At 37.0% G+C, this 72,089-nt stretch overlaps 1 protein-coding gene across 1 annotated transcript; it reads right to left on the reverse strand.

The window, feature by feature from the left end:
• Window positions 1-2,269: 2,269 nt before the first annotated feature.
• On the reverse strand, window positions 2,270-31,107 carry LOC114514796 (short-chain dehydrogenase/reductase family 16C member 6-like). Its single transcript, XM_036031130.1, has 6 exons — window positions 30,760-31,107; window positions 27,014-27,145; window positions 21,940-22,039; window positions 21,337-21,481; window positions 5,078-5,203; window positions 2,270-3,111 (listed from the first exon to the last, which is right to left on the reverse strand). Exons 2-6 carry the CDS (start codon window positions 27,056-27,058, stop codon window positions 2,991-2,993), a joined length of 537 nt encoding a protein of 178 aa, XP_035887023.1. The 5' UTR covers window positions 27,059-27,145; window positions 30,760-31,107; the 3' UTR covers window positions 2,270-2,990.
• Window positions 31,108-72,089: the final 40,982 nt, after the last annotated feature.

The following is a 72,089-nucleotide window of genomic DNA, read 5'->3' on the forward strand; positions in this document are numbered from 1 at the left end:
GTGCTTAGATTCTCAATAAAGATTTATTGCAAGAATGAACCCTAAATATAGATTTTTAGGATTGGAAGGGCTCTGGATAATTTAGTCATTTGACCTTTGATTTTCAGAAATAGAAAACTCCATTATTCAAGAGTCATTTTAATCTTAAGCTGCTGTTATTATTAGAAAGTTCTGTTAAACCAAAATATATCCTCTTCCAGTATCGAGGAAAGGAAAAGGCCTACTTTAAAGAATGGGCTTATGCAAAAGAAAGAGCTCTCATTTTCCAAAGCCCTTGGAAGATTCTTTGAGTCCCCACAAGCTTCTCTTGTCTTTTCACCCTTTAAATATTTTCAAAAATTTGATTTAATATTGTCTAATCATTAATAAATGTTGTTCACATATTTTAATTTTTAAAATTTTGACTATTTATTATTGCATTAGATTAGGAAAACTTTTGTAGGATGAGAGTAACTATGACTTACAATATTCTGTTGCATAAATGAATCTTCCCTTCCCCAAACTGACATTCCCACGAAGTGTTTCAAGTACAGTGAGCAGGTAAGGTGGGACTTTACATGTAAAGTGCTATGGTAACTGGGGTGCTTTTTGAAACTTTGATGGACAAAAAATAATAGACATGACAAAATTTTGGGCATAATCAATTCAATTTTGTTGCTTTTATTGGTCAGATTTCATGACTGTATGTGAAGATTTAAAACAGTTGCATGGACAGCTATTGTATATTCTAAAAGTTCAATGATACCTAAGCAGGAAGAAAAAGCACAATGCCTACCAGGAAGTCTATCTAGGAACATCTCAACATTCAGACTCAGGAGACAGCCATGGGCAGAAGGCCACTGAGAGACTGTGAGGAGCCACAGGTGTCAATCAATAAGCAGTGCAGGCATTCCTCTGGCCTGTGTCCATGCAGCACTCAACAGATGCACAGGAAACTTCTTATGTTTCAGCTCTGGAGCAAAGTGATGTACACAGGGCAAGTGAGGGACATGCCTGAGCTTAAAAGTCTCATACTCCACAGAGCCCACAAGTCCATGGGCATAGTCTCCAAGATCCCAGTTACCAGGATCCCCTAGCTCAGGGAAGCCAAAAGTATGGTGTCCCTCCCCATATAACATTTATAATTTATTTATAATTTCTCTCAGTATGATGCAAGTTATCACTCAGTGATTTTTTTTCTCATAAACAATGTTGCCTAGAACCACATTTGGCATTTGGCTCCTTCCAGTTTACCAGGGGAGCAGAGCAAGGAAGTTAACCTAAGACACAATTCTCTTGCAGAAAAGAAAAAGGTTTTGTTAGACCTTTACTCATAATATGGCTATACAAATGAAAGATAACAGAGGAGCAGACTATGTGGTCTCTAAACATTGTAAAGCTAATAGATGAGAAGCCAGACTTCCAACAACCAGGAAACAGGCAAAACCAAATCAAAGCCCCTATGTTGCTCAAAGCTGCCACAAAGATCTTGGGCCTTATTTAGTGACCATCTTGTTCATCACTATATTTCTAGTGCATGTGTTGAATGAATGAATAGTGAAAGTGTAAAAAACTGTCCTTAGGCTATCCAAATGAGAAATAACACAGGCCAACCCTCAAGAAGCAGGATTTGTTCTTGGCTGAGGCAGTGAAAGCTGACAGGTCTTCTGATATCCCAGTGAAGGGGTGTGGACCAGCGTACTTAGAGACAAATGACCCCTCAAAAGCCATTGCTGGTTGTCAACCCAGATAGACCAAAATGTGTTAATTCTCCTGAGGCATTAAGGAAAATTTGAATAGTTCTTTGAACATTTGGTTTAAGAAAGCAAAGAGGTGTCAACATTTTATAAAGTTGGTACTAACAAACCTGTTAAAAGTTAACTCATATCCTAAAAATATTGCATTTTGGACTGTTTTATTCCTCTATTCAAAAATTTTTCTCTAGTTTGTTCATCTCAAGTAAAGCTATGGTTTCTTTGCATCACTGTAAAACATTATGTCCCAAATAATGGGATAGATCTTATGTATTGAGTATGCACTCTTTGGTTAACAAACTATATACTTCAATTTAGTTGAAATTTGATTTTTTGGTTTTACTGTTACTCACTAGCTCTTAAACCCGATGAAGGCAAAGCTAGATTTGATGTTTAGTGATTACAGCTAAAGAACCATTCCAAACCCAGAAACTCAAGAACATTCCAAAACCAACGAATTCCAAATTCATTGTTAGAAATGTTGGCCAAACGGCTGTCATATGTGGTGCACATTCAAATGAGCATACACTGTTTTTAAAGGGGAGTTTTTATTGTATATTCAAGTACATCAATACTAGGAACATTTTATTAACTTAATTATGACAATAAGTTTTCTTCTGAAAACTGCAGTATATATAAATCTAATGTGTCCTATTTTTTCTTATGGAGTAAAGAAGTTATGAATTGTTTGGTAAATTCAGATGCAAACAAACATAATTAGTTATGGATTTATTTTATTGAATAAGGAGACTTGAGCCTGCTAAGGAACTTAATATAATCATCCACTCCAGTAGGAATTAATAAGTAATACAAAAACCCTTCACTTTGTGAGATAAACATTTTTTTCCTAATTAGAAAACTAATGTTTCTTTAATTCAGATGTTAAAAAATTATCAGCCTAAGACACTGATTTATAAGATCATTATTTATAATAACCCCTTTTCTAAAAGTATTATGTCTTTAAAAATTAAATTAGGGTTAATTTACATTAATATGTTTTTATCAATACATTACATTTACTAAATTCATTGGAATGGCTGTGATGTCTTTATCTACCAAACTAAAAAATAATAGGAAAAACTGCATACATAATTTGAATGGCTAGAATAATTGTTGATATGTAAACCATGTCCTGGGCATAAGGTTGGCACATTTAAATGCCTTAGAAATCCTCGGTACGCTGGAATGATTTCACGTTAGGAGGAGTTCCAGAGAGTCTGTCCTCATAACACGTTCTTTTATTACCACATCTGGGCTTCAGCTTTGGTGCTGCTTCTCAGTTTCAGTCTGAACTTTCTCTCGCCCTCTGAAAGAGGTCATGCAAGTACCTATGCCAAGGTACTCAACGAGGGCAATTGCCATCTTTGAAGGTAATACTCTAGGGAAAAGCATAAGAAAAATCATATTGCTGTTAGAGGAGTCAAAGACACTTCTTTGCAATAATTAATTTCAAATTGCGCCAAGTGTGATGTCCTGATTCATGCTGTGGACATGTCATTAAACAAAAGGGACAAACAAAGGAATGCTGTGTTGCCTGTGCTGAGTGCTGTCCTACATCTGGGGAGTCTGGAAATTTCCCAATGCTCAGGCCACGGTTTATTCATATATTACACTCACTGAGTTCTGTAGAAAGACTATACACATCCTTATGCACTAGACTAACAAATGGTAGCAAAAATGAGAAAGGAGACTGGACCAGTTTAAGCAGAATTTCTTTGGATAGGGCCCAGGCATCAGTTTTCAATGTTCTCCAGGTGATTCCAATGTATACCTGAGGCTAAGAACCATTGATTGCTGTAGTTCCCAGGTGGCAAACACAAGGCCTGTGGGCTGAATCCAGCCCTCCTCCACCTTGTTTTATCCCGCTGGTACCTTATTTCTACCCCATGGCAGTGCTGAGCTCCTTGCCCCTAGTTAAGAAGTAGTTACACTTATATAATCCTAGCATCACATTTGGCCCTTTGAAGGTAACTGCGAGGTTGTGGCCCCTGGTGAAAATGAGTTTGATACCCCTACTTTAGTTCCTTGAAACAGAGGAGCTGCACCTTCAGCTTAGTTCTGCTTAGATCAGCTCAGTTCTGCTCAATTCAACTTAGCAAATATTTATTGTGTGCATATTCTGTGTAAGGTGCTATACTAAGCCTGGAGCTTGGAGCTGGCAACAATTCAGAAAATGTGTCCTGTTCTCAGGGAGCATGCAGTCTAGCAATAAGGATAGTTGTTGTACAAGTAACCATAGGTGTGGTGAGTGCTAAAAAAGGCATCAGAAGCTTTGACATAGCTGCTTTGTCCAGGCAGCTCTTAAGTGTGGATGAATAGCAGGTATCATGTTATAACTTCCCATGTGTGTACCTGTTCAGTGAATGCATGAATAAACCTAACATGTCACAAAACTATTTTGAATGAGGTATAAATATAGTAACAAAAGTACTAGATTTATTAATAATTTTATAAAAGTGAATCACCAGTTGTGTTTTCTACTGTGTCAGTAATTTACAGCAGGGGAGGAGTATATCCTGATGGCCAGAGTTTAAGATCTGTTATGAAGTTGAAATTTTTGTTTGCAACTTTGTTCCAGGATTTAGCTCATTAACTCTGCATAAATTACTTATTCTCATTAAATCCTAGATTCTCTAAGTGTGATAAAATGCATGCAAAACTATCACACAGTCTGGCACATGTAGGCATCTGGTAAATGGTGTTCTCCTTTCTCTCCAGAGCAGACAGTGGACCTGGGCCAAATGCATTCACAAATACTCTGGAGCTCACGGCATTGGCTTGTATGAAGTTGTAGGTGCTCTTTTGCTAAAGGAAACAGTCAACTTGCCAGAAATCCTTAATATTTTTTCTGGCAAAACACTCAGATTTTTTTTTTTTGGTTTTCAAAATAGAACTCTATATTAGTTGAACCAAAAGAATTAACCAATTATAACAACCACCATAATAATAATAATAATTAATATCATAATATTAATTAATAATAAACAATACACAATAAATTATAAAATAATTATACTATAATTAATATAGAATTATATTATATAATTAATAATATAAGAAATAATAATATAATTTATTATTATTATTATTATTATTTGGGTGCATTTGTTTCTCTTGAAGTAAATACTTTATATTCTTTGAGGCATAATATATGGCTAAATTTTCTCAGTGTCTGGAAAAACCAAAACACAACTAGCCATAGTCCAATAGATTGTCCTTATGCAATGGAAGTTCTTCCTTTTACCATTAAAAAATACGAAGTTGTTTTCTGGCAAAAGATGTAGCAATGATGGGATAATTTGTTAAAAATAATCAAAATGATAGAGAAGTCATTATTAACTTACTGTTTAAGGATCATTCCAAAATATATAAATCTTGGTGTTATTAAGTAGATTTGTTCCTCTAAAATAGCATTTACAATTCTTTGGGCCACATACTCCTGCTCCAGTAAAGGCAACAGAAGTGGGAACCTGGAATAAAAAGAAAGTGTAATATAATCAAAGTGTTATTTTTTGTTGTCATCATGAGCATTAATTATTAACTTTCTGATATGGAGTTATAACAATAGCTGTAAATATTCAAACAAAATATAAATATTACGAACTGCATTGTATTTTTTCTCATGACCAATATTTGAGACCAGAGCAAGTACATTTAATTTCCTAGTGTGGAATCACTGCCCTTATTGATTTTCTGCTATGTGATGGTCTAGACTTATAAAAGCAATTGCTTTTAGATTTTTTCTTCCCTCACCTTCAACTCACATATCAAGTAATTGTTCTACTGTTAAGAAACAAAATTGCAAAAAATTATTTTATAAAAAAATCTTGAGTATGTATAATGTGTCTATATTTTAGGCAGACCATTTTTACAGCATTAAGCACAATTAGATATTGATAAAATCAATTGGAGTTGAAATGGATAACATATGAATAAAACTCCCAAAAGACATTGGCATATGATGCTTTCATAAAATGTTTCTCTGTTACTTGAACCACACCCTCTCAAGATACTCTGTTTAGTCTGATTTTTGAAATATGATTGATTCCTTGTAATTAAATGTTGGTAATTAGTATGTATATTTTATATGACTAAAAGTTCCCTAGGACTATATCTTAAGGGGCTCTACCACTTATTAAGATAGTTTTCCAGAAAACAAAACTATGCAACTGACCAATATGTACATGAAAAGGTGCACAACATCACTCATTATTATGGAAATGCAAAGCAAAATCACAATGAGATACCACCCCACAATCTTGGGACTCTTTTCAAAAAGACAAGAGATAAGTGTTGGCAAGGATGTGGAGAAAAGAGAACACTTACACACTGCTGGTGGGATTGTAATTTGATTCAGCCATTATAGAAAATGATATGGATGTTCCTCAAAAAGTTAAAAGTAGAACTACCATATGATCCAGCAATCCCATTTCTGGGTATATATCAGGATCTCATAGAGACATATGCTCTCTGTGTTTTTTTTGGCAGTACTATTTACATTGCCAAGATATGAAAATCTTTTTGTTTGTGACAACTTGGATGAAACTTTATGGCACTATGCAAAGTGAAATAATCAGAGAAAGATGAATACTGTATCACTTATATGTGGAATGTAAAAAGCCAAAGCGAGAGAAACAGAGTCTAAGAGATGGGGAAAATGGGGAGATGATGATTAAAGTTATAAGATTACCAAGTGCTGGGGATCTAATGTATAGTGTGGTGATTATAGCTAATAATACTCTATGTAAAACTTGATTGTTGCTAAAAGAACAGATCTTAAATGTTCTTAAAACAAAAAAGTAATGGTAATTAGATGTCAACTAGAGCTCTCATGACAATTATTTTGTAATATATAAATGTATCAGATAAACATGTTTTTACATTGTATGTGCTTATTTCCTCTGTCAAATGTTAATTGACTATAAAAGTGTGGGTTTATTTCTGGGCTCTCTGTTCTGTACCATTGATCTATGTGTATATACCATGCTGTTTTGATTATTATGGCCTTATAGTATAGTTTCATATTAAGTAGCTTAATATGAAAAAGTTGATTCCTCCAACTTTGTTCTTCTTTCTCAAGATCGCTGTTATAATTTGGGTGCATTTGTTGTTCCATACACATTTTTGGAATATTTGTTCTAGTTCTGTGAAATATGCCATTGGCATCTTGATAGGAATCACACTGAATCTATAGATTGATTTGGGTAGTAGGGACATTTTAATGATGATAATTCTTCGTGTCCATGAACACAGTATATGCTTCCACTTATTTGTATCTTTAGTTTCTTTCTCAGTGTCTTATAATTTTCCAAGTACAGGTCTTTTACATCTTCAATTATTTCTTTTTGAAGTAATTATGAATAGGGTTGTTTTCTTAATTTCCCTTTCTGTTAGTTCATTATTGGCATGTAAAAATGCAACTAGATTTCTGGACATTAATTTTTTATCCTGCTACTTTGCTGAATTCACTTATCAGGCCTAGTAGTTTCTTGGTGGAATCTTTGGGGTTCTCTATGTACAGAATCATGTCATTGGCAAATAATGACAGTTTAACTTCTTTCCAATTTAGACGCCTTTTATTTCTTCTTGTCTGATTGCTGTGGCTAGGACTTCCAGTACTATGTTGAATTAGAGAGGTGAAATGTACATCCCTGTTTGTTCCTGATCTTAAGGGGAATACTTATAGTTTTTGCTCATAGAGTATGATGCTGGTCATGGCTTTGTCAAATATGCCTTTTATTATGTTTAGGTATGTTCCCTCTACTTCCACCTTGCTGAGCATTTCGATCATAAATGGGTGCTGGATTTATCAAATGCTTTTTTTGCATCTAGTTATATGAACATGTGGTTTTTATCCTTCATATTGTTTATGTGGTGAATCACATTTATTAATTCGCAAATGTTATACCAAGCTTGCATTCCCAGAATAAATCCTATTTGATCTTGGTGTATAATCTTTTTGATGTATTGTTGTATTCAGTTTGCTAATCTTTAAGTTGAGGATTTTAGCATCTATGTTCATCAGGGATATTGGCCTGTAATTTTCTTTTTTTGTAATGTCTTTATGTGGTTGCAGAATTAGGATAATGTTTACCTCATAAAATGGACTTGGGAGTCTTCCCTCTTGAATTTTATGAAACTGTTTGAGATGAAGAGGTATTAGTTCCCAGAAAATTTACCTGTGAAGCCCAGGACTTTTGCTTGTTGGGAGTTTTTGATTACTACTTCAATTTCAGCAAGTGTAATCTGTCTATTCAGATTCTCTGATTATTCCTGATTTAGTTTTGGAAGACTGCATGTTTCTAGGAATTTACCCATTTTGTCCAGGTTATCCAGTTTTTTGACGTATAATTGTTCATAATATTTTCTTACAGTCCTTTGTAATTCTTCAGTGTTAGTTGTTATTTCTCCTCTTTCATTTTTGATTTTAGTTATTTGAATTCTCTCTCTTTTTTGTTTTGATAAGTCTGGTTAAAGATTTGTCAATCTTGTTTATCTTTTCAAAGAACCAGCTCTTTGATTTATTGATCTTTTGCATCATTTTTATACTCTATTTTGTTTATTTCTGCTCTGATTTTTCTTATTACCTTCCTTCTATTCACTTTGGACTTTGTTGGGTTTTTTCAAGTTCCTTTAAGTACAAAAGTTCTATTGTTTATTTGAGTTCTTTATTATTTCTTGAGATAGGCTTGTAATGCTATTAATTTCCCTTTTAGGATGGCTTTTCCAATATGCCACAGATTTGGGGTTGTTGTGTTTTCATTTTAATTTGTTTCAAGGTATTTTTTGATTTCTTCTTTGATCTAATTGTTGACCCATTCATTGTTTAATAATATGTTATTTAGCTTCCATGTCTTTGTGCACTTTTCAGTTTTCTTATTGTGGTCGATATCTAGTTCAAAGCATTGTGGTCAGAGAAGATGCTTGATATGATTTCAATCTTCTTAAATTTATTGAGACTTTTTTTGCATCCTAACATGTAGTCTGTCCTAGAAACATTCCATGTGCACTTGAAAAGAATGTATATTCTGCTTCTTTGGGGTGAAATGCTCTGTAGGTATCAATTAAATTCATTTGGTTTAGTGTGTCACTTAAGTCCACTGCTTCCTTGTTGATTTTATGTCTGGAAGATGTATCTGTTGAAGTCAATGGGATGTTAAAATCCCCAGCTATGACTGTATTTATTTCATTTCTTCCTTAAGGTCTATCAAGATTTGCTTTACATATTTAGGTGCTTCTATATTGGGTACATAAATGTTTACTAGAGTTATATCCTCTGGTTGAATTATTCCCTTTGTCATTATGTAGTGCCCTTCTTTGTCCTTTACTATAGCCTTGGTTTTAAACTCCATTATGTTGGATATAAATATTGTTACCCTAACTTCTTTTTCCTTTCCATTTACATGACATGTCTTTATTCATTCCTTTACTTTTAGTCTATGTGTATCTTTCAATCTGAGGTGGTTCTCTTGGAGACAGGTCCTGTTTTCTTATCCATTCAGCTACCCTATGTACTTTGGAGCAGTTAGGCCATTTACATTTAAGGTGATTATCGATAGATATGTATGTATTGCTATTTTATTCTCTACTATTTTTTTCTGTTTTTGTTTTTGTTTTCTTCTTAAAGCAAGCTTTGTAATACTTGTTGTAATACTGGGTTGGTGGTAACTAACTCCTTTATCTTTTTCTTGTCTGGGAAGCTGTTTATTTCTTCTTTAGTTTTAGATGATAGCCTTACTGGGTAAAGTAGCCTTGGTTGTAATTCCTTGCTTTTCTTCACCTTGAATATTTCATACCAATTCCTTCAGGCCTGAAATGTTTCTGTTGAGAAATTAGATGACAGTCTTATGGGATCTCTGTTGTAGGTAACTACCTGCTTTTCTCTTATGGCTTTTATGTTTTTAAGCTTTGTCATTTTAATTTTATGTGTCCTGGAGTGGGCCTTCTTGGGTCCATCTTGTTTGAGACTCTGAACTTCCTGGACTTCTGTGTCTTTTTCCTTCACCACATAGGGAAGTTTTCAGTCATTATTTCTTCAGATAAGTTTTCTGTTCCTTGCTCACTCTTTTTTTTCTGGTGTTCCCATGTTGCTCCAAAGGTTTCTTAAACTCTCCTCATTTTTAATTTTTTTTCTTTTAACTGTTCTTCTTGGTTGTTTTTTTCTGCTTTGTCTTCTTAATTGCTGATTCAATTCTCTGCCTCATCTAACCTCCTGTTTATTTCTTCCAGCATATTATTTATTTCAAATATTGCATTCTTTATTTCAGACTAGTCTTTTTAATGGCTTTTATGACTTTTAATCCTTTTGTGACTTAAAAGTCTTTTAATGACTTTTTTACATGCTGTTGAGCATCCTTATTATCATTACTCTAAACTCTGCATCTGTTAAATTGCTTGCCTCCATTTCATTTAGTTCTTCTGGAGACTTCTTTTGTTCTTTCATCTGAGGCCTGTTTCTTTGTCTTCCCATTTGGGCTTCCTCTTTGGGTTTGTTTCTATGTATTAGGTAGGTCTGCAAAGACTCTGGTATATCTGCAAAGACCAGCCTCTGGACAGATGCTGCTTGTCACTGGCCCTGGGCAACCTGCTTGGAACTATCAGTGATCTACAGGTTGTGGCTCCATCTACTATGTCTGGATATATACAGAAAGAACCAAGCTGCATACCAGGACTGGATTCTACTAGCCTTGGGCCTGGGGGAGGGTCAGGTAAAGTCTCAGAGCTCCCAGAGCTGTGCCTTCACTTTCAGGCTTTCTGTTAGGCTAATCACTGAGTTAGCCTCCAACTGTACTCCTCCATAGCCTGGTTTAAACTCTATAGGATGGGATGAGAGGGGTTCTTAAAGATGGCTATTGCTTTCCCCCAGGCAGATGCCACCTGGAGGGGAGAAATCTGCCTGAGAAAGATGGCTTTTGAAGTATGGGGGATGACTGAGCACAGGGATCCTGGCAGCTGACCCTTCAGCTCTCTCCCCAGAGCCACCAACCCCAGACTCCTCCCATGTGGTTCTAGTCTTCTCTGCCTTCCATCCTCTGGAGCCCAGGTTCATTTTGTGCATGGCCCTCTAAGAGGCTCTCTGCATTTCTAGCCATCTCTCCCTGGCAGAAAAAAACCCATGCTGCTTTTCATAGCCAGATGTTATTTGGGTTCCTTTCCCAGTTCTGGTGCTCTAGGCTGGGGATCCAAACTTGGGGATTAGATACCACACTTCTCTGCTGGGGAAACCCCCAGTTGCTGAAATATCCCTCTGGAACTTCAGCTGCTGTCCATGGGTACTCAGCCAGCCTTCTCCCACCTCTGCACTTCCTACCATTCTCATTGTGGTGCTGTGGTTCCTTTCATAAGTCCTTGAAAGGAACCAGTGTTCAGTTGATTATTCAGGATGATTTTTTTATAATTAGTTAATTTCATTTTGGTCCTGGGTGGTGGTTAGTGTAACTTTCACCTACCCTGCCACCATCTTGAATCTCCTGATTTATTATTTTTATTTAAAAATATTTATTATGAAGAATTTTGATGAAACAAAAGAAGCATGTAATAAACAGTGATAGGCTGGGAAATAGTTAACAACTTAAAAAAATAGTGGAGCCACTTTAAAAGGGAGCCATATTGACATCCCAGCAGAATTGCCTGCACATTTTAGGGTGTAAACATTTGAATTGTTAAACAGGGCAAAATAACCTTTGGATGTAGCCTAAAGCAAACTTATGTGCCAAAGAATTGTTTGCAAAAAAAAACAAGAAAGCAGGAATTATGACCTCTGTAGTGGTGGTTGCTGGACTGAAAATTTAAAATATTCCTTATAATAAACATCACTATGTTGTGTTATCTACACCAATAGAAATGTCTTCCTTTTATTGATGTACTGTATTTTGTCATGTATAATGCATACTTTTTTGCCCAAATTTCTGAGGGAAAAATAAGGATGTGCATTATACATGGGTAGTTCCTGAAATGCCTGGTATCTACTTTTGTCTTTTGTAATTATTTGTTACGTAAGATTTCTTGTACCATAACATATTCAAAAATAAATGCTAAAATTTGTTTATAATACAAAACAAGTATCTATATATAAATTAAACATTGAATTAAAAAATTAAAATTAAAGTTTTTTTCCCCTTAAAGTTTGGGCCAAAAACGTGGGTGTGCATCATATGCAGCAAAAGTAACATTTCCCTTCCCTTTATCATAAATGCCCCTTGTTTTGCCTCCTAATCAGAACACTAATTAGAGCTTACTGAATAGCTATTCTTTGATCTTAAGTAAATGCTTGTTGCCTCTCCCTTTGAAAAGTCCTTTTATTTTTAGGTTAAATTGTTCTTCTGGAGAGAAAAAACTGTACATATAGTTTTCAACTTTATCCAGCTTTCCAGGTTTCTCACTTGTAGCCAAGCCCCTTGTAATTTTAATGCTCCTAGTAATTTTCAGGTAGAATTAAATAATTTAATTCTTAATTAAGCCTTTGTTCACATGTTAACTGATATTCCTGCTCAACTTCTTTTGTTATCAGGAATGTAGTCACAAGTTGCTAATGTGGTATTTCTTTGTCAAGCAAGAGGATAACTTCAGGGTCTTCAGGAGAATTTATGAGAGCGTTTTGCAGAAAAAAAGAATGTCTTCAAGGTAGCTGTGGCAGCAGCTGACACCCAGGAGGCTGTTGCTAAGAAGTGTTATCTGTGACCAAAGAAGCAGACTTCTCTCTCAGATCCCTGAAACAACACCTCCCTTATTTCCTAGCCACACAAACTCTGTGCCTTTGCTTTTTGAGAGAGATGGATTTGAGAGATCTTGCTCTTCCATCCTCTCCCTTTGATCAAATAAAATAAACCATTCTCTGTCCCCAAGAGCCAGTGTCTCAATGTTTTGGCCTACTAGAGCATCAGGTTTACAAATCTGAATTTAGGAGGTGATTCAGTAACAACTCTACTAAGACACACTGGTTTTCTTTTAGGTTCTTTAATATCTCCAGCTCTCTTTGATCATCTATTCTTCCAATTTACTCTTTACCTAGTTAATTCCTACTCCTTGTGGTCTCATTTTCATGTCACTTCCTCTGGGAATCTATCACTGACCACCCCACCCAATTCTAAATTATATGCCCCTTATTTCCCTCATAACAGAGGAAGATTTTTATTTTACAGAACTTAACTGTATATTATCACTTCTTACACATATTATTATTTTAATAATAATGTTAGAAACAGAGAAGTAAAGAAAATAAATTTTATAGAGAGAACTTACCTCAACATAATAAAGGCCATATGACAAACCCACAGCTAACATCATACGCAATGGTGAAAAGCTGAAAGCTTTTCCTCTAAGAGCAGGAAAAAGACAAGAATGCCCACTGTGGCCTCATTTATTCAACATAGCAATGGAAGATCTAGCCAGAACAATTAGGCAAAAACAAAACAAAATCAACAAAACAAAACAAAACAAAATTGGAAAGGAAGGAGTAAGTAAAACTTTATTTTCAGATAACATATAGAGAAAACCCTAAATACTCCATAAAAATACAGAACTAATAAATCAATTTAGTAAAGTTGTACAATAGAAAATCAATATACAAAATTTAGTTGTATTTGAACAATGAACTATCACAGAGAAATTTTAAAAAATCCTATTTACAATTGCATCGAACAGAATAAAACACCTAGGAAGAAATTTATCCAAAGAAGTAAAAGATGTGTACATTGAAACTAATAAGACAGTGGTGAAAGAAATCAAAGAAGACACAAATAAATGGTATCCCTATCGTGATTGTAATGGTATTTTGCACAGAAATAGCATAGAAATAGAAAACAATCTTGAAATTTGTATGAAACCACAAAAGACCCTGAAAAGCCAAAGTAATTCTGAGAAAACAGAACAAAGCCAGAGGCACCATATTTCTTGATTTCAAACTATATTACAAAGCTACAGTAATCAAAACAGTATAGTTCTGGTATAAAAACAGACACATAGGTCAGTGGAAAAAATAGAGGACCCATAAATAAACCCATACATATATGGTCAATTTACAACAAAATTTTCAAGAATATACAATGGATAAAGGACAATGTTTTCAATAAATGGTGCTGGGGAAATGGAAGTCACTTGTAAGAGCATGAAACTGAACTCCTATCCTATACTACATACACAGATTAACTCAAAATAGATTAAAGATTTGAATGTAAGATCTGAAACCAAAAACTCCAAGAACAACAAATATAAGGCATCAACCTTGGCAATGATTTTTTGGATTTGACACCCAAAGCAAAGGCAACAAAAGCAAAAAGCAACAAGTGGAACTATGTCAAATTCAAAAGCTCTGAACAGCAAAAGAAAATCATCAACAAAATACAACAGTAATGTATAGAATATAAGGTAGTTATTGTAAATCAGATACCTAATAAAGAGTTAATATCAAAAGTATAGAGAGAACTTACTCACCCCAATAACAAAAAACAAAGAATATTGTTTTTAAAATGGGCAGGGGAACTGAATAGGCATTTTCCCAAAGAAGACATACGGATAGCCAACAGGTACATAAAAAAGATGCTCAAAGTCACGAATCATCAGGGGAATGCTAAAGCAAAACCACATCTGTTAAAGTGGCTATTATTAAAAAGGCAAGAGACAACAAGTGTTGGAAAGGATGTGGAAAAAAGGGAACCTTTGCACATTGTTTGTGGAGAAGTAAATTGGTGTAACCACATACAATGGAATATTATTCAATTATGAAAAAAGAAAATTCTGCCATTTGAAATCACATGCATGACACTTGAAGACATTATGTCAAGTGAAGTAAGACAGATAGAGAGAGGCAAATACTGTATGATCTCACATGTGGAATCTCAAACATCAAACTTGGAGAAAACCAAACTCAGAGAAACAGAGAACAACTGGGAATTTCCAGAGGTGGGTCAGAAGTGGGGGAAATGGGTGAAGATGGTCAAAAGGTACATATTTGCAGTTAAAATAGTAGTAAGTTCTGGGGATGTTATGTATAACATGGTGACTGTAGTTAACAATATGGTATTTTATATTGGGAAGTTGCAAAAAGAATAGATCTTAAAATTGCTCATCACAGGCCCTGGCTGGTGTGGTGCAGTTGGTCAGAACATTGTCCTGTAAGTCAAAAGGGTCACGAGTTTGGTTCCCGGTTTGGGCACATGCCTAGGTTGTGGGTTTAGTCCTGGTTGGGGCATGTGTGAGAGGCAACTGATCCATGTTTCTCTCCCTCTCTCTGTCTCTCCCTCCCCTCCCCTCTCTCTAGAGTCAATGAACATGTCCTCAGGTGAGGATTAAAAAAAGCTCTCTCATCACAACAAAACAGAATTGTAACTATGTGAGGTGATGGGTGTTAACTAACTTTATTGTGGTAATCATTTATTAATATGAACATATATCAAACCATTATGTTGTATACCTTAAACTAATACAATACTATATGTCAATTATATCTTAATAAAATGGGATAAAAGCAGTTTTGTAATGATCATCTATGTGGATAAATCTTAGTTTTATCTACAATTATTTTCTTGGCATAAATCTTAATTGCAAAGTTGGGCAAAATATAAGCCGTTTCTAAGGCCAAAAATCTTACAAAAATGAAGAACACTGCTTTCTCATGGTTAATGGATGTGGAAATTTTCCTTATATCTGGCTAACACTATACATTACTGTTTAAAAATTCTTGCCAATATGCTTGGTAAATTTTATATATCAAAATCTCATGACTCATTGGAGGAGATATATACTTACTAGCTTTTTATAATTCTGTCATAAATTCTCTTTTTTTCTATCCCTTTTTAATACTAAGGCTGATAATTCTGTTATGTATGTTAAAATATTGTCTTCCAATTTATTTGACTTTTTATTTTTACATATTACATTAGCATAGTATTTAAGAGTACAGGCTCTAGATTCAAACTGCTGGGTGTGATTCTGGAATCCAGCTGTTTTGGCTACATGGCCTTAAGGAATTGGTGATGATGAGCCCTTTAACTTGACCTTATCTGAGGAGCACTTTATCTGCTCTTCCATTCTAAATGAAAGCTTTGATGGATAGAGCAATCTTGGATATAGGTCCTTGCCTTTCATGACTTCGAATACTTCTTTCCAGCCCCTTCTTGACTGTAAGATCTCTTTTGAGAAATCAGCTGTCTTATAAGCACTCCTTTGTACGTAACTGTCTCCTTTTGTCTTGCTGCTTTTAAGGTTCTCTCCTTATCTTTAATCTTGGCTAATGTTATTATGATGTGCCCTGGTGTGTGCTTCCTTGGGTCCAACTTCTTTGGGACTCTCTGAGCTTCCTGGACTTCCTGGAAGTCTATTTCCTTTGCCAGATTGGGGAAGTTCTCCTTCATGATTTGTTCAAATAAGTTTTCAATTTCTTGCTCTTGTTCTTCTCTTTCTGGTACCCCTATGATTCAGATGTTGGAATGTTTAAAGATGTCCTGGAGGTTTGTAAGCCTCTTCTCATTTTTTTGAACTCTTATTTCTTCATTCTGTTCTGGTTGAATGTTTATTTCTTCCTTCTGTTCCAAATAGTTGATTTGAGTCCCAGTTTCCTTCCCATCACTGTTGGTTCCATATATGTTTTCCTTTATTTCACTTAGTGTAGCCTTCATTTTTTCATCTAATTTGTGACTGTATTCAACCAATTCTGTGAGCATCCTGATTACCAGTGTTTTGAACTGTACATCTGATAGGTTGACTATTTCTTCATTGTTTAGTTGTGGTTTTTTTTCTAGAGCTTTGATCTTTTGTTTCATTTGGGCCACTTTTAAGTCTCTGCACATCTGTTATATAGTAGGCCGCAGAGCCTTAGGTGTTCACCAGGGTGGGGCAACCCAGGTCATTGGATTGTGACACCGTATGTGGGGGATGGGCCTGAGAGGGAACAGTGCTGCTTGTTCAGCTGTCTGCTGATTTTCAGTCACTTTCCCCACTACCCACAATCAAATCGGGCCCTTCTGGTGCTGATTCCCAGGTGGGTGGGCTTGTGTATGTTCTAGGACCCTGTGGGTCTCTCCAACGAACTCTCCTCTGAGGCTAGGAGTTTCTCCTGCTGCCTCAACCCCCACAGGTGTTTTCAGTAAGAGGTTTGAGGCTTTATTTCCCCATGCTGGAACTCTGGTTTGTGCAGTCTGTCTTGCTCCTGAGTTGTTCCTCCCAGTTTACCTGCATGTGAATATGGGACCACCAGGTCTGTCAGCTGCTGCCTTGCTGAGAGTCCTCTCTGTTCGGATGCCCGTCTCCACCCCTCCTACCGGTCCGGATGAATGTGTCTTCTTAAACTGCTTGGTTGTGGGACTTCCATACAGTTCATTTTTCTGTCAGTTCTGGTTGTTTTTTTGTTTTTAAATTTGTTGTTGTCCTTCTTTTGGTTTGGTGAGGAGGCACAGTGTATCTACCTATGCCTTCATCTTGGCCGGAAGTCTGGATATCTATTGTTTTATAGTCTTGCTGAATTGTCCCGTTAAACAGGAGTTGTATCAGAGTTTTGAAAGCAGAACAGACATCCATGTCTTTTTTTAATCTTAGGGTAAAAGCATTCCGTCTTTTACTTTTAAGTATAATGTTAGCTGTAGGTTTTACATGGGTGCTGCTTATCAGGTTGTAGAAGTTCTCTTCTCCTTTCTTGAGTATTCTTATAATGAAAGTGTTAGATCATCATATGCTTTTTCTATTAAGATGACCATGTGGCATTTATTCTTTGTTTTATTGATGTGATGTGTACATTAAATTATCTTCATATATTAACCCAATCTTGCAGATAGATTACACTTGGTCATGGTGTGTTATAATTATTATATGTTGCTGGATTCAGTCTGCTACCATTTTATTGAGGATGTTTATGTTTACATTCATAAGGGAAATTGAATTTTAGTTGTAATTTGTTGTGATGTTTGTCTGATTTTGGTATCAGAGTTATAGAGTGAGTAGGTAAGTATTAAGTCTTCTTCTATTTTAGAAGAATTTTTGAAAGATTGATATTAATTCGTCTTTAAATGTTTGGCAGAATTCACCAGTGAATCAATTTGGACCTGGACTTTTCCTTGTAGGAAGTTTTTTTAAATTACTAATTCAATTTCTTCTTTAAGTCAACTCAGTTTTTTAATTTCCTCTTGAGCCAGTTTTGTTAGTTTTTGTTTCTTTAGGAATTTGCCTATTTCATCTAAGTTATCTAGTATTTTCTTAATGATTTTTTTCTTTCTGTCAGAAATGATATCCCTCCTTTTAGTGTTGATTTTAGCACTTTGAGTCTTCTCTCTTCTTTTGTTACTCTGGCTAAAGTTTTTTAAATTTTATTGATCTTTCATGAAGTCAATTTTGTTTCATTTATTTTTTTCTGTAGTTTCCTACTATTTCATTTATTTCTGCTACAAATTTTATCATTTCTCCTTGCTTTGGACTTAATATGCTCTTATTTTTTTATAGTTTTTTAAGGTGGAAGATTATGCTTTTTAAAGTCTTTTTTTTAATACCATCACTCCCATCTATAAATTACCCTCTAAGCACTGCTTTAGCTGCATCCCATATATTTTGGTATCTTGTATTTCCACATATTTATAAATCAAAATTTCTTTGGGGTTTGATTTTTAAATTTCATCCCATTTTGGTCAGAGAACATGCTTTGTATGATTTAATTCCTTTCAAGTTTATTGATGGTTATTTCATGGCCTGGCATATGGTGTATCCTGGAGAATATTGTATGTTTATGTGAGACAGTGAATCTTGCTGTTGTTAGGAGGATTGCACTATAGGTGTGTGTTAGGTATACTTAGTTTATAGTGTTCTAGTGTTCTAAATCCTTTGGATCATAGGGTGAAGTGTAGCAACAAATTCTTTTAGTTTTGTTTTGCTTTAATTTTTGACTTCATTTTTGCCTTGTTGTGTTTGCTGGATATAAGATTCTTGGCTAATAATTTTTTAAAATTTAGCACTTAGGATGTATAATCTACTGCCTCCTGGTTTTCATTGCTTCTATTGGGAAACCAGCCATTTATTGCATTTGGGTTCTTTTGTACACAATGAGTCATTTTCACCTCTTGGCCCTTTCAAAGTTTTCCTTTTGTTTTTCAACATTTTTATATATGATATGTCTCAATGTATAACTCCTTGTGTTTATCCTACTTGGGACGCATTTAGCTTCCTAAATATGTAAATTATTTATTTTTAAATTAAATTTTGGGAGTTTTCAGCCATAATTTCTTTGAATATTTTTTCTGGTCCTTTCATTTCTTTCTTTACTCATCTGGTGATGTGATATAATTAATGGTGTTTCAGATTTCTCTGAGGCTCTGTTTATATTTCTTCATTTTCTTTTCTGTTTTCATCTAGTTGCATATCTCTATCTATCTGTCTTTAAGTTCACATATTCTTTTCTGCCAGCTCAGTTCTACTGTTGAGCCAGTCTAGTGAATTTTTCTTTTCAGTTATTTTCTTTCCCACTCGAAAATTTACATTGGTTCTTTTCCACTATCAAATTTACATTTGGTTCCTTTTTATCCCAAAATAATTTCTCTCTACTTATTGATATTTGATGAAACATTGTCATCATGCTTTCTCTCCATTATAAAAATATGGATTTATTTAGATCTTTGAATGTATTTATAATAGCTTCTTTGAAGTTTATCTGCTAAGTCCAACATCTGGATCCCTTCATGGTAATTGCCATTGCCTACATTTTTTTTCTTATGTATGAGTCACACTTACCTATGGCTTTGCATATCATATACTTTTTTTTGTTAAAAATAGACATTTTATATAATGTATTGTAGTCCTCTGTGGAGTTTGTTGTTAGGGTTGTTTGTTTGTTTATTTAGTGACTTGGCTGGAATAATTAAGTGAAGTCTATTTCTCTCTGCAATGTGTAGTTTTAATGTCATTTCTTGGAGAATGCCATCCTGGGCATGTGTACAGTCTTCCTGACTCTCAGGGATAAGTGTAATTTTAGCCAGGCAATATTTGACTGTCTTTTTCTCTTAAGTTTCCAGCTGGTCTGCCTATATTCATTTCACATCCAGCTCTTAACCTTTACAATATACTGGTTGGTTGCACTATTTTCTGGATAAGGCTCTGATCTATGGTCTTAGCCACTTGAAGTTAGGTCCCAAGTCAGAGCCAGAGAGATTCTAATCTTTGAAGCTGATTTTGACCCTCACCTGGCAGAACCTCAGTGTTACAACGCAGAAGTTGGGTGTGATGAGAAACTCACTCTTCACTGGTAGCCCTGCATGAATTTTCTTTGTTGAGCAGGATCTGAGAGTTGGCAGGAATTAGTGTCACGACTTGGATGCTGCTATCACCCTGCATGGATATCTCACAACTGAGAGCCTCAGAGGTTGGGATCTTCCAATATTTACTGTCTGGCTAATCAACCCAAAATAAGTCTTCTAACTTAAAAATGTGGGAGAGATAGGACTTACCACTTGACTGCTGAAATAAGTACTGCGGCTCTCTAACAACAAAGAGCTGTTTTGGAAAGAGGAATTCACCAACGACCTCTCGCCTGATCTTTCCTACCTAGTGGGAGTTGAGGGAAAGGGAACAAATATAGTCTTGCTGAGCATATATTCAATATAGGCCTTCCACAGAAAATGAGATCTGATGTTCACCTGCTGTCAAACTATCCAGAATAGCTATTCTGCCCTAGGGAACTGGGTGAATTGAAACTGCCACTTGGTTGTCAAACTCACTGAAACAATTGTTCTACAAGGCAGAGCTTTGGGTGGATAGCCTCAATGTTATGGTCTCCCAGTAGATTTTTTTGAATAAATACTTTTCAATTTGTTGCATGCCCTTTGATCAACCTCCAAAGATCTTGAATGATTGTGTTTGCTAATTTTGACCAGCTAAATAGATGTGTCTTTGTGAGAGATTTTCTCTGTTTATATTCTGTAAACTCTTCACTACCTGTTTTGGCACTTTCTATTTAATTTTATCGTTTTACTAGACTCTAAATAGCCTCATTGCTTTCTATCCAGGCTTTTTGTTGACTAGCTCTCTTTCCTATTATTATAGCTGATTAGTGTAATTTGTGTCATGTCCATCTTATTTCAGCAATTGTGGTGGCTATACTTGCTCTCAGTCATGTTTCTACGTTTCAATATATTCTACTGATTGGTTTCTTTGTGTACAAGCCCTCATATTTCATTTGCATCCTTATTTGGACTGCTCTACCAAATACAACCTTTATATCAAAACACACTTCCCCAATACTTCCCACATATATTAATTAATTTTACAAAATAGTTTATTATTTAGATTATTTTTACTTCAGTATACTTCTTAGGAAAGAACTTATCAATACTATAATGCTAAATATTTTATTAATATCTGACTTCCAATTTTTCTGTTATATTGTATTACTCTGATTAACTGTTTAGGTTTAAGGTTTCACCATACCATGAACTTTATAACCTATATTAATATTTTTAAATTAAATAAATTCATTAGCTTAATACCTATTGATTTTTTCTTTTACTGATTAGGCATTTAAGCTATTTCTTTTGTTTTACTGTTCATATTTCAGAAATTCAAAATGGAAAGATAATTGACATACATTGGAAGATTATTGTAAAAGCAAAAATTACTCTAAGTGTTCACTTACTTGCTTGTAGCACCATTAAACATTCCAGTTTTGATGAAATATGGGCAAACGATGGTGGTTTTAACATTACTTTTCTGTACTAGTTTTAATTCAAACAAGAGAGACTCTGCAAAGCCAAAAGCTGCAAATTTGCTTGAAGAATAATCTAAAACAAAGTGAAGAACTGTTAGTAATAAAAATGGACATGTTAATTTATAGAATTATTTTAAAAAGTGAAAATCTCTTTCTTTTCTATGGTTTATCTTGGTGGACAAAGTATCATTGTTAAAGTCATTTTTGTGGCCACTCTACTCCTGTATGTCCACACTATATACCCCAAAAGGAGATGGACATTATTTCAGTTTCTCTTAACTTAAGAAGACTAATGAGCCAAGTGGCACACTTTTCTCTATTTTTTAATAAGAGAGTACCTCCTCTTGCCACTGCTATTTTAAATGGGAAAATGGGATGTAATGCTGATGTTATAAATAGAATTGTGCTTGTATTATAAAATAGTATGAGAAATTTCTCCTTGGTGCAGGAAGAGTTTCTATACCTTGAAAGAGTTCTAACTTCTGGGTGCCATGGACTGGATAATATAGAGACACATGGTTAAGTACTCACCTGATAGTACATTAATACCAATTAATCCTGCTGCACTTGAAATACAGACCAAATGACCATGGTTAGCTTTAATCATGGCAGGAAGGAAGGCCTTACAAGTCTGGAAGATATAAATACATGGGATCAATATTTCATTCATTTATTATTTTATTTGCTCAATAAGTATTTGATGAATTTTCAGATTCATTTAATAAATATTTACATAAGAGTTACTATGTGTTAAATCCTGTAGTGGTACATGTAGTTACTGTCCTTAAGGATCTTAAAATTTATTATGTGTTAATCTATAAGAAATACTATTTGATTTGTTTTTCCTTTTAAGTTAACTATATCAATTGAATTAAATCAACATTTTCTTTATATTTTGCTTTAAAAAAACCCTTAAAACCTAGTTTTTCTAATATGCTGAGCTTTTCCATGTAGTTTTTAGCCATTTGTATTAAAATTGAATCCCATTTATCTTCCTGGCTTTATGATGAACAAGATTCCTCTGCACACCAGTGGACTGACAGAATGAGAAAAACTGCTCAAAGAAAGGTGCATTTCAAGGCAAGGAAGACAGGCTGGTAAATGCAGTGCTTTGCAATTGTCTACCATGGTTTAGATATATTTTTAGTTATTGATATTTTGGTAAAATCCTCTTATTCATCCTCAGCTGAGATATTAATTCAGTATCCTAAGATCCCATGTCATGAAAAAGTTCCAGTTCTCTTAACCCTGTGCTTCCTAGGTTCTCCCAAGGAGCTTCTCCATTCTCCTTTCCTCTGATACTGGGATTTTAAATCTAACATCTGTTCAGAAATAATAATCCAAAAGTTGGAAATAAAGCAAATAGATAACTGTGTGACTTTCAACATACTAGGATGTTTTCTAATAATCTTGCCTGAGGTTTATCTAACTCTCTGGCAATGTAACTTAGACTGATTATTAGGACTCAGATGTTTCACAATTCTGTAAAATTAGAGGTTAACATGTATAAAACTAATAGGTGTAATTTTTAAAATAATCTCGGAGGTAAGAGCTTAGTGAACTAATTTCAGCATTCTTTTTCATTGACTGTACAAATTCAAATTCCTCATATCATCAATTTATTAGCTGTGTTATTCTGCTAATTGTCCCATAAGTGAATTAAGTAAAACCTTGACAGGCAATCCTCATAATATTTCTATGAGATTTATGATTTTAATGATATCAGAATTTTGCATTAAGAGTTTTGCACAGTCTGCTGACTATGTATACAAGGACCCAGCAGAACCAGTAGCTACTGGTTCAGAGAATGTCACCTTTGCTTGTAAGGTCTTTAGATCTCACTAATCTTATTCCAGAACTACTGAATTAATTGGTGAGTTTCTGCTTAGATACAGATAATTGGCCTTTTTTGACATCTCATGTTCAAATGCGATAGCATTTTATATCTCTATTGTGGTAATTACCTCTTTTTTGTTCAAAAATTCGAAATTCAGAAATATTGTTGCATTACTCATTACTGCAGGCTGTTGTAAATGGCAAGAATTGTATATTGCCTTTCAGCACAAGTGTGTAAAAAGTCCAGCCTGGGACCCAGAAGGCATCTCGAGAGTGATTATCTGGTAGACCTCATAGGACTTAGGGACTGGAGGTCCAGCTGCTGCATCATTATGGGTGTCTGACAGTTTGAAAACTTTCAATAATGTGAAGCTGAGTAACGGAGTTGAAGGTGTGTGTCAGTGTTATTTTTGATAAGGAATTTCATGAGTTGAGGCAATGAAACTCCCTAGATGAAAGGGAGAAAGTAGTGGCCTATAGCAGTCTGTTATATGGCTGAACACTGGTGAAATTTAAAAGGAATCAGGGTAAACAGTTGTCTACTCACAGGGATCTAATCACTTGCAGGCATGGGATTTGTTTTTCTTCACCCCCACCCCCACCTGCCCCCGCCAATGTATCTATATGTGTACTTGCTTTTGAGGTAAGGCTGAAGTTGCTACTAAGTTTTCTGTGTCCAGTTGAGAAAAATTTTCTTGCAAAGAGAAAAGCGACTAGGTATTTCAAGAGTCTGTTTGTGTTTGAGCCCTAGGTGTCAGTGAGGGCATTTTAGGACATTCTAGAAGATGAGTTTATCATAGAAACTGATTTTCTCTCACTGTAAGAATTTCCACCATTAAAGAGAAGAAAAAGGAATGTGTTAAGTGTTCAGTGAGCAATTAATGAAACTTGTAAAATGCATTTACAACCAGGGAACTTACTAGAGAATTATATGTTGATCCAGGTTTACACATTATTCATAATCAAGGTAAATCTGTGAACTAATGAGACTTGTTTGATAAAGTACTATATCTATTTTTACTAATTTTATCAAATGTGGGGTGTAATGCAGACAAGCATCAATCAGATCTGCTTGATTTTATTTTACTGAATTTGATGTAAGACTTGGTTTTTCTCACAGAAAAGCCTAATTAATGAGCTTCCTAATTTTTTTTCACACTGGTTGTGGGCCAAAGAGTTATTGTTGTTGTTTTACAAAATATTTCAGGTTATGATGAATGCAAATATATGTTCAGTTAAATTGAATTACAACAAGTGAAAACTTTATTGTAAAGAAAAAGGGTTGGCATTTTTGAACTTCAGACAGTTCTGCCAGTTGTTTGAACTTAGCTTCTCCACTTGCACTGTCTTTTACAATTTTTCCATGTTATGTTTTTGACAGCCTTTTAATATCTCCAATGATTGTGCTACTCTGTAGTGTCAACTTAAATGGCTTGAATACTTTAGGATAATATCAAATTGGGTAAATTTCTGAGAAATATTTGATTATCCATAAGTTTTTTTAAAAAATTAAAATTTGTAGAGCAAAGCCATGGGGTCAGCTAGCATAATTTTGAATTGTTTATGTAAAGCTTGAATTGAGAAGGTAAATTTAATATGGTATATACTGTATCTTCTAATATGGTTATAAAGTTGATATTTTAAAGCTATGATTGAAAACTAACCATGATATTGTTATATAACTATATATATTTTCTATGTTTAAGGTCATATATGAATGCATGTTAAAATTAATAAGCAAAAAATAAATGTATATGTTTATTAATACCTTTTTTGTTACTACGTAAGTGAATTAAGCCCAACAGACTAGAACACACAATCTACAGGTGCAAGTTCAGAGACTGCATGAGGGCTGAATGATGAGAAGGAGCCACCATGTCAGAGTCGGGAGAAAGAATATTCTTGTCAGAGAGAAGAGCTTGGCAAAGACCCTCATATAGGTAAGAGCTTGATGTGCTCTGGGTCTTTTCAGGATCCTTAGAGTATAGAAAGTGAGCAGAATGTAGAGAAAAATGAGAGGTGGGTGACAGATATAGGAGGATATTACCACATCATAAAGGGACCTACAGGCAATGGTAGATAACTGTATGTTATTCCAAGTGTATTTGGAATGCTCTGAATATTTTTGAGCAGGAGAGTGAGATGATTTGGTTAAAGATCAATTTGTTCTTGTCTCAAGGCAGGTTAGAAAATGGAAGGCCATGCTGAACTGCTAGCAAGAGATTACAAAGCCTTGGTCCTGGGCTAGCAGCAGAGGAAAAAAGTGAGTGTACTTGAGCATGTTTCCTAGGGAGAGCCAAGGGTGTTGGCATTAGGGCAATGTAGGAATCAAGGATGACTTCTATGTTTGTGATGTGGTTAGATATGAGCACCCCCTAGCTCTATCTGCCAAGATGATACTTCCCCTTCCCAAAGACATTTTAGATGGAGTGGGAGAGGGAAAGAAAATGTCATTTCACAAATATTTGTGGAACACCTGTTGTATGTCAGCACTATGCTAGGTGCTCATTAAGTATTGGTTGAAAGAGGTTTGTTGGGTTTCAGGTGGAGCTTTCCAGTGACCAAAAAAGAAGGTCAAGGAATAGTTCTAAGGACCTTAGAGAGTGTGTATAGAAGCACTGAGTGGAAAGAAAGAGTAGCCTGGGACACCTGAAGCAAATGCATTCCAAGGCCCTAGATTGGAGTTACAGAGGACTGAGGCCCTGTGCCTCTCTCCCTTCTCCCTGACTTCTAAGGCCCAGTTCCAGCCCTCCTTGCCTCCCGCATGCCCCACACCTTCTTGTATCTGTTTATTTCATCACAGCTTCAAGTGTAAGCTCTCTTGGTGGAAACTCCTTTGGTAATGCAAGTCTCCTTCAGCCTCCTATCTGTTTTCCAGAGTTGCGTTATCCAAGGTGGTAGCCTCTAGGCATGTGGCTATTTAAATATGCACTTAAATGAATTAAATTACATAAAATTGAGAGTTTAGTTCTTCAGTCCCATCAACCATATTTAAAGTGCTCAATATCTGTGGTTGACTAGTGGCTACCATATTGGGAAGCACAGAAAAAGAACATTACCATGATCACAGATAGTTCTACTGGATAGCGCTGGTCTAAACACTCTAGGCTTCAAGAAAGCCAGCCTTGAGTTACTAATTGTCCTTCTGTGAAGAGTCCTTCATTTCTCTTTTGCTTCCTCCTTTTTTAAGTATGGGCCATCACTTAGCAGTTGCAGGACCTTGGATAAGTCATTAAAACCCTTTAAGCCTTAGTTTCCTTATTTGTAAAATGAGAATGAAAATAGCACCATGGCTACCATGTGCAGGAAAAGAACTTAGTGCAGTGCCTGGGACAGTCACAGCTTATTTCCTTTGTTTTGATGCCCAATCACACACTCACATAAACCATGACTCTAAAAATAGCCACTTTCTTTCTATACAAACTTCTCTTTCACTCATGAACAAATTAAATCTCTTTTGTATAATGGCTGTCACATTCTGTTTTTATTTTGGTAGGGAGATTTCTGAACAGCCTAAAAAAATCTTGGGATCAGACTAGAGAGGATAAAGGGAAGGGCCCTTCACTGAGCATTTGTAACAGGGCAAGAATAGGAATAACTAAACCGAGTGTGTGTGACAAGGGGAAACCTGGATGAGAGGCCAGGAGTCTATGAATGGTAAATTCAGAAAGGGTATATATACAGATAAATGACTGAACAGTTGTTTATAGAAATAGATAGAATTTCCCCACTTATCAATAAAATAAAATGAAAAAGAATGAAGATTTACCCAGAAATGAGATAGGACATTTACACGAAATGATCTTTCCACCATGTCATCTGGAGTGTCGAGGAACAGCTTTCCTGTGACCACGCCAGCATTGTTAATGAGGAGGGTCACATCACCAACGTCTTCCTTAACCTGGACAGAAGTGAGGCAGGTGTTATTTATTGGAGGTGTTTACATTTTCATATGTGTTTCCATATCAGTTTCATACGATACATTTCTATATCATTTAAAAAATTTATTCAGGTAGTTTCTTTAAAACTAGGTATTTGATCTTGCAGATAGAACATCAGCAATTTTAAAATAACTTTATGATGAACTATATTAAATAAAACCACTATGATTTGTCAGTTTTGCTTAAAGAATCTTGACTTTTTTTCTTTGGTGTAGAGATGACCTAATATTACATCTTTTCTGTACCTCCTATTTCTGTTGTGCTCTCCCCCTGCCAGTTAATAATGCCGAGGGTAGTGTATGGGTGATGTCTGATTCTGTCTCTCTCTGCATGCTTCCAAATGTCTTCCTTCAGGTGGAAGTTAGGTTTCCCTTCAGCATGGTGTCTCTGATAGTTACTACTTCTGCATGCATCTCCTTCCTGACTCTTCTGTGAATCAGCTGGTAGGAACACATTCCATCCCTCTAGAGCCTGGCCAGTGCTTGGCATGAAGACATCCAAGGCACAGATGTGTTTGGCCCACTTCCCAGCTACCTCTGTAAGCCTGTGCACTTCTGTCCAAAAGACCTCCCCAGATTTAATTCCTGTCTGTGGATGATGTTTCCCTGTGGTCTGCAGCCATGCTACAGCCTTTTCCTTCATCCTTCCCTTCTGCATTGCCCACCTTACTTGCTTGCATAGTCCAAAATGTACCACCTGTCCTACTCAGAGGCAAGCATGCTCCAGAATAAAAACCATGGGGACTGTTCCTCTCTCTTACAGTTTTGTCTCAAAGTAATGCTTTGTAGGTGACATTGATAAAGCTGACCCTGGGGGAAGGCATGATGCACGTTTAACAACCATTTGAAAACTTTCATTTTTGCCATGAAGTGGAATCTTTTGAGCTGATACAACAATCTGTTTCTTTGTTTTTGAACAGGAAGTACTACCTGTCTTGACTTGATATTCTAATTCCTGGTCCATGCACTGCTTTGTGTTGAGCTTTCCAGATAATATGATTATGAGATTGTAGGTAAATATTGCTCCTGATGCAGTCAAGTCAAATAAGTTTTGAAAGATGGGTTAATAATATTGCTGAGATGAGGTTGGGATGAAGGATTACTTAGTCTACTTTGGGGAGAAGTAAGACGGAGAAAGACATCCAAAGGAGTCTAACTTTTAGAGAAGAACATCCTATTGACTTGACAAGAGGATTGGTGTAAGCAAGGGCTCTCTCATATCAATTGCAAGGGAGGAACATGAGCCCAAGAAGGTGGAATCTATTTTTAAAGTATATTTTATTAATTATGCTATTATAGTTGTCCCATTTTTTTCTCCCTTATTCCCTCTGCCCAGCATTCTCCCTCCCACCAGCATTCCCCTGACTTAGTTCATGTCCATGGGTCATGCATATAAGTTCTCTGGCTTCTATATTTCCTTTACTATTCTTAACCCTCCCCTGCCTATTTTGTGCCTGCCAATTATGCTTCTGATTCCCTGTATCTTTCCCCAACTCTCCTCCCCTCCCTCCTCACTGATAACCCTCCATGTGATCTCCATTTTTATGATTCTGTTCCTGTTCTAGTTGTTTGCTTAGTTTGTTTTTGCATTTTTAGGTTCAGTTGTTGATAGTTGTGAGTTTGTTGTCATTTTACTGTTCATAGTTTTCAATCTTCTTTTTCTTAGATAAGTCTCTTTGACATTTCATATAACAAGGGCTTCATTATGATGAACTCCTTTAACTTGACCTTATCTGGGAAGCACTTTATTGGCCCTTTCCATTCTAAATGAAAGCTTTGCTGGACAGAGTAATCTTGGATGTAGGTCTTTGCCTTTCATGACTTGGAATATGTCTTTCCAGCCCCTTCTTGCCCGCAAGGTCTCTTTTGAGAAATCAGCTGACAGTCTTATGGGCACTCCTTTGTAGGTAACTGTCTCCTTTTGTCTTGCTGCTTTTAAGGTTCTCTCCTTATCTTTAATCTTGGCTAATGTTATTATGATGTGCCCTGGTGTGTGCTTCCTTGGGTCCAACTTCTTTGGGACTCTCTGAGCTTCCTGGACTTCCTGGAAGTCTATTTCCTTTGCCAGATTGGGGAAGTTCTCCTTCATGATTTGTTCAAATAAGTTTTCAATTTCTTGCTCTTGTTCTTCTCTTTCTGGTACCCCTATGATTCAGATGTTGGAATGTTTAAAGATGTCCTGGAGGTTTGTAAGCCTCTTCTCATTTTTCTGAACTCTTATTTCTTCATTCTGTTCTGGTTGAATGTTTATTTCTTCCTTCTGTTCCAAATAGTTGATTTGAGTCCCAGTTCCTTCCCATCACTGTTGGTTCCATATATGTTTTCCTTTATTTCACTTAGCGTAGCCTTCATTTTTTCATCTAATTTGTGACTGTATTCAACCAACTCTGTGAGCATCCTGATTACCAGTGTTTTGAACTATACATCTGATAGGTTGGCTATCTCCTTGTCACTTAGTTCTTGTTTGGGAGTTTTGATCTTTTCTTTCATTTGGGCCATATTTCTTTGTCTCAGTGCTCCTGTTACATTGTAAGGGGCAGAGCCTTAGGTATTCACCAGGGCATGGTAACTCACTCTTTTGTGTTGGTCTCTATGGGGGAGGCATCAGAGAGGGAACAATGCCACTTACTTGGTTCTTGTCCTGCTTTCAGTCACTTCCCCCACTACCAGCAAGCAAATTGGTCCCTTCTGGTGCTAATTCCCAGGTGGGTGGGTTTATGTACATTCTAGGACCCCAGGGGTTTCTCCAATGACTCTCCTGTGAGGCTGGGAGTTTTTCCCACCACCGCAACCTCCACAGATTTTTATAGCCAGAGGTTTTTGAGAGTTTAGTTTCCCACACTGGGACTCTGGGTTGTGTGGTCTGTCTCACTCCCCAGTTATTCCTCCTCGCTTATCCAAATGTGAATGTGGGATCACCTTGTCTGCCAGCTGCTACCTTGAAGTGCAGCCTCTCTGCCTGGCTGCCCATCTCCCCACCTTCTACCAGTCTGGATGAATGTTTCTCCTTTAACTCCTTGGTTGTTTGATTTCCATACAGTTCAATTTTCTAGAAGTTCTGGTTTTACTTGTTTTTTAAATTGTTGTTGTCTCTCTTTTGGTTGTGCAAGGAAGCAAAGCATATGTACCTATACTTCCATCTTGGCTGGAAGTCAGAAACTGTTTTTGTAATCTTTGATGTAAGACATTCTTGGCTATATAAGAAAAAACTAATGGTCACTGTCACTGTGCCCAAGCTCTAGAGAGGGCAGGTAACTTGGTAAAAGTTGCACAATCAGTGAGTCACAGCACCAGGACTAGTCCTAGCTTCTGTTGACACTGATTGAAAATGAGTTGCCAAGAAAGCAGTTGGGCAACTACTCAGGCAGCTCATCAATTCCCACTTGTATCATTTTATTCTATGCCCCTTTGGGAGGGCTACAAAGTCAGATTTCTTACATATAGACTGAAGAAGATGCACAGAGAGATCTTGGAAGAAGTCTATTGACAAACTTTTCTCTCCTTGCTTGTAAAAGCACATACTAGAGCAATATTTTTCTTGGAATAGAAATTAAGAAGGGTACCAATCAGCTTACCTGATCAGCACCGCGTAGACCTCTTCCCTGTTGCTACAGTCACACTTATAGCAACATACTTTCTCACCACCCTTTTTCTTTGGCCAGTCTACTGTTTCCATATTGCCTTCTCTATAATGTCCCATAGAACTAAAATGGCTCAAGGCTGGCAAATTTTATGGGCCATTAGCCTCCCAAGTCCACTTCCAGCTCCTGTTATAAGTACAACCTCTCCAGCAACATTCTTTTTTTTCTTGGGAATATCTTGTAAGCCAAAGATTCTAAAAATACATATGCCGATTTTGCCAAAAATGCAAAGGTTCAAAAGTCAAAGCCATGTTGATTCGCAGAAGAAGGAATATCCTAATTGAGAAAAAAAAGGTGATGTAAATCATTACATGATCCCAATTGCAATATACATGGAGTATTTAGTATAAGAGGATTTACCCTTGAGACATTAATTATCCAGAATATGTTTTTTAGCAACAACTGCTAAAATTGTTGAATTTTTAAATTATATAAATAATGATTATAAAGTATTTTATGTTAACAAGAATATTTCCAATTTACAGAGCACCTTCTTACATATAACCCAATCTGACCTATAGGTAGATCACAGATTACTAGGGCAGCTTTATAATTAAAGACATAAGGTGATTGAGTCTTGACTTGCCCAATCTTGTATGACTAGTAAACCAAGACTTTAGATTCTCAATCTGGTTATGTTTCTATTATATAAACTCACTTGATGATCTCATATCCAATAGAAATTTGCTTTTCATCAGATAGTTTTTCAATACAATAAAATAACTTGGTAACATAATGAAAGCTTTTATATGTTTTCACCTGGTCCTTACAATATCCCTCTGAGAGAGTCAAACCAGATACAGTTATTACTATTTTATAGTGGGGACCTGAGACAAGAAATATGGAGTAGCTTTATTCAAGTCACATAGCTAGCTAACCAGCAACATTAGGATCATGGACAGAGGTCTTCTGAATTGTCATCCAGGCTTTTACCATTAGAATAGACTTTTTTTTGAGCTAATGTGGAGCTACTTTTCCCAGACCCACCTTCAACAAAAATAATACAGCATTTTTTTTTGTTTCTTGTGACACACCCTTGATTTTTGATAATCATATTCTGTTACACTTGACCATTCTTACACAATCATTTCCTATAGAAATAAGATGTGGACATCGATAGAACCCACATTGAAACAGATTACAGCTGCTATCATCACCATCACCATCATCATCATCATAAAGCAATATATATCGAATCTTGCTACAATTCAGACAAGTTCTAAGTGCTCTGTGTGCATTTAACTCTTGCAAGTGTTGTCCTGTTTTATAGTTAAGAACAGAGTTACTAAGAGGCTAAGCAAACTATTCTATGGTCACACAGGTAAATACAGGGAAGATGGAAGCTAAACCTACCTACATGGTGACTTCACTCTCCAAACTCTCAAGTGCTAAGAGATGTAGCAAAAAGAAAAAAGAAGGCAAACACTGAGTCTGGTAAAAAGAATGATCTTTTCATTACATTCATTTCATATTAGTCAGGAGTTCATTTTGAGATATCCTGAAGACCCAAGTGAGGACTCTAAAGGACCCAGGCTGTTTTCATCTTGCTGGTAGTCCTGATCTGCCAGAAATTCCCACAGAGATAAGAGAGAAAAAGAATATCATATCCAGAATACCATTATAAATATTTATTTGTATTTTGCAAGGGAAGAAAGATCCTGGAGAAGCCTGCTTTTAAGACAGAGAAGGAAAAAGGGCATTACAAATGCCTTTCATTAATTTATTTAGATTTATTAAGAATATCGACCATATCCCTGATGATATTTTCCTTGGAAAATTTTAGGGACTTCCACTTACCTTAATGTTCACTAAGAGTTAATGCACATCTCAAGTTTATAATCAGGAAAGACATCAAACTAGAGAAAATTCACTGTCTTCTACAGGCTTATATAAACTTCCCTGGCTCAAGCACAATCCTGGCAACATGTAGTATATTGTGATTATGAGAAGAAATGATATCTTGTCAAAATACAAGTGGAATGGAGAAGGCATTCTGGGTCACAGGACTTTTATGTGGAGAGCAAGAGAAGATTACAACTTTTGTCATACTTTTTGGTAGGAGAAAATTTATTCTCAAAATAGATGATTTATCTAGAAAAAATTCAAGTAGCTTTCTATAAAACTTATTCAATTTTAGCAATATATTGCTATACTTTGGGACCATTCTGAGGACAAGAGTTTTGACATGTCTCCAACTATTCATTGTTTAAACATTCCCTGAATTAAGAGACCTCGCTTCCAGGCTGCTGAAAGCACTCAATTTTGGAACAAAGGAGAAAAGTACACGTATAAGCCCTGGATGTAGGAACTGCTGGCCAGGAAACCAGATTGCTCCCAGGTGGGTCCTTGGACAGTCATGGCAACAAGACAGGAAAAAATCATTAAGCATTACGATGAGCATAAGTACTCAACTGTATTATGTGCTTTAAATGCCTTACTTTATTTGATCCCCCAAATAGCCCTGTGGGGTAAGTATGGGATTCAGGTAGGCACATAACCTTATGTAGAAGTGGGATGGAGGCCACACTATGGTTCCAGAGCTCCTGCTCCTTTGATCCCTACACATTAAAAAACCTGAATAAACTAGGCTTTAAGTCACAAGGACCTCCTTTCATTTTTCAAGCATGTCCAGAGCACTTCAGGTTAAAAGGTGACTGAAACTGTTGTAAAAATTACCAATTTTCAGGAATGTTAAAAATATCAAAACAACAAATATAATAAAACATTTTATAAATTGTAAAATGCCATGCAAATATTGATTCTGTCCATGGCACTAGAGACTCTCTGATAATGACGCTGGGTCTGCAACCTGTCATCCATAAAGATAACTCTTGTGGAGGCTTGGAAGGCTTTTTTTTACATTTTAGAGTTTGTCTCAACTGTGAAATTGCTGAGGAGGGCTTGGGAAAAGGGTTTGCACAGGGGTTTATCTGACTCTCATTCTTCTTGTGAGCTGTTGGTGAACGTAGGACCCTGTTGTGAGGCCAAATCCACACATTCACCTTCACTCAGCTGGGCCCCCAAGCATGTCTCATCCCCCTGCCCCTTCTTGCCTATCACCCTGTCTTTCCACCACTTCTTCCCCTCACCCTGCCAAAAATCAGCAAACTGAGAAAGAACAATGAAAAAAGAAGAAAAAAGAGACACTGGAGATGATAATGAAATTATGTCCCACCCCTGTTCCGGAACTGTACTAAACTGTGCCCAGAGAAACTGTCAGGAGCAGCCACCTAATAATTTCTCCTGAGTGGTCAAAGGACCTTAATCTTACCTGCAGAAATGTTGCACTCTGGAGGCACAAGGGTTCTTACAGGGGATGAAGCAAACAGAGCTCGTGTCAGCTGCTGGAAGCAGTCTCTTAAATGCCTTCAGTTTGGTGTGTCCTTCCACGCCTTTTGTGTGGGTGCCAGATAGTGGAGTCAACCATGAGAAGTTACCTGGCTTTCACCCATGTTGACATTACTGCAATGTGTGACATAACTCCTGTGTTTTCAATCCTCACAGTGGCCTGGAGTGAAGGCGTGACCCATAAGGCACATGTTTAAAGTAATTGTTACGGGCAACACTGCCGTTACCATCAGTCCTCCTGTGGGTACACTGAACTCTTCACATTAGGAGAACAGAAATAAGAAATACTTTGTTAGCTCCGTGAGGAAAATGTGAAACTCAGTTGCTAACTCATCTGAACTTGATCAGCTTACATTATTTTCCTCAATATTTTATTATGAAAATTTCACAGCACACTAGAACCAGAAGAAATAACACATAAATGTTTGAGGAACCTATGCTCAGATCAAACAAAATTGTTCATGTTTTACCATATTTGCTTTCTATCTTCTTTCTTTTGGAGAACTATTTAAAAGAAAGTTCGCAAATTGGACGCAGTGAAAGTATCCAGCTCTCATCTCTGAAGAAGGAAGTTATCATACATAAGGAAAAGTACCAAACCCAATAAAACTAACATTAATTCTATAATACTGTGTAACATTAATCCCTATGCAAGTTTCCCAATTTGTCTCAAAAATCCTATCAAATTTTAAATGTTGCATTTGGCTGTGTTATCTTCTTAATAACTTTCTGCCTAGAACAGCTCTGTCCACCTCAAAAACATTAAAAAAGATACATGTCAATGACCTTTTGAAAAGCGTAGGCCAAATGTCATATACAATGTCCTATATTTTTTCTTTTTCTGACTGATTTTTCCATGGTGTCATTTAACAGGACCTTTCTCCCCTGTATCTTCTGCAAACTTCAGTTAGATCCAGAGCCTTGATTATGTTCTAATTAAACATTTCTTTAGAAAGAAAATATCATACATACTTTGGAACACTTCATATTATAACCTGTTACAAGGTCTGGTGTCAGACTGCTCCATTATTAAGATGCTAAATTTAGTCCCTAGGAGAAGGCAGAAACCACAAGCTTTCTCTATTGTAAACTGTACCTTTCAACAGTTACTAGTTATTAGTAGTCTGTGGGATGGCACTTGGGTACCCTGTATCTATATTGCTTCCCACAATTTTTCAACTAGTGACTTTAACAAATATATAGACTCTATTTTTTAGAGCAGTTTTAGATTCACAGCAAAATGAGTGGAAATCACAGGAAGTTCCTCCCCTACCACACTCATTGCCTCCGCCACTTCCAACCAGATGGTACGTTTGTACCAGATGGTACAGTTAATGGACCTACATTGTCAGGTCATTATCACCCCAAGTCCACAGTTTACTTTAGGGTTTATTGCAGTCTTGGGTTTTGACACACATACAGTCTGGCACTATTATAGTGTCATACAGGATGGTTTTACCACCCTAAAAGTCCTCTGTGTTCAACCTATTCCTCTTTCCCTCCTGCAGCCCCTGGAAACCACTGACTTTTTTTTAATTGTCTCCATAGTTTCACCCTTTCCAGAATGTCATATAATTGGAATTATACATTATTCAGACTTTTTCTTTTTCTTTTTATAACTATCTAGATTTTATTGAAAAAAATGTTTTGAGATTTGTTTTCCATCTGTGCAAACTAGTACAATAATTCACTGAACTTTGGGAGTAATCAAATGCTCTTTTACTTTTTGACACCTAGGTATCCTGAACTGAATTAATCACAATAATCAAATATTTTTATTTTAATTATTTTTTTTACTTTCCAATTATAGTTGACATTCAATATTATTTTATATTAGCTTCAGGTATATAGCATAGTGGTTAGACATTTATGTAATTTATAAAGTGATCCCCCTGATAAGTCTAGTGCCCACTTGGCATCATACATAGTTATTATAATATTACTGAACATATTTTCTATGCTGTACTTTACATCTTCATGATTATTTTGTAACTACCAATTTGTACTTCTTAATCCCTTTACCTTTTTCACCTGGCAGTGCCTTAACCCCCTTCCATCGGGCAACATCACTTTGTTCTCTGTATCTATGAATTTGTTTCTGTTCTGCCTATTTTATTTTGTTCTTTAGATTCTACATATAATTGGATCAAATGGTATTTGCCTTTCTGTGTCTGACTTATTTCACTTAGTGTAATACCATCTAGGCCCATTCATGTTGTAGGAAATGGTTAGAGTTCATTCTTTTTTATGGCTGAGTAATATTCCATCATATATATGTATCTCATCTTCCTATCCTCAGATTGGTGTTTTGGTAATATGCATTTACATTTTCTCTATGTCTTTTCATGGCCTGAGAGCTCATTTGTTTTTGTACCTGAGTAATATTCTACAATTTATTTATCTATGAATGTACCTATTTATTTGTCTGAATGTACCACAGTTTATCCATTTGCCTGTTGAAGGATATGGAGACTGTTAAAAACATCTGTGTACAGGTTTTTGTGGACATGGTTTCAGATTTTTTTGGCAAATACCAAGGAGCATGATTGCTGGATCGTATAAAAGTATATTTAGTTTGTGAGAAATTGCCAAACATTCTTCCAAAGCAGCTGTTGCATTTTGCTTTCCCATCAGCAGTGAATGAAAGTTGTTGTACCACATCCTCCTCAGCACTGAATGTCCTCAGTGTTTCATATTTTAGTCATTCTTAGGTGTGTAGCACACCCAATGATTTTAGCATCCACCCATGACCCTTGCCCAAATTGATGATTATGCTGGGGCTTGCAAAATGGTGATTTTCTTATTTACCATTCTTTCTACATATAATAATTGGCCTTTTTCTATAACAGGAAACATTTTGCTTTAAAAACAATCTCTCTCACAGTGGTGAATTCTAAAGAAAAGAATGACTTTCTTGTCCATGTGGATTTACCATACTTTGTAGTCCTCTGGGACTCACAGAAAGCTTCATGAAGACTGATTGTTACTGCATCATTTTTTTGTTTCCCATAAATCTTAGTTCAAGACCTTGCATATAACAAGTACTTAGAGAAACCAGAAACTGCCTCAGCTTACTGAGGGGATCTCCTTCTTGCCTCTAACCGTTGCTGACCAGAAGAGGGACAGCAAAGCAGGATGGGTTTTCTGGACTCCTTTTATCTCCTTTGCTATTGGTGGACTTCCCTCCTCTTGGAATGAATATACACCTTTGTGGGTGAGTTTCTCCACAGCTTTTGCTGTTGATGCAACTCTCATTTTTTTCTTGTGAGCTTCACCCACTGTGCTCCCTGCTAGTTTTTCACTAGGTTCTCCACCTCAGGGGCCAGGTCACACTTGTACTCTGTCTCCTACGCTCATCAGTGGTTTCCTAACTGACTCTCCTCTAAGTTTCTGTAGGCCTTTTCCTCAAAAAGTAGCTGTCACATTCTTCCCTGTAGTGGGCACGTCTTCCTTGCATGGTATCAAGCCGCTTCTTTTCCTACACAAAGTTCATGAGGCTCAATTTTGGGAAGCTCAAAAAAAGTTTTATCCCCTAAATTCATGTCTCAATTGTAGCCTCCAAAGCCCTGTTTTGAAACTCAAAGCCTTGAATTGGACTGACTCTTTGTTGTTCTGAAGAAGTATTGTTTTCTCCTCCTTTGTTTGGGCAATAAACCTGGAGGCATGGAAACTCCCACATAGAATGCAGCCTGGAGAATTTGTCAGTTACAGCTGCTGGGATCAGGGGTCATCAGTGGGCCAAGGCTCCAGACTCAAAGAGCAGTGGAATGAATGCCTTCAGATGTAACTATTTCCTTTCCCTTTTTCCTGGAAAGTGATATTACAGAAGCAATGTTTTAGGAGGAGAGATTACATGTGAAGAAAATTCCAGAAGCAACATTATTAAAGATTCCTTATGAGGACCCTTGCCCTAGCACTGGGGGAGGGATGCAGGAGATGACATATCAGAGGGCAGAAAAGTTCAAGAGAAGGTAAGTCCAAACCCAGCTGAGCCTGTCCGGTCAGAGAGGAGCTAACATCCCTGAGAACTCCGCTGTCTTTCCACCCCACACAGTGGACTCTCTCAGTGGTTGGGTTAAGGTTCAACATCCTTAAGCAGGGAAGGGTTGGGATCTGCATCTATGGCTATTAAAATTTAAATTGTAATTGACATCAAATTGAATAAAAGATAAAATACAGTGGTACTGTGACAGGACATAGCTGAGCAGTAGCCATTGTTAGGTAGGAGCCGACCAGCAGTCGTTCCCAGACAGCAGCCTTTCCCAGAGGCATTTATCTCAAGGTCGTACACTAACCTTCGCTTTCTGCTTCTGTATGCTTGCTTTTAGCAGTTGTTCCCCCGCCACCCCCCCACCCCCCCGCCGGCTTTTTGCCTTGTAACAAGAATATAAGCAAACTCCAGCTTAAGCTCAGTGCCCAGAATTTGGAATTTATCTCCTCTGGGTCCGCATGCGTGAATAAACCCCACTTCTCAAACTCCCAGGCCATCTGAGTCGTCTTTTCCGTAACAGTGCCTCGGTACTCATCATTAATTTGTTGTTGAACTCGTGTGAATGCTGAAACTGACAAGTATGGAATGACGAAGGATTTTCTCTTGTGGGAAAACCAAGAAAGGGTGGCGTAGTAACTCATATAAGTTCTAGCAAGTGCAATGAACGAGTCCTGAGCAAGCATCGAATGCTGAAACATTTTATTCTTATCAAAATGAAACAAGTACAAGGTTTGACAAGTTCTGAAGCCCATGAGTACCAAGGTATGACTGTATTCAGTTCTCAGTTGCAGCAGCCACATTAAAAATGCTTGATCATTGCATGTGCTTATGGTACCATATAGGTTACAGAGATAAAATGGATTTTAGGCCTTTTAAACCCATGGAAGACCTGCCAAATGAGAATAGGGCAAGCTGTTGGGGAAGACTGTAATTGCCTTCAGAAAAGGCTGCTTCTGATATTAAGCAATTTTAGCAACACAAGGCTTCTTGGATTTTTTCTTTTTGGCATTTTTCTTAGGCTTTAGCTCTGTTGTTTCTGAATTTGTTCTTTGATTAAAACTTAGTTTACGCATACCCTACCTGTATTTGTGACCAAGCATAATGCCTCAGTCTTGCCAGTAAGCTTTTTTCAATTAAAAATAACTTTTTATGTAAACTGTTTTTAGAAAAGCAGTTACTGTTTCATTGTGGATTAGTAGAGATAGAAAATAAAACAACTATATTCCTAACACCTAAAGTTTATCACTGTTCACACTTCCATGTATTGGGTTGGCCAAAAAGGTCATTTGTTTTTTCCATACAATGGCTCTAGTAGTGCTTAGTTGTCTTTAACTTCATTTGACACAATTTTGTTAGATTGTATTGTGACTGCTGTCATATCAGCATGCATTTAATAAAACATCAAAATTGGTGATGCGTGAATAGCCATTTTAATGTTGAAATGGAAGAAAATATGCAACATTTTTGGTATATTATGCTTTATTATTTAAAGAAAGGTAAAAACAGCTGAAATGCAAAAAAGAGAGATTTGTGCAGTGTATGGAGAAGGTGCTGTGACTGATCAAACGGGTCAAAAGTTGCGAAGTTCTGTGCTTGAGATTTTTTGCTGGACAATGGTCCACAATCAGGTAGACCAGTTGAAATTGATAGCAATCAAATCAGGACCATCAGAACAATCAATGTTATACCACATGGGAGACAGCCAACATACTCAAAATATCCAAATCAGTAAAGTTATTGGTGAAAAGAAAAATGTATTTTATTTTACAATAAAAAACATAAAGACTTTTTTGGTCAACCCAATATTATAACTGTTGATGTGTGTATTCTCTCTCTCTCTCTCTTTCTCCCCCTCTTTCCCTCTCACACACATGCACACACAACACACACATAAATATCATACTACAAAGTGTTTTGTAACTTGCTTTTTAAGTTAATGTCCAACTTTGCATGTCAAAATTTTACATCCAGTCTGTAACTGAATTTCTCCAGTTGACACCGAAATATTTTTTTCAGAAGTTTTTCAAGATTGAAATCCAATCCAGAAGCATGCACTACTACATCTGTTGCTTTATGCTTGAGTTCCTTTTAATACAGTTCCTGTATTGGTGAAGAATCATTAATGCTGGATATTGCAGTTGACAAAGCCCGACATTTCACTTCCTTATGTCAACAAAGGCAGGGTGGCCCTCCCACCTTGAATTTGGCCATCTGTTTGGATCTGGATGGTGGGCTGTAAGAGAGATATGGAGGAGGGACACTGCCTTGGCCCAGTGTTGACATACACTCATAGGCCTTTGGCCAGACTGGCTACCCGGTCCCAACCTAACAGCAAGGGAATTTGGAAACTATAGGGGAGCACAAGAAATTGTGGTTTTTTTCATGTCGCTGCCATAAACTCCTTTATTTTTAAGGTCCTGACACTGGCATGTGGAAGAGGCTCAGGTGCAATCCTGTAGGTTGTTACATCTTTGAATTTTTCTGGTTGCTTCTTCATGGTGCAATTTAGCTTGTTCTTCTAACTCCTATATCTCTTAAAAACTAGACAGTAGATGTAAAAGCTTAAGTGTTCACGGTCAACATTTATATTTAGACAAATGATCAGTAATGTGTAATTTGTGTTGCATCTCATCAGGAAATTTAAATATCTGATTAATTTAAATTGTAATGCTGAGATTGCTGGATTAATGTAATGAGCATCTGGTTACTTCATTAGCCAGTAACATTTCCCTATTAATGAGTAATGAATATACACCTAATACATTTAAGATGGACATAATCTTGACTCATAATCATGAGTCAATAACCTTATTAGGTGTCACTGTGTGATGATTTCCTAATTCAATCATTCCTTCTACATTGGTAGCTAGCTCTCTTCTGCAAAGATCTGTCTTCATCTGGTTTCCTTGATGTACATGTCTGGGGGCTTAAAAAACAATTTTCCTCCTACTTTGTTAGTTCTGCTAGCTGGTGTAATAATCAAATTAGCAGAGACAGATTAACAGACAAAATGTCCAAAGTTTATTATACAAATGCACATTAGGGATGAAATAAAACATGAGACCCAATGACAGATTGGGCAGTTGAGGCATATAGGTCATTCTGAAGCTAAAGAGAAAAAAAAGGTCCTGGAGACTTCAATGGACAGGGAGGCAATTCACAGGGGGATGGCAAAGCACATGTTTGAGAAATAAATGTTTGCTGGGCTATTTTTAACAATGGGACACAGAGAAGACTTTGCCCAGATGGGCCTTGCTAGGTTCCTTTACATCTATTACACATGAGTTTGTATTAAGTTGTAGTTATCTGTGATGGTCTCTCCCTTCCTGGAGCAGGTTTTCTATTTAAATTCTTTTCAGGCAGTCAGCAGGGAGATCAAAGGTTTTTCCTCCTCTTGTTCCTTAACAACCAGCTGAAAATCAATATCCCAAAGGGCATATTTTCAGATGGCAAACTCTGCTTCCCTTCCAGTGCCTATTGGAAATGCTTAGTTATTTCTCTTTAGTTACTGATTTTTTAAGTAAGGAGTTGCTTTCACAGATAGTACCTGTTTTTAAGTTCTTTCTCTCTCTCTCTCTTTAAACATTCTGACCAGAGGAATGTTTATTGACTTTGGAAAGAGAGGGGGGAGACGGAGGGAGGGAGGGAGGGGAAGAGAGACAGAGAGAGAGAGAGAGAGAGAGATGGATAAGAGAAAGATGACTCAACTTGTGCCCTGACTGGGGATCGAATTCACAACCTCTTGGTGTATCAAGTACCTCCAGGTACTTGAACCTGGCTAACACAAGTTCATTCTTTTTCATAATTAAACTTTTTATTGAGGTAATGGTAGATTCACATGCAATTATAGTAAATAATATAGAGCAATTCCTTTATACACGCCTTACCCAGTTTCTTATACTAGTCACATTTTGCAAAACTGTGATACAATATCAGAGTTGAGATATTGACATCAGTACAATCCACCTCATCTCATTCAGATTCCCTTAATTTTACTTGTACTTATTATGAATGTTTACTTAGTTCTATACAATTTTCTGATATGTGTAGGATTGTGTATTCACCACCACAGTCTGGAATACTGAATAGTTCCATCACTGAGAGTCCCTTGAAATGTCCTTTTTTAATCACACCCACCATAATCCCATACCCCAGCATGTCCTCCTGATCTCCAGCCCCTCACAACCACTAATCTGTTCTTCATTTCCAGAATGTTATTACTTCAGAAATGTTATATAAAAGGACTCACATAGAATATAACCTTGTGTGTTTGTCTTTTTTTCACTTGTCATATGTCCTCAGTAATTCATCCAAGTTGTCATGTGCATCAGTACTTCAAATTTATCATTTTAGGGTTATCACAAATTCACAACTTTTTATTGAATAAGTACGCCTAAATCAGCTAAACTCACTATTTTTAAAAAATATTTTTTATTTTAATTGTTGTTGCAGTACAATTTTCTCTTTTACTCCCATCCCAACCCACCCACCCAGCCCTCCCCTCAACTCATTATTTTTTGATGCTGAAATTGTCACAACTTTGACATGTTGGGTGCCTTCCAGCTGGTGCCTTAATATTTTCTATATGGAACCATCCTTTTAAAATAATACACTTGTTTATTGAACTATGCTATTATTACTGGAAAGTACGCAAATCACAAATGTATAGCCAAGTGGGTTTTTCTTTTTTTTAAAAAATATCTTCACTCAAGGATATATTTATTGATGAGAGAGATAGAGGGGGAGGGAGAAAGAAACATCGATGAGAGAGCAGCATTGATGAATTGCCTCCCTTATACAACCCAGTGGGGAGCTGAACCAGCAACCCAGGTATGTGCCCTGTCTGGGGGTTGGATCCACAACATTGGTGTAGGAGACAATGCTCTAACAAATTTAGCCATTGGCTAGGGTGCTCAATGGATTTTTTTTTTAAACACAAAGTCAAGAAAAAGAAAATCGCCGGCACATGAAAATCCTTTGTGTGCCCCTTCCAATCACTATTCTCCCATACCCCACTGGCCTGACAGCATTGGCTAGTTTTGGCTGTGTTTGAAGTTCATGTCAGTGGAGTTTTATAACATGTACTTTTTGTTTCTGTCTTCTTTTGCTCAACATTATGTTTATGATTTTCACGTTGTTGTATGTAACAATGGTTTATTAATTTTCATTGCTGTGTAACATTCAGATGTATCAATGTACTATTCTACTATAGATGGACACTTGAGTTATTACCAGGTTTAGATAATACAAATAATGCTATGGGCATTTTTGTACATGTCTTTCGGGGCACATAAATGTAAGTTTATGTTGGGTAAAAACCTAGGAATGGAATTGCTAGATCAAAGAGTATGTGTATATTGCTGAAGACTTTTACAAAGAAATTATATAATTTTATAGACCTGTCAGCAGTGTATGAGAGTTACAGTTGTCCCAGATCCTAAATAACACTTGACGTTGTCTGTCTTAAATTTTTGACTTTCTGGTGTATATAGTCAAACTGCTCTTAGTGTGATTCTGAGATGCATGGATTTTAATTACCATACTTTAGTTAAGTCACACTTGTCCCCAAAAGCATGGTTTAAATTTCAGTTATAATGCTATATTAAGTATGAATTATTGCATAAAATTCAAATTTTCCTTCTAGCTTTTTAATCTGCAAATCATCACACAAATAGCAGAGCATGCCATTTTTTTCTAGTCTTCTGGTGAAGGGTCACTGTGTATATGTTATTCAGCCTCTCACTGATAAACCCATTTGACATTTTATATAAATACATAATTAAACCGAGGAAATTGGCCAGGAAATATAAAGTACAGCAAGAAATGAAAACTGGTAACTTGAAAGAAAAATTAGATGTGATTAGAAGATTTGAATATGATGACAGTAAAGATAGGATGAGACCTGGGCCTCCTTGGAGCCTGGTGCAAACCATATGGAAACAGTTTATGAATATAGAAACAAGACAGAGATGCTTTAACATCTTTTCATTTAAACTGCACTATGAATAGAAAGCTGCATATAGTTGAAACCAGAGTGTTTACTGCTAGCTTGAAAGTAAAGACTAATTAATAAAGAAAACCTCAACCAGTTTGACTTAGCATGGAGGCCAAAGTTTTGACGTTAGTGGCTACATTGAAGAAAATAGTAATTACAAGGAGGACTGAGGAAGAACCCTCTATGCCAGTATGGTCTGGTTTCACCATTTCAGCAGCCGGCGTGAATGAATAAAGGTGAAGTAATCTGGTGGCCCTGCTAGTGCAGATAAGACACTGCCATGAAATTTGTACCTGGGTTCTATTGTTTAGTTAGGGCAGATAGTAATGATGAACATCACATATTTATTGTTGATCAGACAAGTCTCTTTTAGAAGATGTAGTGAGTTGAAAGGTGACTGCCCCCAAATATGTTTATCTAAATTTCTGGAGCCTTTGAATATTAATTTGGCAAGGCAGGTCATTAAAGAGAGGATGTTGAGAGGAGTTAATTATCTTATATTAACCTGGCTGGGCCCTAAATGCAATTACAATGTATAGGCATACTTCAGAGACATTACAGGTTCGGTTCCAGAGCACTGCAATGAAGAAAATAGTGCAATAAAGTGAGTCACATGAATTTTTTGGTGTACACAGAAGTTACACTTACATCATACTATTGTCTATTAAGTGTGTAATAGCATTACATTTAAAAACAATGTATATACCTTAACTAAAAATACTTTACTGCTAAAAGCCGGTAAACATCATTGGAAAATAGCACTAATAGATTTGCTTGACTCAGGGTTGCCACAGACCTTCAATTTGTAAGAAATGCAATATCAGTACAGTTCAATAAAGTGAAGCGCAATGAAACGAGGTGTGCCTGTATGCTTCTAAGAGACAGGGAGAAGTAGTTCTGAGACAGACACTCAGAGGAGGACAGACAGACACACAGAGGTGAACAGCTGAGAAAAGGAGGAGGCAATGTGACCCAGCTAGAAATTCGAGTGATGTGACCACAAGACAAGGAACAAGTAGACTCAACAGATGCTGGAAAAGGAAAGGAATGGATTCTCCTCCAGAGACTCATGGAGGGAGCGTGGGTCTGCTGACAGCATATTTCAGACTTCTGGCCTGCAGACTGAGAGAGAATGTATTTCTGTTGTATCTGCAATAAGTACCACTCAGTTTGTGATCATTTGTTATGCTCTTCCTAGGAAACTAAGGACTTGGCTATCTGAGGATTCTGGTGTCCATGGGCTGGGTGTCCTGGAACCGATCCCTGCAGACACAGAGGGTGACTGTATGCCTACACATATAATTTTTAGTATTTTGTTATTTTTCATTCTTGTGCCTGTTTTTACAAATACAAACACTGGTGTTTGCATGTGTGTATTTATATATGCATGATTCTCACTTGCTCCATACACACAGATAGCATTGAATATATTGCTTGATGCTTTGATTTTTTTCCCTTAGAAATATAGCCTGGTGACATTTACAGATTAGTACATAGAAACTTTGTGCTGTTTTCTCATCTGCATAGTATTCTATTGTGTGGATAGTGCTATACACAATGCTGAAGCCAGAATCTTTAAGTAAATTTTAGTCTGTCCTTTTGCAGGCAGACCTATAGGAAAGATACTAGACATGGGCTTGATGGTCAACAGGTAAATGCAAATGCCTTTGTTATCAAATGCCTGTGTCTGGAGTTGGTACTCCTTCTGTTCTCATGTGTGAAGGGGCTGCTTTCCTAGTGTGCCCAACAGTCTGTATTGCTAACTTTTTAGATTTTTAATAATCTGGTGAATGAAAACCAGGGTCCAAGAGAAGTTTTAATTTTCCTTTCTCTGATTATGAGTTGGGTACCATTTATAATTCCTTTTTGGTGAATTGTTATTTATGCTCTTGGCCTATTTTTCTATAGGATATTGGTTTTACTTCTTGATGTCTACTAGCATTTTAACTAGTGACAAGTATAATTCATTTTTCTTACTTTGCTGTTTTTCTTTTGATTGTTTGTGATGTTTTTGGCCATGCATAAAAATTTTTATAGTATTTGAATTTATCAAGGTGTTCTTTGATGGTTTCCGAATTTTAAATCGTAATTAGAAACACCTCCCACAATCCAAGTTTAAAAGTAAAGAAATTCACATGTTTTCTTGTCAAAACTGTATAGTTGTTTTTCTGTTTTTCACTTTTAGATCATTGCTCATTTACATCAAGTAGAATAAACCCCATGTGAGAGGATTCAGAAATATCTAATAATACAGAGTTACATTTACCCTTTGGCTTAACAGTCTCCAATTAGTATGTTTGTGGTGTCAAGTGTGGGTTCAGTTTTATCATTTAACATGATTATCAATTATACCAACAGTATTTCTTTAAAAAGTCATTTTTTTTTAAATTAAAGACTAAATGTGTTTCAGTGTTCTTAGGATATAGTCCCAGCAGTGGAATTGCCGGGTCAAAAGGCAGATCCATTTTTAGTTTTCTGAGGAAGTTCCCAACTGCTTTCCATAGCGGTTGTACCAGTCCGCAGTCCCACCAACAGTGCACTAGGGACCCCCTTTCTCCACAGCCTCTCCAACACTTGTTGTTTGTTGCTTTGTTTATGATGGCCATTCTGACTGGTGTGAAGTGGTATCTCATTGTGGTTTTAATCTGCATCTCTCTGATGGCTAGCGATATTGAGCATCGTTTCATGTGTCTTTGGATTTTCTGTATGTCCTCCTTGGAGAAGTGTCTGTTCAAGTCCTTTGCCCATTTTTTAATTGGGTTACTTGTCTTCTTAGAGTGGAGTAGTGTAAGTTCTTTATATATTTTGGAGATTAAACCCTTGTCTGAGGTATCATTGGCAAATATGTTTTCCAATACAAAAGAACATTTGCACCCCGATGTTCATAGCAGCACAATTTACAATAGCTAGGTGCCGGAGGCAACCTAGATGCCCATCAGTAAATGAATGGATCAAAAAACTATGGTACATTTACACAATGGAATTCTATGCAGCAGAGAGAAAGAAGGGAGCTCCTACCCTTTGCCAACAGCATGGATGGAGCTGGAAAGCATTATGCTAAGCGAAACAAGCCAGGCAGTGAAAGACAAATACCACTGATATCACCTTTAACAGGAATCTAAACAACAAAACAAAACAAAACAAAAAACTAGCAAAATATAAACAACCAAAGACACTGAAATAGGGGATAGTCCTGACAGTGGCCAGAGGGGAGAGAAGAGGGAATTTCAGGGGGGAATGGGTAGGGTTTACAGGAACAAAATTTGGGAGGACACATGGACAAAAACTAGGGGTGGGGGTATGGGGGTAAGGGGGGAAGGTGGGAGGGTTGGGTGGGTGGGCTGGAATGGGAGTAGGGGGGAGAAAACTGTACTTGAACAATGATTAAAATAAAAAAAAAAGACTAAATGTTAGACTTGAAATCATAAAAGTCCTGAAAGAAATATGGGCAGTAAAATTTCAGATATTTCTTGTAGCAATATTTTTCTGTTATATCCCCTCAGGCAAAGGAAACAAACAAACAAAAAATAAACAAATGGGACTGCGTCAAAGGAAACCATCAACGAAATGAAGACAACCCATTGAATGGGAGAACAATTTGCCAGTAATACATCTGACAAGGGGTTAATATCCAAAATTTATAAAGTGTTACAAAACTCAACACTAAAAAACAAACAACCTGATTAAAAATGGGCAAAGCATCTGAATAGACACTTCTCCAAAGAGGACAGAGAGATGGCCAATAGGCATATGAAAACATGCTCAATGTCACTAATCATTAGAAAAATGCAATTAAAACCCACAGTGAGATATCACCTCATACCTGTTAGAATGGTTATTATCAATAAATCAGCAAACAACAAGTGCTGGTAAGGATGTGAAGAAAATGAAACCCTCATGTATTGTTGGTGGAAATATAAATTGGTGCAGCCACTGTGAAGGCATTATGGAGTTACCTTAAAAAGTTAAAAATGGAACTGCCTTATGACCCAGCAATTCCACTTCTGGGAATATATACAAAGAAGCCCAAAACATTAAGTGAAAATAATATATGAGGTCTATCCAGAAGGCATCCAGCCATGTAATATGAAATATAGAGACATTTATTGAAGAAGATACAAGAAACATTGTACATAGGACAATGATGACTCAGTCCCCTTCAAAGTTGGTGCCCTGGGGCCTCACACAGTTCTAATCATCATCAACTGCCCCATTGTATTTTCCTGAATCTCATCAATGGTCTAAAATCTCTTCCCTTTCAGGGTGATTTTAGTTTTGGGAAAAGCCAGGGTGCCAAATCTGGGCTTTAGTAGGGGGCATGAGTCACCTGGTGACTTGATGTTTTTGTCAAAAAGCTTTGCACAAGATGTTGGTGGCATGAGCAGGCCCATTGTTGTGCTGAAGCTGCCAATCCCCAGTGTCCAAAGCTGAGGCCTTCTGAATCATGTGAATAGCTTCTGTCGTGGAATGTTCAAGCTTAACGCAAAATTGGATGCAGATTTGTTACTCTATTTGCTCAGTATTTTGAATGTGATGGCCACATAGTACACGTGTTCACTCAATGGTGTCTGCCATCCCCACTGACTACTACAGTGAAGTTATCATTGTTCACACATGTACATGCCAGCCTACTCTCCTTAGCTGCCAGGTTACATTGATGTCACATAAACCATTCTCATTATATTAACCAATGGCTGGACTTTTGCTGGACGTGCCTTGGATATTTGTCTCCTTGAAGTTGTTCTCCAGCTCACTGATGGTTTGTTAATTTTTTTTTATTATTTTACCTCTGTTCCAAACATGGTTAATTAAACAATTTGCCTATATTATGGGTTACATAATTAATAATTTGGATGCCAGCTTTCTAACCTAGGTAGTCTACTTCCAGGACTCTTATCCATAGCAAAAAAAAAGAACACAGACAGCATCTAGAGATAGCTGTGGAGACCAGTACACCTCTCCTTCTCTGGCTTCAGTCAGGGATATGTCATTCAACATATCTCAAAAATGATAGGTGACCTTAATTCACAAGCATACTCTCTAAGTCCTTGTACTGCTCTTCTGAAAACAACAGTCAAGGTATCTAATGTTAAATGGCGTCAACCATGAACTCTAAACCTTCTGTGATACACATCTACAGGGTCTAGGAATTGCTGAAAGAACAACTGGAGCTTAGCTTAGTCCATGAACCAATCCACCATGTTTACTCTAGACCTTTCACTAGTTCATTTGAAAAACGGGATATTCACCATGAAAAGATGTGAGGCTTGTATATTACAATCTATGTCCCAGCCTCTCACCTCTTAAGAGATGCTTTGACGTTTGTGAACTTTGAAGTTCAGAAACGATTTTCCTGGCAAGAGAAAGAATCAAGTACTAAGATGGTTCCAAAATGTGCAGAAAAGGGTTAAATATGAGCCACACCATCTGCCATATAAAGACCTCATTGATGTAATTGCTTCACCTGAAAAATATGCTTCCAAAATTGGGAATCTGGGGGAGGAGGTAAAAATTCTTGAAAGAATAGAAAAAAAGAAAAGGTAGAAAGGTTAACTTGTTGTAGTACTTTGGTCTTCTAGGGTGTGTCCTCACCCGGTTAGGATAGGTCAGAATGAAACATATAATCCAAGAAAAACAGTGAGAGCCCTCAGCCAATGACGAACCTGGGTTATGGTAGCAGGAGTGCTGACCAAACCAGAGTGACAGGTTGAACAGATTATTTAAAACAGGCCCAAACTAGTTACACCCACCTGTTTCTTTAACAAAGAGTATTTATTGGCCATTCTTCTAAGTCGCTCCTACTGGAGAAAGTATTCAAAGCGGTAACACCAGGTCACAATACCAAAATTCAAGCTTGCTTGCAAATTTTGGGAGAGGGAGGGCAAAGGAGGACCAGAAAAGCTGGGAACTGAGGCAAAGCAAAGTGTACCAGAATTCGGAAGCCATTTTCAGAAAAGAGTCAAGCTTTGCCCAACCAGATGACCACAACTTGCCTCTTAAGTGACCAGGTTTTGTACAGGCTTGTGAGTGACTTCTGAAAAATAGCCTCTGTGTTGAATATTTCCTATCTTCCCTTCCATCTTCTCCACTTTGCTCTGTACTGCAGGAGGCTACCTAAAAGGATTACATCAATGGGATGCATTGCTCCTGGCTTCCTGTTGGGTTTCACTGAGCAGAAGTAACAAAGGCTTCCTCCCTCCAGTGTTCTACAGGCTAACTGGACCCCTAGACAAAGATCTCAGATTCCAGAAGGCAGTCCTCTGCATGCTGCCTCTATGCCTTCTGTTCTGGCAATTCTCTCTCCTTTACTCCCTTAGACCTGGGGCAAACCTGCCTGCTGTTTCCAGCCACTGGATTCTGCACTCTCCTACGTGGTTTTCTCAAACCCTGGCTGTGCCTCTGTATATGGTCTCTTTATTCAACTCCACTTGAATGATCTTAATCCGAGTGTTTCCTAGCTGGGGTCCTAGCCATAGTTGCTGGTATCTAGCATGCAATGATGAGAAAATTAGAAATCCCTAATACACAAAAATATAAAAATAAAAGTGATATATTGGGGGAAGAAACAAAGAAAGAAAACCCTTCAAGATTGGAGGAGAAGAAAGGACAGCAGAGAAGCAGCTCCCATGTGGGGGCTGGCAGCTATGCTGACACCAGATTGTTGTGGATGGCTAGCCATTTGCATCATCATGCTTGTTAGGAGCCTAAAAAAATATGACTGGTGAGATCACTGTGGGGCCAGGCTGGACTTGAATTCCCTGATACACCCAGAATTGTGACCATTTCAAAATACATTGTCATTATAATGAACAAGGCCCCTCATCAGACATCCATGCTGGGTCAACCCTTTGGTTCTTAGAGGGCATCAAAATGCACTATACCAACATTCGAATCTGGCCAATGGGAGGAATACTCCACTAGGAAAAAAGGTCACATTTTTTAAATAAAAACACACATGCTGAGACTTTAGTGGATTATTTTGATGAAACATAACTCTCCAGTGCCCTTAAGCCTTTGGAATTTATCAGATCTCAATTGCTGTAGAATGTTACATTCCACAACCCCTGTTTCTCTTAAAAGGGTATTGTTTTGTTAGAGTTGTTTTTACCTACAGGTATGCTTTAAATTTTATAGGTACTTAACTGTTAAGTTAATCCTTCAGATGCATTGTGGTGGAAAGAGTGCTAGGCTGTGCGTGAGGGGACTGGCTCCATCTTCGGGCCACCAGTGTCGCCAAGAAAGACGTTCCCAAGCTCAGGATTATTGATTGATCATTTAGGGAGGGCTGGTAGCAATCATGGTCATTTTGAGGATTCTTTTTAAGATTTTATTTATTTTTAGAGAGGGAAGGGAGGGAGAAAGAGAGAGAGAGAGAGAGAGAGAGAGGGAGAGAAACATCAATGTGTGGTTGCTGGGGGTCATGGCCTGCAACCCAGGCATGTACCCTGACTGGGAATCAAACCTGTGACACTTTGGTTCCCAGCCTGCACTCAATCCACTGAGCTACACCAGCCAGGGCTTCATTTTCAGGATTCTTACAATCAATGACTTTATTTTAGTTTTATCAGTTCTTTGTGCTCTGCATAAAATAGAATACTATGTAAATACAAAGCCTGGTGTTCTGACAAGCTCCTTTATAAATTTTATTAAAGTGGATCAGATATACATTTCTACTCTCAACTAAAAATATTTCTTGAAGATGAATTTTATTCAATTCTCTGCTATAATTAGTAGTTTAGTCTGACCAGTTCAAGCAAAATACATTTGTTATAATCAACTTTGTACCTATTGTGTTGTAAGATTTTTCAAAAGTGACTTGTGCAATTACAAATATTTCAGAACATCTCAGAACATGAATCATTTTATCAAGTTTTCTATGACACAACATAACAGCGAATGCTCTTTCTTCATATGTGGCTTTATCTGACTACTGAACTTTAATCTAATTGTCACACTTACAGCAAAAGACTAAATAACTTCAAAATTCCACCACTGTCCTATGATTCCATTTCAGAATCATGGGGCATATTTTAGTATATTCCAGAGGGTAAAAGGAAGCCACATAGCTACATATGCTAAAATTTTCTTTAAGTATAAGAAACTCCCCTAGTATTTGCTTTTAAATCTGTGATAATTTTTCCCCTTCATTTAAAAACAAGAATTTGTTTTTATATGCTTTATGGATGACATAAATCCTGATGTGCTGATTAATCACTTAATAAATAGCTATTACATTATCGTGTGAGAAATGCTACAGGGTAACAAAGTACATGCATCTCATTACATAACATCTAGATTCTCCAATTACACTGTATTTTTTTCTCCATCACAGATAATTTAAATTAAATATTTTTGCTCAATTAGTTGTCTTCTATTGGTCTCCACTAGACTTGTAAGAAAAAAGAATCCTTTGTGCTTTGTCATAGCTATATCCTAGAGCCTATCACATAGGTCTCAACAAAGTAGGTATCTGAAAAATATGTGTTGAATAAATGGATAGCTTACAAATTAGTTGGGAGGACAATGCACATTATTTAGAGTAAGTGGTGTCATGCATGCTGTATGAAAGAGATGGAATCTGAGCTGTGACTGAACAGAGGATACAGGATGTGGTGTAGAGGCATGGTGGAAAGGGATACTAGTGAGAGAATCTTCCTTCAAGGGTATAACTGAGTCTTATATATATTCAGTCATAGAAATCCACCAAGAATATCATGCTCATTATAGAACACCCAAACAATACCATGAGTTAATATGCTTTAAATAAATCTAGAAGGTGTATCATACTCAAAGTGATACTTCAGTATGTCTTCTGGGTTAAAGATATGACCCACTAATAATTTTTAAAGCTACATTTTGGTTCATGTATGGGATAGCACAAAGAGTTTACCCCAGTTGTCGAAAGTGATTAGTATCTAGTAAGTGTTGACAGAATATGTCAGGGTTCACTAGACACCAGATAACAATATTTGTAATGGTGTAGGGTGGAGAATGACTGCAGGTGATCTTTGATTTAGACAAAAGGCATGCCTTCACAGGTAAGGACTCTTGGTAAGTCATAAAATCTAATGGAAAAGCACAAGGCAGGAATGCTCACTATTACCACTGCTATTTAGCACTGCCCTGGAGGCATTAGTCAATGCATTTGACAAGAGAAATCACAACTGTGAGAATTGAAAAGGAGGAGATAAAACTATGCCTATTTACAGGTAATATATATGTTGTCAACTAAAAAGCTACAGTAAAAAAATTATGATAAGATATAAAATTAACAGAGAAATTAATACCCTAATATACATATAAACAACTAGTTAGAAGAGAATATAATACTCGTCTATTTCTGTTGCTTACCTCCCTTGTGTGGCACACAGGAATGCTGACAGGCTAGGAAGTCCATGTGAATGATTCTAGTGAGAGGTCAACTGTGAGGTCACCTCACGGAGGTTGACACAAAAACACAGAAGGGGCCTAGACTCCCAAGTCAAGTCTCAGAGTCACCTGCCCTGCACTGGTTTTTACATGAGTGAGAGACCACTTTGACCCTAATTTTTAATAGCACAGACAAACTTGCAGTGGTTTAAAAAAGGATTAAAATGTGAGGAATCTATATTAGGAAACTTACGAATATTGCTGAGGGACACAAAATTAGACCTGAACATCAAGAAAGAAATACCAGGTTTCTAGATAAGAAGATCTAACATCATAAGAACGTCAATCCTTTCTATGTTAAGGTATTCACTTGATCCCAGTAAAAACAGCAACCAGTTACCTTTCTGCAGCTAAACAAGCTGATTCTAAAGTTAATAAGAAAAAAATCAATGACAAAATAGTGGAAAAGAAGAGCAAATATTAAAGAGTGAGACTACAAGACAACAAACTAAAATACAAAGTCTCAATATCCAAAACAGTATGGAAGAACCAAGAAACATAATAACCTTGAAACAGATACAAATATACATGAGAATTTATAAGCCTAATTTCAACTCAGTGTGTTAAAAAATGAAATCTAAAAATTTTTTAATTGAAATTATTGTGATGATTGGTTGATAAAATTATGGTTTTCAGGTGTACAATTCTATATTACATCATCTGTATCCTGTGTTCTGTGGTCACCACTCAAAGTCAAGCCTCCTTCAATCACCCTTTATCCTTTGCTACCTCCCCCTAACTCCCCTTCCTTTTGGTAAGTAGCATACTATTGTCTGTGTCTATGAGGGTTTTTTTTCCCTTTGATTAATCCTTTCCCTTTCTTCATTCAGACCCCAATCCTCCTTCACTCTGACCATCTCTATAAGTCTGTTTCTATTTTGCTTGTTAGTTTATTTTGTTCATTAGATTCTATATATAAGTGAAATCATATGGTACTTGTTTTTCTCTGACTGGCTTATTTCACTTAGCATAATGCTCTCCAGGTCCATCCATGTTGTTGCAAAAAGATTTTCTTCCTTTTATGGCTGAGTAGTATTCCATTGTGAAAATGTACCACACTGTTTTATCCACTCACCTATTAATAGGTACTTGGGCTTTTTACAAATCTTGGTGATTGTTAATAATGCAGCAATGAACATAGGAGTACATACAAGGTCTGTCTGGAAATAGTCCAGCCATTGTTACCATACTGAGAATGGTTTGTGCAACACCCATGGCAGTCAAGGAGAGTGGACTGGAATGCACATGCATGAATAATGACAACTTCACTGTATTAGTTAGTGGGGATAATAGAAGCCGCTGAGTGACCATGTACACTATGTGGCCATTGCATTCAAAATGACCGAGTGAGTAAAATAACGAATCTGCATCACATTTTGTGTTAAGTTTGAACATTCCTCCACAGAAACTATTCACATGATCCAGAAGGCCACAGCTATGGGCAGTCTGTGATTGGCAGCTTCATCATCATAACACACCCACTCATGCATCACATCTTATGCAGGCTTTTTGGCAAAACATCAAATTGCCCAGGTGACTCAGCCCTGCTGCAGTCCAGATTTGGCACCCTGCAATTTATGGCTTTTCCCAAAACTAAAATCACCCTTGAAAGGGAAGAGATTTCAGACCATTGATGAGAATCAGCAAAATACAATGGGGCATCTGATGATGATCAGGAGAACTGTGTGAGGTCCCAGGGCACCAACTCTGAAGGGGACTGAGTCATCATTGTCCTATGTACATACAATGTTTCTTGTATCTTCTTCAACAAGTATCTCTATATTTCATATTACATGGCTTGGTATCTTCTGCACAGACCTCGTATGTATATTTGCAGTCTTGAAAGGAAGAGGGGAGGAACAAAACATATTATTTGAATATACATTGACCAAAAATTGTCCAAACCTGGTGAAAAATATAAACCCATAGTGTCAATGAATGCAACAATCCACAAACACAAGAAAAATGAAGAAAGATGCAGCAAGACATGTAACAATCAAATTGCTAAAAACAATTAATAAAGAGATAGTCTTAAAAATAGCTAGAGGAAAAAAGACATCTTATATAAAAGAAAAACAAAAGTAAGGATGACAGCATACTTATTGAAAGAAGCATGCAGTTTAGCAGTGAAGCAATATCTGTAAAACACAGAAAGCAAAAAACCCCATGAAACTAGAATCTAAACCAAGTTAAAATATCTTTTAGAAACAAAGGTAAAATACTTTTCCAGACATACCAAAGGTGAAAGAATTCATCACTGCTGAACCTGCACAATAAGAAATGTGAATTCTAAGGGAAGTCTAGCATATGAGAAGAAAATGATACCAAGTAAAAATATAACTCTACACAAAAGGATGAATTCTAGGGAAATAAATACTTTTCTTTCTTATTTTTAACCATCTTCAAAAAGATAATATCATGTAAAACAAAAAATAACTGTGTGTTGTGGAGTTTATAAGTAGAAATAAAATGTATGACAACAATAACATTAAAGGTTAGGAGGAGGGCAATCAAAGCACAGGTATGGAAGACATGTATTCCATATGTGAAGTGATATAATATTACTTGAAAATAGACTGTGACAAGTTAAAGAAACATCTATAAACCCTAAAGCAATGAAAAAAGGATGTTTTATTAAACATAAAATAAAACAAAGATTAGCTAATAAGCCAACAAAGGCAATAAAATAATTAAAGATATTCAGTTAACCCAAAAGTAGATAGTGAAAGAAAAAGAATGAAGAACAAATGAGACAACTATACAACAACTAGCAATATGGCAAATATAAACTCATTTATATAAATAATCTAAACATTCCAAATAAAAAGAAACACAGACCTCTGGTCATGATAGCAACATAAGTAAACGTGGCTTGCCTGGTAGCACAACCACATCAGAATTGCAGCAAAACTATAGAACAATCATCACTTAGAACTGTCAGAAATCAAGGTGAATGGAAGTCTGACAACTACGGAATTAAAGAAACCACACCCATCCAGACTGGTAGGAAGGACGGAGATGTGGAATGAATTGGCCCACTTTCACGTGTTGTAGATAAAAATTGGGAGGGTTACCTCAGGGGTGAAGAGTCTCAGCCCCACACCAGGCCCTTCAGCCCAGGGTTCCAGTGCCAGGAAGATAAGTCTTCATAACTTCTGACTGCAAAACCAGTGGGGATGGAGTTGGTGGAAGAAACTTCTGGAGTCCTGTGCAATTCCTCTTAAAGAACCCACACATGGACTTACTCAGACTCATTCCTTCTCAGCTCCAGCACTGGGCTAGCAGCTTGAAAGGCACCAGTGGCAGAGAGAGAGGAAGTGAAGTGTCTGGCATTAACACAAGAGCTGGGCACGCATCTTTCTTCAGACAGAAAGGTGGGCAGAGGCCATTGTCCCTTTTCTACCCCCCTCCCCCTCCCCGCCCAGAGCCATAGAGCCAGCAGGCAGGTACCATATCTGAAACTCCATCAACCTGGCTAACACTGTTCATCCTGCCCTGGAGATCCCCAAGGCTCTGTCCCACCCAACATCTGGGCTCACCCAAGCTGTTAACAGTAACTTTTCCATATGAATGGCTTGTCTTGGCTAATGCTTTACAACTTCCCAAATCCTTTCAAACAAGCAATACCCAGACTCAGTGATCCCAGCCCCTATATCTCTTGCTAAGTGATCCCAGGCCTGGCACTAGCAGCAGCCAGACTAGATTTACAGCCTGGCTTCACCTGGGAATCTCCAAGCCCAGCACAAGTAGCAGCCATCTCAGATTGCTTAATAGCTCAGGTGGGTGGCCCTGGGAAAAAACACTGGTGGGGGCTGGCCTTGACCTGCACCACCTGGGAAACACCAGAACTTGCTTACCCAGTGGACAGCTACAGACTATGTCAGAGCACCATCGCTCTGCCCCTGCACTGCTGATCCTCCATGGAGGGCAGAGTTTGGTGATTAGCAGTCACAGCCAGTCCTTGCATCTGACTGGCCTGGGAAAATCCCTCCAATTGACTGGCACATAGCAATCAGGGCTCAGCTACAAGAGGAGGGTGTACTCAGCCCACAGGAAGGGTACACCTTGATACCCAGATTAGGTAATAGGAGAGGCTGTGCCACTGAACCCTACAAGATACCTACTACAATATGCCATGCTATCAAGACAGTAACTTATAATAGCTCTACCTAACACATAGAAACAAGCACAGGGAGGCTGCCAAGATAAGGAGACAAAGAAACATGGCTCAAATGAAAGTACAGATCAAAAATCCAGAAAAAGAACTAAACAAAATGGAAATAAGCAATATATCAGATGCAGTGTTCAAAACACTTGTTATAAGGGTGCTCAAGGACCCTTATAACTAGGGTGTTCACTAGTCAAAACAAAGAACAATTTATAGGGGATCAAGAGTAGAGTGGATGAAACTGAGGATCAAATCAATGATTTGAAACACGAAGAAGCAGAAAAACAACCAATTAGAACAACAAGAAAAAAATAATCCCCCCAATTAGTTACCTGTAAGAGTGTTCCCATAAGGCTGTCAGCTGATTTCTCAAAAGAAACTTTGCAGGCTAGAAGGTATTGGCATGAAATATTCAAAGTCATGAAAAGTGGGGACTTGCAGCCAAGTTTGTCCTGCCCAGCAAAGCTATCATATAGAATTGAGGGGCAGATAAAAAGCTTCCTAGACAAGAAAAAAACCAAAGGAGTTCATCATCACCAAATCATTATTCTATGAAATGTTAGAGACTTATTTTAGAAAGAGAAGAGGATCATAACTAGAGGATGAACAATAAAATAGCAATAAATATATACCTATCAACAACTGAAACTAAAAAACAAGCTAAGCAAACAAAAAGAACAGACAGAATAATGGACTGAAGAGAACATTTTGAAGGTTGCCCAATGGGAGGTGGTTTGTGGAGCAATGGGTGAAGAGGTAAGATGATTAAGAAGTACAAATAGGTAGTTATGGAATAGCCATGGGGATATAAAGTACAGCATGGGAAATGAGTGGTGGAAGAACCTATATGCATGACCTATGGATATATAAAATGGTGTGGGGATTGCCTGAGGAAGTGAGGATACTGGGTAGAGGGGGACTAAGAGGGCAATATTGGTACAACTGTAATAGAATAATCAATAAAACATAATTAAAGAAAGAAAAATAGTGTCCAAGTATCTGTTTGGTTTATAAGATAAACACTTTAAATATAAAGATACAAATAGATTGCAAGTAAAAGTTCTACTATTTACTATTGGATAGTAGTAGTAAGGGGAAAGATATACTATTCTGATACTAGTTTTTAAAGGCAAGTATGGCTATAATAATAATATAGAAAGGATGTTAGAACAAGGAATGAAAAGGTTTATTTCATAGTAAAAAAAGAAATCAGTTAATTAAGAGGGTATAATAACACTAAATGCTATATACCTAATTAACAGCTCTTCAAAAATAAGTGGTGTAAAAACCAACAGAACTGCAAGGAGGAATAGACAAAGTTAAATTATATCAGAAATTCAATACCCCACTCACTAACTGATAGAACAAAGAAAGAGAAAATAAGTATGGATATACTAACTTAACAACACTATCAACAGACATGATGTAAATGACACTTAGAGATAGATGCTTTATTCATCAAGTGTACAACATACAGCATATTTACCATTATACCATTTACCATTATATTGGGTAATAAAATAAGTCTTGAGTAATATAAAATTTCCAAGTCATATAAAATATGTTCTTTGATCGCAATAGAATTAACTTAGGGGTCAGTAACAAAAAGATATCTTGAAGATCCTCCGGTTTTAAATAACATACCTATTAAACAAAAGTGGAAGCAAAAACAACAACCAGAAGGGAAATTCAAAGAAAATTTGAACTGAATAAAAATGACAACATGACATCAAAATTTGAGATGCAGATAAAACAGTTCTTAGAAGGGAATATAAATGATTTTGGCAAAATAAAACATCCTTCCCACTAAAAACTTTCAGCAAATTAGGACAATAAGGAAACCCTTTTCAATATGATAAAGTATAATTATGTAAAATCTATTGCTAACATCATACTTAATGCCAAAAGACTAAACATCAATATTTTCCCTCTAAGATATAGATCAAGGTAAGTGTGTTTATTACCAATCCTTGGAGATTGTAGCCAGTATAATGAAGCAAGAAAATGAAAAAATATGCATAAAGATTTGAAGGTAAGAGCCCAAAATATCTTTATTTACAGATAACATCACTGTCCATGTGAAATAATCCAAAGAAATCTACATTTACTAGATCTGAAAGATGTAAAATAATACAATCACTTTGGAAAAGAGTTTATGAAAATGTTTTAAGAGTTTACTTAAATATACATTACTGATACTACCCATTCATTTTTCTTGTAAGAATTTATCCTACAAGAGAAATAAAATCAATGTCCATACAGAGACTTGTATATGAATGTCCATGATAACTTTATTTGCAATAGTTTCAGAACATGAAAATTAAAAAGCTATGCTGAGTGAAAGGAGCTAGACAAAAAGAATATATTAAGACTGTTCTGTATAATTCCATTCGCATAAAATTCTAGAAAATTCAAACTAATGCCTACTAAAAGAAACATGGTGGATGGGATAGGCAGGGTTATAAAGGAAAAAATATTACACAGTGGTGCTAGAAAATTTTTTATGGGATGATAAGCTTTATTGTTTTGATTATGGTAATTGTTTCACAGTTGTATACATATATAAAAACTTATCAAAATTTCTACCTTTCATATGTATAGCTCATTGTATATTAATTATACAGTAAGAAAGCTGATACAGATTTACTAGACCTATAAAAAGAGTTGAATAGCTTGTTTTCCTCTTGCTATTTTTGAAAACTGTTAGAAACACAACACTATTCACTCATTGAATTTTCTGCCTCTTTTTTTTCTAGTCACTTTTATCTGGAATTTTTATTTCACTTTAAAAAATATATTATTTACTTTTTCAAATAGTCCATGCTAATTAATATTAACATTTTAGGAGCAAAGAAGAGATAAGTTCTAAAAGAATCACAATGTTAATTATACTTAACAACTTTTTTGTTTACTTGTTTCTGGATTTTTCTTATTTCTTTCCTTTTATCTTTTCCTTACCCATTTCTATACTTGCTGAAGTATACCCTTTAGTATATCTTCCACAGAGTTATAAATATTCCTAATATTTGTACTATTCAAAATGTCTCAATTTTAGTCTTAAATACTAATTTAACTAAATATAAGATTTTGGCTTGAACTTCTCCAACCCTTCCCAACTGTCCTTAGTTTCTAGAAGATATTTTCCAATGTCTTCTAGCATATATAATGCTGATATAATATTTTCAGCCTGTCTGCTCTTTCTTTGTAGGTAGTTTGTATTTTATCTCCTGTAGACATTTTTAGAGTTCTCTTTACTAATGATGTTTTACATTTCCCTAATGTGTAGTTAGATATAGATTTACTTTTATGTAACCTGCTTGGTATCCTTTTCATGATTTCTATCTTTGGATTGAAGTCTTTCTTCAATGCCATTAAATTTCGTCTATTGAATTTTTTAAAATAACAGCTTTTTTGAGACATAATTGACATGCCATAAAATTTACTTTTAAAAAGTATACACCTTGGTTGCTTTCAGTGCATTGCCAAGTTGTGTATCCATCACCACTATCCAATAGCAGAACACTTGTATCACCCTTGAAAGAAACCTCAGAACCATCTGCAGTCCTTCCTTGTCTTCCATCTCGCCTGGTCCCTGGCAAAAACTATTCTGCTTTATGATGCTATGGATTTATCTATTCTGCATATTTAATATGAATGTAATCATACAATATGTGACAGTTTACATTTTATTTCTTTCACTTTGCTTAATGTTTTCAAGGTTTTTCTACATTGCAATATGTATCTCTGATTCATTCCTTTTTATGGTTGAATAATATTCCATTGTGTAGATATAACACATCTAATTTATCTGTTCATCAACTGGTGGATATTTGGGTTGTTTCCACTTTTTGGAGTAGAAATGCTGAGTCATATGGTAATCATACATTTAACATTTTGAGGAATTGACAAACTGTTTTCCAGAAAATATGAGGGTTCCAACTTTTCCATGTCCTTGAGAATACTTGTTATTGCCACCATTTTTATAATAGACATTCTGGTGGGTGCGATTTTTTTTTTCCTTTCATTGTTTGTATACTTACAATACCTTTTGGAACTTCTCACCTTTTGGAACTTCTAAAAGATAATTGTTGGAGCTATTCAATCTATTCTTATCACTTTTTCCCAAAATATTTTTTAAAATATTTTTTTCTTTTAATGTGGATGAATTCCTCATTATTAACTTTCTCTTAGCTAATGCAATTTTGAGCTCTATCTAGAATTTATGCTGTTTATTTTTCTCATTTATTGCTAACATATTTTAATTTCATAATTTCTTGCTCCATTTTTAAATGGATAGCCTTCTTGCCTTTATCTCTTTGAAAACCTTGAAATATTGTCTTAAACTTTCTTCTTAGATGATCTTAACATTTGCATTTCATCATGAGTTGAATAATTATTGTTGCATTTGTTGACTTTCTTAAAGTTATCTTCCTTACATATTTTCAAATTTTATACTGCTACTCATATCGAATATATTTCTCTCTTTCTCTCTTTCTCTCCTCATTCTTACTTGTTAGCAGCTTTGGTTCAGAAATAGAATTGGCATTGGAGAGTTAGGGCCACTTCCCCATAATGAAGTTGATCATATTGCAAATCTAGTGGTTAAGCTGGTATGTGGCTTTTGCTAGGTCCTGGTTCTTCAACTGTTCCTACTAACTCGTACTATCTCAAGAAAACAGTAGTCCTGGTCAGCATTCTTGACTTTTTTGTTGTGTTTTTAATTAGAAAGGTAAGATAATGTACCTGGCTCTTGTACCTTGCCACTTTGTCCCAGTTACCATGAAGGAGTAAAGTAAGAGGTTGCCTTTACCAGACTCTAGACTCAGAGCCGAAGAGCCTACCATTTCAGCTCCTGCTAAGTGCAGTTGTGTTTCTATTCTAATTCTAGGCTGCACATAGGTTCATCTTTTCTTGAGCATAATTGTGTCCTATAAATTAAAAATCTACATATCTTTGCTATGAGTTTAGGTGGGAGCATGGACTTGTAATGAAAATATTTTTGAATGCCTACGGCAGGCAAACCAGAGACAGCTTCTACTTCCTACTTATTGAGACAGAAATCAATCACACAACTCAACAAAATAGTTACAAAAGGAAACAAGTGCTATGAAGGGGAAAAAAGCCCAAACAATGAGACAAAAAAGAGTGTTCTATGAGAGCTATAATAAAAGAACCTGATAAATCTGGGGAATCTAAGTAAGGAGAAATATAATATAAGCAGGGAGGGGTCTTCCAGTGGACACTTGGGAGTCATCATAGTAGGATAAACCAGCAACTAGCTTTCTAGTGCAATTGACTTATAATGCTCGATTGACCTGAAGTGAAGTGTTTTGTTTTAGGGTTGTTTAAACCCTGATAAAATTCCACAGAGGCTTTGAATTTGTTAGACTATCTTCTAAGACCCTGTACAGCAAGAAGTTAAATCATATAAAATTTAGTTAGTTTGTTTTTTTTTTTTCATTTGGAGACTTTCAGGTATAGAAGACTTTCAATTGGACAAATCTTCCTGTGCTGCTTCTGGGAAGATTACAGGGTCCAATTTAGAGATCCTAGATCACATCCAACAGTCTCTCTTGGCCCTCTTTTCAGGGCTCAGTATCTTTCTGTTCAAAGGTTTTGTGCTGTCTGTTCATTATGGCAGCTGCTACTAGACCATGTACAGTTCTGGAAAGCTGTTTGGGTCAAAACTTGAATGCATGAATTAGTGGTTGACAGCTTGTTTTATGAGATTATTTGTGTACAAATAATGTCCATGTGATGTATTCCAACTTTCAAAAGATTCAACATTTTTTTGTAATTTATCATACCAAGGATGATTTAACATTAAGCCTATTACCAGAAGACATTTAGACTTGTTTTCTACTTGGAGTAACTTCCCACATAAAACACAATTATATGGTTCCTAGAGTTTTAAGAAAAATTTAATTTCAGAACTTTTTTCCAGAGACTTACAATTTGAGGCATTACATTTATAGCTTAAGATATACAATAATGAAAAACTTCAACTTTTAAATTACATAGTTCAATATATACAGAAAAAAGAATTATTTAGTATAATATGTTAAAAGGTTATCCATGAATCAATAAGAAAGACAAATAATCAAACAGATTTCCTATATGTTGTAGATGGGAATAAACTGGTATGATATTTTTGAAAGCTATATGGCAATAACCATAGAATATTAAATATGCATATCCTTTGACCCAACAATTCCACTTTCAGGAGTTGATCTGATGGAATAGTTGCTATATATGCTACTGTTAGGAAATGCAGTCTCAGGAGGGGTCCCTTCCCACTCAGCTGTATAAGAATGGGCCTTGAGCTTGGATTCCTTACCAAGTGATGAAGAGCCAACAGGCCTGTGCTGGTTGCATCACCTTGTGTGGGAAAAGCTCTCCTTGTTTTATGTCTAATGAGTGTTCTTTTGTCTCTGCTTAAAGTGTGGTGTGTGCAATATGACACCTGGCCAACCCCATTGCTAAATCTATCCTCTGAGGGGAGGGAACAGAGTTCTTTCTATTACCACACTAAAGGGGTGAAGGTAGGTGAATTGCCTTGTGCTGGCCAAGGCAAGCACACCAAGGGGCAAGACTTGCTGTTCATGGGCTGGTGCCTGCTATTGAAGCTGATTGGGCCCTGTTCCTTCTCTTTGAAAATAGGCCATTTTCCTTCCATGCAGTGATTGACTGCATTGTGTTTTCATTGGTGACTCTGATACTGGTGCAATGGGCAGAAGTGTTTAGAGAGGTGACTTGCAACAGGTGTGGTGCAAAAATTTTTAAAACATGTAACACTTGACTATTTAGTCAGGTAAACTGGCCTTTTTTCCCTTAGATTGTCAGATAAAAAAGTGAAACAGCCATCCAGTGTCATATTGGCAAAAAATATATTTTTGGGTGTGCTGCAGAATTTTAGTAATTAGTTTATGTGTGCCATGAGATGAAAAAAATTAAAAAACCATTTGGATTAGAGTCTCCCTTGAATTTTGTGGTACTCTGCTGACGATAACTACACACACACACTTTTTATATATTATAGGGTATAGAGTGCAAATACACTTATTAAAAAGAATGCAGTGTCATTTATAGTGTAAAAAATTAGTAGCTAGTGGGGTTGTTTTAAAAGAAGCAATGTATACATGTTACACAATACCATGCAGTAGTTAAAGAACAACAGGCAGATTTTTGTGTTGATGCTGAAATAGTGCCCAGAAATATTAAGTGAAAAAAAAAGGTAGCAGAATAGTATGTGTAACATTATTTATTTATGTTAACAAAAATCAAATTGTGTGTGTCCATGCATGCATGTGTGTATATTCATTAATGACACATAAATTCTTGAGGTAAACACCAAACTTTTAATAGTCATTACTTCTGTGGAAAATATTGAAGATGACAAGAGGAATTTCACTTTAATGCAGAACACCATATAGTTTCTGCATTTGTTTGTTCTCTCTTTTTATATGTGTGTTTGGAGGAGGATGATAGATGAGGAGAGAATGAGATAATTTTATTCTCAAAATATACATAGTTGAGAATAAATATATATATAAATATATAATAAGAACTATATATTAAGTGTTAATTGCTCCTCCAGCAGCATCCTTATAATCCCTTCTAACCTCATCTGGGTGATTAGCTGGGCAAGCCCAGCTAATCATTAGCTTCAGATGCCTCTGAAGGACAAGTGCTATAACACTTAGTACTACCCAGAATTGCCTTCTGTCTTTGTTTGTTGTTTATTGTTTCACTCTGCACATTAGAATCTAAGTTCTGAGACAGCAGAGAATTGGGCAGCATTTCGTTTTCTATAGCTCCTGGGCCTAGAATAGTACATGGCATACAGTATATGCTCCATAAATATTTATTCCACAAATAACTTAAGCAATGAAAAGAAAAATAAATGTCTTGTTGGGTAAGTCCTCCACTTCCCATTTCACATTCATGCAAAGTTTGCTCTAGCAGCCAATTCTTTAGCAAGAGCTTGGTCTCCTATCACCTCAATGCTGATTTCAAACTGCATGACTTCCTGTGACCTATCCTCTTTCCTAGCCCTTTTCTATCCCTAAAAGATCTCTTCCTCTGTTATAAGTCCTCACTTGAGGTCCTTGATAAGTTCTGTGACTTTGATGGAAACAATGTGTAATAAACCAGTTTTACCATAGGCTAATTGATATAAACAAGAGGTGAATTTCTACAGTATCTCATCAACATTGTAATGAACCACCAAACAAAGTAATGTTATCAGGGGCCTGATGTACTCGACTGATAAATTAAAGGAGGAATTCTGGAAGCTTGGCTCTTTCAGTTCATGTCTGTACTCCCCTCTCCATTTCAATTTCTTTGTAGATTGCTACTAAAATGGGTCAGGCAAATTTTTGGCAGGCAGAGAGTATGCCAGAGGTCCTCCAGTTCTGCAGGGTTCTTCTGGGAAGAGAAGAATGAGTGCTCTCTTTCCCCTAGGGGTGAGGTGAGAGGAAAGTATCTACTGGTGGAGGGAAGATGGTGCCTGTCTGCATCAGGTAATTCCTTGAAAGGATGCGATCATCAAAACCTATGAATTCCCCATAAATAGACGAGTAGCTAAAAGAGTTGTGGTACATGTGTACAATAGAATATTACTCAGCCATAAGAAGGAATGAAACCTTACCATCTGTACAACATGGATGGACACAAAGAGTGTGAAGCTAAGTGAAGTAAGTCCGACAGGGAAAGACAATACCATATGATTTCACTTACCATACATGTGGGATCTAAAGAACAACAACAACGAAATGAACAAACAAAATTGAAACAGACTCATAGACACAGAGAACAGAATGAGGTTTGCCAGGTGGGAGGGGGCTTGAGGAGCTGGGTGAAAAACATAGAGATTAAGAATAACAAATTAGTAGTGACAGAATAGTCACAGGGATGTAATGTACAGCACAGGGAATATAGTCAATAATACTGTAATAACTACATATGGTGCTAAATATCACAGGGAATATTTTGTGGAGTGTATGATTGACCACTGTGCTGTACACCTGAGACTAACACAAAATAATTGAATATAAACTGTAATTGATAAATAAAATAAAAAATCTTATGAATCCCCTTAAAAATGGACTGTCCCCCTCACCTTGCTGAGGATGGTCCTGGAAGGACCTGCCAGTTCTGCTAATCCCATGGAGACTGCAGGAAGACCCAGGAGAATAAAAGGCACCAGTTGCATAGGCCTGCTCTACCAAACACTGTTCCTGACCATGCAGGAACAATATACAGCCTACCCAGTATTTGGCTAGCAATGTAATAGGTCAGTCTAAAGGCAAGGTCATTGGCAGTTTTGTATAGATTTTAATAGGGAGATTTAAAACATGACTCCTGAGGGTATTTTAGAGTTTTAAAAAAACTTAGGTACTTATTTCATGATTTAAGGCCATTTACCACAGAGCAGAAGATAGTTCAGATCTATAACTTGAAAAATACATTTGAAAAGCAGAAGAGTAACTAAGGATATCTGTTGGGAGCTGCCCTGCCTGGTTTCAGGAGCTGTGACCCCCCCATGACTAAGGCTGAGTGAGCAACCTGTGGACCAGAAGCCTCTAAGGAGACAAAGCTTGTCTCCCTGGCAGGAGCACTGTTTCTGCTCCTTTTTCCATAACTGGCCAGCAATACTTGATCAGTTAACCAATGATGGGTAAGATGCCCCAAGGGGGGAATGATCTAAGAAAGGCATGATCACATGGGAGGCCCCCAAGAAAGGACTTGGGGGGCTGTGGTAAAAGGGGGTGATGGACTCTCACCCCTTGGCTTTAATAAAGCCTGAGTCCTCATTTTGTCTGTGAGAAGTCTCCTATCTCTCAGCTGCCTTGCTTCCCATGCCTCACTTAATCCTGACAGAGGGCGGTGCAGCCCTGTGCTGAAAAAGGCAGGTTCCCTGGGTAATCAGGACTGAGAAAGAATACATAAACTTTTGTGAAACCTGCTTTGCTAAGAATGCTCTTAGTTAAATGATAAAGGGCCAGGCAAGAAATGAGTTTGCTTTCCAGAGTTTTGTGGCTGGTTAGCTAACAGACCCTGACTCAGAATAGGCCCTCAGAGTTCTTTGTATGTTATCTATTGTTTGATCTTTACTTCCTGACAATGATTAATGAACTTTACCTGTATTCCTGGGGAAATTAAAAGCCAATAAAAACCCTGTGAAGGAAGGATCAGGGCGCTCCCCTTTGAGAGAGTGGCCAAGCTGCTCTGAGGTACCTTCCCCTTGAGAGGGTAACCAGGCATCCCTTTTCCTCCACACAGGACTCAGTAGTCTGTGTGAATCTCAGCAGTCTCATGTCTCATCCATCACACCATGGACACTGTGGGCCAGTGTCTGCATCAGATATCCAAATGGTAATAAGCATATAAAATGATGCTTGATCTCATTTGTAATTGGAGAAATGTAAATTAAAACAGAATGGCTACAATTAAGAAAGACTGACAATCCAAAGTATTGGTGGGACATACAATGTGTTTAGTAGTCCAAATCAGTACAAACCCTTTAGAAGCTGTTGGCATTATAAACTAGAGTTGAACATACTCTGTGATCTGGAAAATCTAGTCTTAGTTATGTACCCAAGAGAAATGCACTACATGTGATAAGACACACGGCCAAGAATGCTTATAGCAGTAGCATTTGCAATAGCCCCAAACTGAAAACAACCAGAGACTCCAGCAATAATAGAACAGAACTTGCAGTATTGTTATGCAATGTAATACCATATGGCAATAACAATACCAGACCACAGCTATGTGCAACAGTGTGGGTGAATCTTAATATAATGTTGAATCACATAGTTAGAAAAAGTATGTTTATTTTTATAGAAAATTTCAAAATCAGAAAATTAATCTATGGTGATAGAAGTCAAGAGAAGGGTTACCTGTGGGGAGAAGGGAGACTAGTTATTTGGAGGGGGCACAGGTGGGTGCTGGTGATGTTCTGTTTCTTGACTTGCATGATGGTTCCTGGGTATGTTAGCCTTCATAGCAATTCAGTGAGAAGCGCACCTACAATTTGTGGATATCTCTGTAGACATGTTATACCTGGTAAAAAAAAAGTTAAAAGAAAAAGTGTAAGAGCATGACATGGATGGGTGTGTTGAAGCTACTGCCAGGTTCCCTCTGCTGAGGTGATTTTTGTACTTCCTCCCCTGCAGAGACACAGGTTGCTGGTCAATAATACATGATTTTTTGTTTGTTTTTCATTTGCTAAGCAATGAGTGAGCATTTTAAGTTCTATTTTTTTTTGGTGTAGAAATTGATAAAGAAAAATTTTGAGATCTAAGATGGCGTCGGAGTAGGAAGGAGCAGGTTTGGCTTTCCTCTGCTCAGGGGAGAAAATCCTGACCGATCTATGGAGTAGAAAGGCAAGCAACCAACATATTTCAGCATTCTTGAAAACAGAGGACCAAGGATTGTGGCAGAACCGAAAGAACAAAGAACGGATACTAAGGGGAGTGCTGCAACAAGGTAGGGTCCCAGGACAAGCGTGTGGTCCTGGGGCTGCAGCCCCAGGCCCGGGGGCCGCTGCTGGGTTTACCATAGGGTTCTTGGGAACGAGCCAGGTCAACTGCTCCCTCCCCAGCCGAGCAAGGTCTGAGCAGCTCTGGGAGGAATCCAGGTGCTGGCAAACACACCGGGGTGGTGAGCAGCTTTGGAGGCGGTGGACACCAGAGCCAAGTCGCGCAGCGGACCCGGACTCCCACGGTCACCAGTCTGGCTTCAGCTTCGGCGGTGAGAGAAGCCAGGCCACTGTGGGGAGTGGCGGGCTTGAACGGGAGGAATTTCTCAAGAGGAAGGAGTGAATAGACACAGACACTGTTTGGGGAATTCTCCTGAAGTGATCAGTGGCTCTGGCCTGTCTGCTCCCGGGAGACCAGTTGCACCAGTGGCAGACAGGCCGCGCCCCCTTGAGGGAGCGCCAGCACGGGGGCGGCGCCTACGGGGGGAGCATCCTGCACACCAGCCCACAGCAGTAACCCTGGGGAAAGACCTGATTCCCACACCCAGGGCCCAAAGCTGAGGAGCCAGTGCGAACTCCACGGGCCAAGGAAGAAAAGCCAAACAAATCATCCTTCAGTCTGCCTCAATCAGCAAGAGCAGAAAAACCGGTTTGGCCACTTTGAAATCAAGAGACTTTTTAATTTGATTCTATTTTTTTAACAATTTTTAATTTTTTAAGTTTTATTGTTTTTATTCTCTTTTGATTTCTTTTTCCTCTCTTACCTGATTTCTTGTTTTATTCCTTCCTCCTTCCTGTCCTCCAATTTTATCTCTTCTTCCTTTCTTCATCTGCCTTTTCTATTTTTTACTTTTTTAAATTTTTTCCTAAATACCTACAAGTGAGACAAAATCCTGGATCGGTGAAAAGACCAAAGTTGAACCCAAAGAAGGGGCATCACAACAGCTGGGACAGTGAGATAAATGTCACTCTGCTATTACAGAGAACCTGCAAGTTATTGTATATTTGTATTATTATTATTTTTCCAGTGTTCCTACATCTTTTTTTAAACAGTATTTTTATATCCCTCTTATTTTTGTATAGCCAGCTTTGCTAGGCTGGATTTATTGTATGACCTGACAGCTTTCCCCTGATATCTCTTTCTATACTGTATTACTAATCTACTGTCCATTAACTCACCTGTGTCCCATCAGCACACTACTCGATGTTCTGTACTCCCTATTCTTGTTACCTAGATCTCATAGACTCTGCCATATGAATGTTGCCATAATATTATTGTAAATAACTGCTGTTCCATGCAATTGTAATTACTTCACAACCCCCCCCCCCCCCCCCCAGATCTTAGCCCATTTCAAAGTTTCCTGAACTCTATTACTGTAGTGGTTAACTCTATTCTCTCACACACTACACCTATTTACTATCCTTTACTCTCACCTTACCCCAGAATCTGACCACCCACAAACTCTCTGCTTTATAGATCCAACTCAACAATCCTTCCTTCCCCAACAAGAGTCTTATCTTCTTTCCATCCTTTCTAAAAATCAGCTAGCTGGGTGGAAGACCATGGTTAACACTATACATAGTGAAAGGATCTCCTATATCTTCCCTACTTGCTACTACTGTAAATAGCATAGAATTCTCTGTTGCTGTCTTAAACCATTTTGCCTTCCCCCTCCAACTGATGACAAAAAAGAATAGGTGGAGGAGGTGAACACCAGGATGCCCACTGGAAGAGGAAACCCAACAACAAAGGAACCACTAACAGATAACAGCAGAAGAAGGGGAAGGAGGGAGTAGTAACCACACAAACCTCAATCCAGGACTTATCTGGAAATACAACTAAACAGTAGAGACAGTACCCAATACGAACAACTGAACAAGATTTCTTTAAACCTTGTACACACAGAAGAACCAGCTTCAACACAACCTGCCCTCACCAGCACAACAAAATACAGAAGGTGGTGGACAGAGTGACCCACATTTAACCAGCTGGCAGGAAGGAACCACCAAAGAAAGACTCAACAACAATCAAAACCCAAAGGCAAACACAAAGCCAACTTAAACGACAGCCCAAGACCAGTGAGCTTGGGGGGGTCAAGGAAACAGCACCACTGAAACTCACTGCTATTCTACTAAAGAAGTTCACAACATAAACCCAGGGAGCCAGAACAGATCAATATAAGAAGCTGAGGTGAACAAGAAGAGTCTCACAAACAATGGGAAGACAAAGAAATAATCCCCAAATGAAAGGAAAGGAGGAAGCCTCAAAAAGAATGCTAAATGAAACAGAGGCAATTCAACTATCAGATATTGAATTCAAAGCAGTGATTGTCAGGAAGCTCAATGAGCTCACAATGAGCTACGAGAAACTACAGGGAAGCTACAATGAACTTAATGAAAAATACATCAGCATAAAAAAGGAAATAGAAACTCTCAACAAGGGCCAAGAGGAAGTGAAGAATACAATTTCTGAACTGAAGAACACAGTAGAAGGAATGAAAAGCAGGATCAATGAAGCAGAAGATCGGATCAGCAAGCTAGAGGACAAAGTAGAAGAAAACACCCAGAAAGAGCAAGAAAAGGAAAAGAGGCTCAGAAAGAATGAAGAGGGATTAAGAGAAATGCAAGACAGTATGAAACGTAATAATATCCGTATAATAGGGATACCAGAAGGAGAAGAAGAGCAAGGGATCGAAAACCTATTTGAACAAGTAATGATGGAAAACTTCCCTAATTTGATGAGAGAAAAAGTCACACAAATCCAGGAAACACAGAGAGTCCCAATCAAGAGGACCCGAAGAGGCCCACCTCAAGACACATCATAATTAAAATGGCAAAATTTCAAGAC

This window comes from Phyllostomus discolor, chromosome 7, assembly GCF_004126475.2.
Source record: "Phyllostomus discolor isolate MPI-MPIP mPhyDis1 chromosome 7, mPhyDis1.pri.v3, whole genome shotgun sequence".
NCBI classification, from domain to species: Eukaryota; Metazoa; Chordata; class Mammalia; order Chiroptera; family Phyllostomidae; genus Phyllostomus; species Phyllostomus discolor.

What these genes read in the sequence shown, in the direction of transcription:
- LOC114514796 (XM_036031130.1), bottom strand. Translation starts at nt 27,058, where the DNA reads ATGGTGGAAAGATCATTTCGTGTAAATGTCCTATCTCATTTCTGG. An exon ending in ATGTCCTATCTCATTTCTGG is followed by an intron (nt 22,040 to 27,013) that starts GTAAATCTTCAT and finishes TATATCTTCCAG; the next exon opens with ACTTGTAAGGCCTTCCTTCC. An exon ending in TTTAATGGTGCTACAAGCAA is followed by an intron (nt 5,204 to 21,336) that starts GTAAGTGAACAC and finishes TTTTTATTCCAG; the next exon opens with GTTCCCACTTCTGTTGCCTT.